This window comes from Vanellus vanellus, assembly GCF_965231255.1.
Source record: "Vanellus vanellus genome assembly, chromosome: 27".
Classification (NCBI taxonomy): Eukaryota; Metazoa; Chordata; class Aves; order Charadriiformes; family Charadriidae; genus Vanellus; species Vanellus vanellus.
The window spans coordinates 333,799-398,256 of NC_138932.1; the positions used below are offsets into that span (position 1 = coordinate 333,799).

General features: G+C 61.8%; 3 protein-coding genes across 4 annotated transcripts in view; all 3 read right to left on the reverse strand.

Moving 5' to 3' along the window:
- ETV3 (ETS variant transcription factor 3) overlaps positions 1 to 6,443 on the reverse strand; it is an 8,755-nt gene extending 2,312 nt beyond the window's left edge. Inside the window, exons 1-4 of the mRNA XM_082496213.1 lie at positions 6,308 to 6,443; positions 4,945 to 5,007; positions 3,770 to 4,007; positions 1,408 to 1,523 (exon numbers count right to left, since the gene is read on the reverse strand). Of these exons, the coding sequence (XP_082352339.1) occupies positions 1,408 to 1,523; positions 3,770 to 4,007; positions 4,945 to 4,990 (400 nt within the window). The 5' untranslated portion in view covers positions 4,991 to 5,007; positions 6,308 to 6,443. The remainder of the gene's footprint in view (positions 1 to 1,407; positions 1,524 to 3,769; positions 4,008 to 4,944; positions 5,008 to 6,307) is intronic.
- Positions 6,444 to 15,249: 8,806 nt separating this feature from the next.
- Positions 15,250 to 21,207, reverse strand: LOC309682056 (SLAM family member 8-like; the record flags this gene model as incomplete). Its single annotated transcript, XM_082496074.1, has 8 exons — positions 15,250 to 15,426; positions 15,547 to 15,671; positions 16,621 to 16,712; positions 16,842 to 16,961; positions 17,097 to 17,390; positions 17,874 to 18,215; positions 18,598 to 18,690; positions 21,135 to 21,207. The coding sequence occupies 7 exons, from the start codon at positions 21,205 to 21,207 to the stop codon at positions 15,555 to 15,557; spliced, it is 1,131 nt and encodes a 376-aa protein (XP_082352200.1). The 3' UTR covers positions 15,250 to 15,426; positions 15,547 to 15,554.
- Positions 21,208 to 32,670: 11,463 nt separating this feature from the next.
- On the reverse strand, positions 32,671 to 59,958 carry KIRREL1 (kirre like nephrin family adhesion molecule 1). 2 transcript variants are annotated; one of them, XM_082496225.1, is made up of 15 exons: positions 59,720 to 59,958; positions 39,597 to 39,746; positions 38,522 to 38,671; positions 36,797 to 36,954; positions 36,536 to 36,686; positions 35,372 to 35,477; positions 35,079 to 35,227; positions 34,842 to 34,969; positions 34,628 to 34,754; positions 34,368 to 34,468; positions 34,065 to 34,263; positions 33,795 to 33,902; positions 33,526 to 33,665; positions 33,342 to 33,419; positions 32,671 to 33,197 (listed from the first exon to the last, which is right to left on the reverse strand). In XM_082496225.1, exons 1-15 carry the CDS (start codon positions 59,769 to 59,771, stop codon positions 32,727 to 32,729), a joined length of 2,268 nt encoding a protein of 755 aa, XP_082352351.1. In that variant the 5' UTR covers positions 59,772 to 59,958; the 3' UTR covers positions 32,671 to 32,726. The 2 variants fall into 2 exon arrangements, with proteins under 2 accessions (XP_082352351.1, XP_082352350.1); XM_082496224.1 differs by lacking the exon at positions 59,720 to 59,958 and having other exon boundaries at positions 39,597 to 40,196.
- Between the last annotated feature and the right edge of the window lie 4,500 nt (positions 59,959 to 64,458).

The window sequence follows — 64,458 nt, forward strand, 5'->3', positions numbered from 1 at the left end:
CTTCTATTCTCCCAACCCCGTTTTGGGGTTAGTGTTTGCTTAGAAAACAATGCCTTGAGATCACAGCGGTGCTCGTGCCCGGACTGGGACTCCCCAGGGGCGGGGAGGGATGGAGGTCGCTTCCAAGTGCCAAGATCAATGAGCAGTCACCACCATACATAGGCAGAGGCTACTCAAGCACCGATGAGAAATCTACTCTTGCCCACACGTAACCTGTTTTTCTCAGCCGCCGGGGTTTCAGAGTCAACATTCAATCCCCACTTTCCCCTGCTCTCTCCCTGCTAGACGAATCTTCAAGGCTTCCCCTGGGGCACTCTTCAAGAGGTGAGAACTAAGCGCACGGTGCTGTGAGAAAGGCTGGTTCAGACGCCTCTGCGTTCACGCTTTCTGCGGAGAGTTTGCAGTCTCGGGCCTTTCTGTAATGACTTCCAGAAGGGTTTGGGGGGTTGTTTTTTCTTCTTTTTTTTTTATGGACTCAATGGCCACTAATTTCCCTGGTTGCATGGTGGCTGTGCAGTTATGGAGGCAATCAGCCCAGCTGCAGCAATCTAGCTATGGGGGGGACTCAACTCCACCAAAAAGGATCGTGCAAACAAAGGACCCTCTTCCAGAGAAACGACAGCACTACTGCTGATTCCGGGACAAACCTAAACTGAACTCCTGCTACTGCTCCTGGCAAAAGACTCAAAGGCCTTTTAGGATGAGAAGGGAACAACTACGCTCCATTCCTCAACTCTTTTTCGCTATCCTGAACATCAGCGTGCGCCGTTCTGCTGCAGGGAGAATCAAGAACTACCTGTGATTTTGGTCAAACTCAGGGGAGTTACTACTCTCTTCTGGAAACTGCTTTGCGCTTGCTATTAGGTTCCTCTGAACTCTAGATAGAAGTTGGTTAAGAAAAGTTCCTTTTGATGTAAAAGGAGCAGAACTGAAGCAAAGAAGGGGCCTTTGCAGAAGCGGGGAGGAGAGCAAGTTGCAGTTAAGCTGCAAAGTTTCTGACAGCGCTCACACGCACCCCTCACCATGCACCTCTAAGCTCCTTGTCAAGAAGGGTCACATTTATATAGCACCATAAAGTTACGTTACAAAGCATGTGAGTGAGGCAAGGGCCCTGCAACACAACCAAAACCCTCTTATCCCAAGGACGCCCGCCCCCCGCCCCAACAGCAAAGCAAAGCAAAGCCGTGGCACAGTCCAATAGGCCAGCTCAAATAGGAAACCAAAATGCCTCCAGTCTGCCCCCAAAGACAACCGCAGCTGCGTCTGTGACAAACCTGGCGGGCTTTCAAGTGTAGGAGATGACTGATAGAGGATCTGCAGAGGCTGCGGGGTCGGTCCCGGCCCCGTTCCGCATGCCAGGAGCAGGGGACAGTTAAAAACATGCAGCCCCAACCACCCCCCACTCACCATTAGGCCGAATGTTAATGAACGGGTAGTTGGGCATCACCAGCTTGTTGAAGTTGAACTTGTAGGTAAATCTTTTGCCTTTTGTCTTGTGGAGGATCCTCTTGTTGTAATAGTATCTGTTAACGAAAGTTAAAGAGAGCGATCAAAGCACGGGGTGATCTGGTTAAAGGTCTCGTTTCTTTTAGCACCGTACATCCACCTCTGACGTATCTATAAAAATGAATTTACCCCGAGAATTTGTGTTATTAGTACAAGAAAATATTAGTTGATGGGGAAGTTTCCAAACAACACCCACTCCTTTTATAACACATTCTTCAGCAGTAGGTTTCAAACCATTTTACAGGTCAATACGTTCCTTAGAACGTGCAGGAAAAGGTAAGATCCTGAAGGGAAGAGAAAGCCGAACAACAGGCCAAGCCTGTACATGCTGCTCTCACCCCTGTCCAAACTGGGACCAGTGCCATGGGATGGGGGGGTCTCACACAAGCATCCCACACGGCACTGACACCACCTCTCTATTCCAAGCCATGCAAACACCCTGCAGCCACTGAAACATGCACGGTGGGGCTGTGACTACCAGGGAAACGTCCCAGGACGGGAAAGGAAAATTCAGGTGAGGTTGTGCTGAGGCACAGAACTTTGAAGAGGGGAAACATGTGCCTGGGCTGGGGCAGAACAAACCTCAGTGCAAGGCCAGAGCTGAGCAAAAAGGGACCGAATTACCCAGATAGCCTCAGATTTTTTTGTTTGTTTGTTTTGGTTTTTTTTATTTATTTCTGCAATTTTCAAGGCCTGGGATATCGTAACAGCGTCCAGAGCGTGAGGCTGGAAATCGGGAGAGCTGGTTTCTGCCACCGTCATGCCCGTGAGCGAATTGATTCCCATCTGTTTACCCATTTGCACCTTTGGATTAAAACCCCCCGTCGCCTTCGTGGGTGGCGTTGATGAGGGTCGCGGAGGGCAGGCACTCGGGGCTGGCCCTGACTGCCGATCAGCCTCCCCTCCTCACCTTCACGGCACCAAACGAAGGCAGAAGAACTCAGTCACGGACATGGAGGGTATAATCCCCACCGCAGCCTCCTCCCCACTTACACCACCACTGTTTGTCCTCAGCCTGGTGTACAAACAAAGGTGTTACACGCAGATCATTGCCACCGTTCTCTGTGCTTAGGAGGTAGATTAACACACGCTGCCTGTTGCCACAGCACGCACCAAACAAAGTGGGGCCAGCAGGAGGGGGGGGGGGGGAGGAGCCACAGGTCCCCAGCTGAATTAACTGTTGATACCCGCAGCACCCTTGCCCCGCCGCTGTCACACTCGGCACCAAGATGCCAAGACATGATCAATGCTGGCAGGTGGAGGATATTTTCCACTCCTATGCACCAATTACAGCCTCGGTGCCATTGAATTTATTGTTTCCTTCCTGTTCCAGTATGAGACTCTTGTGTTTGCTGCCTTGTTTGTCTTTGTCAGCTCCACCCAGGAGGTATCAGAGGGCGTAAGGCAGCGAAGTCCACGTTACAGAATGATAATGCCAGAACCCATCAGGAACTCAGCCACTCCTGCAGGTGACAGGCTCAAAATGCTGCAATACTTCAGAGGGTCGTGCTTGTTTTCCACTGGGCTGATTTCAAAATACGCAGTGATAAGCGGAAAAAAAACCCCAACTGGACCCTATGGAAGGGTCTAAATAAAGGAGGGTAAAGTCATACTGAGGGCTTTGGAGTTGCGAAGGGGAAAGCAAGGAAGGCTCAGCCCCTGTCTCACACAAGGGGACAACTGGTGACCCAGAGGGCATCCTTAAGGATACCCAAATACGTGTCATCAGGGCTCGGGAAACACCCAGTCCAGGTCCTTGCTGTGAGACTGGCACCCAACCTCTGCCTCGCATGGATTCAGCAGTAAAGAGACAAGTACAAATCATGTTAGAAAGGGGAGTTGCTTTCTCTGAAATGGTACCCTTGATGGTGCGATAATAGAGTAACACCTCTGGTTTCCTCCCACACCTTTCATTGCTCAAGCCAGGGGCGGCAATGGAAGCTGAGAAAAGAGAGAGAAAAGCTCCCCGGAAGGAAGTCATCCTGATAATGACAACCTGAACTAGAGGTGCAAATTTGCACCACAATGCAGAAGACGGCATGGTGAACCAGGGACTCCCTCCCCTGGCTCTCTAATCCCACCCAAGTACAGTCAGACCTACCCGAGCAATCCCAGAACTCAAAATATGACACAAACCTCCCAGAAATGCAAGTGCCACCGAAGCAGTGACTGAATAGCTACAATTAATTACCCAAATGAGGCAGAGAAAGATGGAAGGAGGGCTCCTTACCAGCCCCTCACCTTCACAGAGACTTCTGCTCACCTGAGAGCGCGGCTCAGCTTGTCATAGTTCATCTGGGGTTTGCACTTTCTTCTGCCCCACAGCCGGGCCACTTCGTCAGGGTCCTTGATGACAAATTCCCCATACTCGCCCTGCTGCCAGGCGATGACATGGCGAAACTCCTCCTTCTGCAGCAGCTCCAAGATGAAATGCCATAACTGGATCTGTCGGGAGCCGGGGCTGGACTCGGTTTTGTAAGCCCACTCTGGGAAATGATAACCTTGAAAAGGGCCAAGAAAAAGTCACTCAGACAGCGACAGGAGCTCACAACTGCCAAGCTGTACTGCGTATTTATCGCATTTTCTCTAGAGGGAGACCAGAGAGCATTGCTGGGGGCTTTAATTCTATTAAACATTCAATGTGGAAGCAGAGAAACACAGCTCTCCTACTCTGCTGCCCATTTTCTTACTCCTTTTAGCCCCCTCTCCTTGGAGAATCCCCAACCACCACAAAAAAGCAGTAAAACCGAAAGGACAAAAGCACAAGAAACAGTGGAAAGCAGCCCCAAAAGCTTTAGAAATCGCTATAATTTGGACTCCAGGTGGCTGAAATAAGGCAAATAATCCACATTTGAGCATTTGGTGTGCTGATGTTGGGGGTGGGTGAGGGTGCTCCCGCTCCCCCTTATTTCAGAGCCTGGCAGCCTGCTCCAGCTACAACCGCACCGGCAGATGTTTCTGAGCACCTGCCAAGTTCGGCTTTCTCAGAATAGTTTCCCAGCACAACTACTAACGCGAGGGTTTGTTTTGTTTTTGTTTCCCCCCCCCCCTTAAATCATTGTGGCTACAATTTCAGGCTCCAGCAGCGTGGAAGAGAAGTCGCATCACGCTTCCAACGCCACCCACACCACTACCGCAGGCTGCAACGGAGACAAAAACAGGCACGAGCTGTACCAGATTGCAGGGGATCCACCTTCGAGATCCTAAATCCTTACGGATAAAACATCTCCAGGCAGATCAATTTGTATATTAAACCTGGCGCCCTTAAAAACTCATTGACAGCCCATCAAGCAGACATCTCATCGATCCTCACTCACACACCGCTTTTGCCCACGTACTAGAGCTTTTGGGAGAAGTGGAATTAATCCCTCCTGAGCTCCTTTATCCTAGGAAAAAAATTCGTAACAGCTGAACAACTCAGCCTTTCGACTTCCTTACCTCCTCCTCCTTCTGGCTTATCCACAATGCTGCAGCCTGCTTTCATTTTCTCCCTCCTGCTGACTGTGAAACAGAAGGAAATTGGCATCAGTGACATCGACACTCCATTACTGTGAGAGGCACTTCGGAATTGCTCTGCGGAGGCCACCTCCAGCCGTAACCCTGCCCGTCCCCAGAGCCGCTGCCCAGCTTCTCTTTAACCATAATCCTCCACCTCGCCGCAACCCCCCCCCCGCCAAAAAAAAGAAAAAAAAAAAAAGAAAAAAGCCGGTGTTTGAGCCTTGCCCCGCCGGTAAAGCCCGCGAACGGAACGCGGCAGCACAGCGAGGCCGTCAGACAGACAAAACAAGCCAAACAGTTTGTCTTCTGTTACAAGACGGGCTCGGCTGCCAAAATACACAAGCTGCTGAGCTCGCCCAGATGTACCAGCGAGGGAAAGGGGGGGGGGGGGGGGGGGGGGGAATAAAATAAAATCCCGGCTCCCGATCTCCCCTTTCGGAGTCTCTACATCTGATTCCAATCGCTTTAGGTGGGCTCGGCTCGAAGCGCTACCGGCCAGCGACTGGGAAATCCAATCCCAAAAAGGTAAAACGGGCTCCGGGAAAAACGGTGGGACCGCCCTCCCCCGGCCCCCCCTCCACTTCTCCGGTAACCAAACGAGCCCCCGGGAGGAACGGTCCCCGCCGGGTTTTCCTGCTTTGAACTGTTCAAAGGATGGAAATGGCTGCCAGAAGGAGAGGAGGCGCCGCCGCGGCGGCCGGGTCCGGGCTGCCGGGTTCCCGTTACAGCCCCGCCGCCGCTCCCTGCCGCCGGCCTGCCCCGGCCTGCCCGCCGCTCCCTCCCCTGCCCCGGGCGGGGCACCCACGGCACCGCCGCCCCCCCCGGGGAAGGGCCTAAACCACCGCCGTCTCCCCCCGCCGCTCCTAACGCCCCCCTCCGCTCCTCGGTTACCGGCTCCATCCTCCCCACGGCCGTCGGGAACCGTACGCCCCCACGGGCCTCCTACCTACCGAGCCGCCCGGTTACCAGGAAGGCGCGCCCCCCCCCCCCCCCCGTAACCATACACCGTTCCCGCAGCCCCTCCCGCCAAGCGACCGCCGGTAATAGCGGGCTCCGCGTCGTGCCGTGTCCCGCCCCCCCATCACTGGGCCCGCCGCCCCCTTCGCCTCACCGAGAGCCTCCCGGTTCCCGGAGGCACCCACGTCCCGCCGCCTCCCTCCCCCTCCCCCTCCCCCCTCCCCCAACACCTCCGGTAACCGGCCGCGTCCTCGCCAAGGCCTCGCCGGCAGCCGGACCTCCGTGCCCCAGCGCGATGGGGGCGGCGGGAGGCGGCGACTCGGCCGCTCCCGGTACCGGGACCCACCTGCGGGGGCGGCGGGGGCCGGGCCGGGTCCGGCGGGTGAAGTGGGTGCGGTGGGGCGGCGGAGCGCGCCCAGGCCGCGGTGCCGATGCAGGGTACACGCTGCTCGCTTCGCTGCTGCTGCTGCTGCTGCTGCTGCTGCCGCCGCCGCCGCCGCCGCCGCCGCCGCTACCTCCCCCGCACCACCACCGGAACCGGAACCGCCGCCACCGCCCACACACTTCCGGACACGCTCCCATGCGCTTCCGCTTCCGGCCGGGCGTGGCGGCGGGAACGCGCACGTAAGGCCCCGCCCACTGCCCGGCCCCGCCCCACCTCTGCGACGGGTGGCGGCGGGGGACAAAAGAGGGGGGAAAGCGAAAGGCCCGACGGGCGGGGAGGGGATCCAGCTGTTTAAGGGGATCCTGCTCGGCCGGAATCCAGCTGTGCAGGGGCACAACTGGGTTGGGATCCAGCTGTGCGGGGGTCCTTGTATGTGGGGTCCCACTGTACTGGGATGCAGCTGTGCAGGAGTCCCCACTGTACTAGAATCCAGCTGTGCAGGGGTCTCCACTTTACTGGATCCAGCTGTGCAAGGGGGGGGTGACTGCACGAGGATCCAGCTGTGCAGGGATCCAGCTATATGGGGATCGAGCTGTGTAAGAGGTCCTGATTTGCCGGGATCCAGCTATGCTGGGATCCTTGTATATGGGGTCCCACTGTACTGGGATCCAGCTGTGCAAGGGGGGGTGGCTGCACGAGGATCCAGCTGTGCAGGGATCCGGCTATATGGGGATCCAGCTGTGCAGGGGTGGGACTGTGCAAGGATGGGACCGTGTGGGGATCCAGCTGTGCAGGGATCCAGCTGTGTAAGGGGTCCCACTGTACTGGGATCCAGCTGTGCAGGGGTGTGGCTGTGCAGGGGTCCCACTGTACTGGGATCCAGCTGTGCAGGGATGTGTCTGTATGAGGATCCGGCTGTGGGGGGATCCGGCTGTGGGGGGATCCAGCTGTGCAGAGATCCTTGTATCTGAGGATCCAGCTGTGCAGGGGTCCCACTTTACTGGGATCCATCTGTGCAGGGCTGCGACCGTACAGGAATCCAGTTGTGCAGGGATCCTGCTGAGCAGGATCTGCCCCTGGGGCAGCCAAGGGCTGCGGGGGGTTGGGGGGACACACACTCCAGGAGCGGGCACCCCATGACCGGCCCCTGACATGCTGCACAGAGCCGTGGGTGCTATTCCCCCCCCCCCGGCCCCATGGGTGCTGTCCCCGTGGGTGTTGACCCCCGCCCTTGCTGCAGCTCCTGGGGGGGCCGCTTTGGGACAGGGCCCCATCCCGGTGCCAGCCCCAGCCCTGAGCATCACCCCGTGTCTGTCCCCCACCCAGCTTTGCCACACACATGTGGCTGCTCCCCCATCACCCAGAGCCCCCCACCCCACTGCAGGGGGGGCAGCCCGGGACCCCCACCGGGCTGCAGACCCCCTATGTCCCTGGGTGCCTCGGGGGGGGGGGGCTTTGACCCCCATAAATCCACCCACACTTCACTTTCACCCATCTTTATTGGAGTCACCAGTGAGCCAAGGAGGGGTGGGGGGGTGGACCCCCCCTCCAGTCCATCCCGCACCCCCCGGGCTGCTCTTCTGTTTGGGGAAAGGGAATGTGGCAGCCCACAAGGATGTTGCTCGCCCCCTGCCCCTCCCCCCCCGAGTCCTGCTCTTCTCCAGCAGCAGAAATGGGACGGGGAGTGGGGGGACACGGAGCAGGAGAGGGGGCAGGAGGGGACATCATGGGGGGAGGGGGGGGACACGGTTGTCCATCAGTCCATGGCGCTGTGGATTCGGTGGTCCCCATCCTGCTGCATCCTGCTTGGGGGCAAAGTGGGGACAGTCAGTGTGGGGACAGAGCCAGATCCCTCGGGGGGGGGGGGGATGAGGATGGAGCCCTCCCTTCCCGGTACCGGCAGTACTCACTGGCCGTGGCGAGCTAGGCGAGCACCTCAGCCTGGCTGCCTGCTCCTGCCTGCACCTGGCTGTAGATGGTAGTGGGGTGGTCTTGCTGCTTGGGGGCCGAAAAATAGGGAGAAACCCCCCCTGAGCCACTGGCCCTTTGGCAGGGGGACAGTCCCCAGCCCACCTATCCCCCCCAGGGACACGGTGGCCCTGGAAAGTCTCCTTCAACGGTCCCCCTCGTGCCGCATCCCCGTCCACCCCCGGTGAAGCACGAGGAGCTTTGGAGCGATGCCGGGAGCAGCTTCCAGGGTTGAGGAAGGGGGTCATGTCCCCCAGCTCAGGGGACTTCGGGGATGCAGAGGGACCTTCAGCTGCAGCGCCTGGAGGGGAGGGCTGGAAATGGGAGCCTGGTGCCGGCGTGAGCCCCGGCATCGCCCTGCAGTGGGGCAGGAGCCGAATCCGGCCCCGGCATCACCCTGCAATGGGGCGGGAGCTGAATCCGGCCCCGGCATTGCCCTGCAATGGGGCAGGAGCCAAATCTGGCCTCAGCCACCCAAGTCTCACCCATTCATCTGCTGCCAGGGGGGTTCTCTTCTGGATCTCGGCATATGGCATCTCCAGCGGAGCATCCTCACTGGAGGGGGAGGCGAGGGCGGCTATGGGGAGAGGAGCAGGTGGGGGTGAGCCGAGGGGTGCTGGGGGGGCAGCCGGGATGCTGGAGCCACCCTGGTCCAGGCAGGGATGGGCAGGCAGAGCTACAGCCAAGGAAAAAGCCGGTTCCCTCTTTCCCAGCTCTGTTTGCTGAGTGATCCCGGCTGTGAGGACACAGCCTTGACCTGGCAGCGCCCACCTCCCTTGGCCGCTTTCTTCCTCCTCTTCTTCCTCCACAGCCAGACGGCGCTGAGCAGGGCGCCCGCGGCCATGACCAGCAGCACCGGGCACAAGTGCCACCTCCACCAGCCATGCGTCTCTGCAGGGACAAGCTGTGGTGGGTGCCAGGACCCCACCAGGTGGCACCAGGTGCTGGGGGAATTTTTTACCCTGCCAGCGGCACACGGTGTCCAGACGGATGGAGACGTTCCGCTCCTGGATGGGATTTTGGGCCACGCAGGTGTAGCTGGCGTTGAAGGCGCTGGCGGGCACTGCCAGGCATAGCATCTGGCCATCCTCGCAGAACTGTCCCCTCGGCACTCCAGGGTGCCAGGTGGCCTCAGCATCGCTGCCGGCCGGCACCGAGCACCGCAGGGTGACGTTGCACCCTTGGGTGGTGAGGGAGAGGTGCTGGTGGTGGATCTCCGGCTCTGGCACCGGCCCTGTTTAAGGGGCAAACAAACACTCTTGCATTCGGGGACACCCTGAGGACACCCCGGGGACACCCCGGCTCCCCAGGGAGGGTGAACTGGGCTGGAGGGGCAGCGAGGGGGGCGGGAATGGGAAGTGCAGGTCGGGGTTAGTCATAAACCCAGGAAAATCCCCATGAACAGATGCTCAGCAGCGAGAGCGATTTCTCTTCCCCTTTCCCAGCTGCTGCTCACTCCGGGTGTGGAAGGGTTTTATTGCCTCTGGTACGAGCTGCTCCCACTGGGGCTGTATAACCGTCACCACCACCCGCCACGTTGCAGCCGCTCACCGTAGATGGAGAGGTTGAAGTACTGCTCCTCCAGAACCGCTGACCGCAGTACGATCTGAGCCCTGTAGACCCCGCTGTCGCCCCACTCCAGGGCCCTGATCTTCAGCACCGTCATGTTGAACATCTCCAGCCGCTCCTTGAACCGGTCGTTGGGGTTGAGGCGCTTGTAGCCGCTGGGGCTGAACTCTGCCACTTGGATGGTGGCACCGGTGCCAGGTGAAAAGCTCCAGTCGATCCTGTTCAGCGTCTCATTGAAGGGCACAACCGGGGAGAGCAGCACGGCCCCCCCCAGGACGCCGTTCACCCGCTGGCGCTGGGTGGTCGCAGCACCTGGCCAGGACAGGGATAGTCTGGAGGATGGAGATCCTCAGTAGCCCTCCCCGTTCCTCCCCACAGCCCCCACCCGAGGTACCCGTGGGCGTCTGCCCACCGGTACCTTAGTCACAGGAGCGTGGCACCCGCCTGAGATGATTCATTTAATCCTACACCCATCACCTCCCCTGCCAGTATCCCCAGCGGCCGGGTACCACACACAGGGCTGGGCATCCCCCGTGGGTTGGGGGGACACCGGGTGCTCACGGTGCCTTCCCAGCGTCATCCTGCGTTGTCCCAGTGTCACCCCATGTCACCCCATGCTGTGCACGGGTCATCCCCATGACAGGGATCAGCCAGGGCTTCATGGAAGGGATGGGGATGCTCTCCCCACCACGCCTGCGCCTGAGCGGGGCTCAAACTGGGGCAGGTTTGAGGTTAAACCTTCAGGAAATGTTCTCACGGTGGGGACGGGGCTGTGGGGCAGCTCGATGCTGAGCTTTTGGGGTTCAGCCCCCCTCTTTGTAGAATCACAGACTGGTTTGGGTTGGAAGGGATCTTGAAGATCATTGAGTCCCCCCCGGCCCTGGGCAGGCCCACCTCCCCCCAGCCCAGGTTGCTCCAAGCCCCGTTCAACCTGGCCTTGAACCCCTCCAGGGATGGGGCAGCCACAGCTTCTCGGGGCAACCTGCGCCAGGGGCTCACCGCCCGCACAGCCAACAATTTCTTCCCAATAACTCATCTCAATATCCCCTCTGTCAGTGTCAAACCATTCCCCCTTGTCCCATGGCTCCCCTCCCGGATCCAGAGTCCCTCCCCAGCTCTCCTGGAGCCCCTTTAGGCACTGGAAGGGGCTCGGAGGTCTCTGTGGAGCCTTCTCTTCTCCAGGCTGAACCCTCCCACCTCTCCCAGCCTGTCCTCCCAGCAGAGGGGCTCCAGCCCTCGCAGCATCTCCGGGGCCTCCTCTGGCCCCACTCCACCAGCTCCATGTCTCTCCTGTGCTGAGGCCCCTGAGCTGGAGGCAGCACTGCAGGGGGATCTCCCCAGAGCAGAGCAGAGCACAGCAGAGGGGCACAACCCCCCCCTCGCCCTGCTGGCCACGCTGCGGGGGATGCAGCCTGGGATGCCGGGGGCTCGCCAGGGGCTCGCTGTTCCTGGGGTGACAGCGAGACACTCCCCACGGCAGAGCTGCCCACACTGGCGGATGCGCATCCGAGGTGCCGAAATGCTGTGCGACACCGAGGCAGCTTCTCCCAAGCTGGGGGGGGACAGACAGACAGACGGCCACATCCCCACACCGCAGGACCCATCCTGCACCACAGCTCACAGCCTGCTTGCTTCCGGCACGCTTTGGGGCCGGCTCCGGCCTCTCCCCCCTCCGCGCTCTCCCCAGTCGCTTTGGTTTGCAAAGAGGAAGGTGAGGCGAGGGGAACGGCGCGGCCGGCACTTAACTGGCAAACCGCAACGCCCCGGTGCAGTGTCGAGGGGTTCATCACCCCACCATGCTACTACGGCCGTGGATCACCCCCCCCCCCCCACCGCCGCGCCGGTTCAGGGGGGATGCAGAGAGAAAAAGGGGAAAGGGAGGGGGGATTCCTTTGGGTACCACATCACCGGGTGCTGCGCTGGGTTCAGCAGCGGTGATGGGGAGCGAGACCCTGGCACCACCATGTCCCCGCCATCCCCAGGGTCCCCAGCCGGGTGGGGGTTAGACCCCAGGCATCACCCAGCCCGCTCGTCGCACCCATCGAGTGCTTTCCAGTTACCCCAGACGGCAGCAGGATAGGATCCCCCCCACCCCCCTCCTTCCCCAGCCCCAAGGAAACGGTTACGGCCGGAGCAGCCTGGGGCCAAGCCACCCTTCGGCCTCGCTCTTCCTCCTCACAGAAACACGCAGGCAAACAAAAGAGGGGAGATCGCCCCTCCTTGCCTTCCTCTGTAACTCGCCAAAAATTCATTTCCCCTTTTCCTCCGGTGGGTCAGCCAAGCCCGGCGCTCCCGGACGCAACCATGCAGCAGAAGAAGGAGCGAACAGCCCCCAGGCACCCACCCCAGGGTCACATCCCCAGCTGGGGGACCCCATAAACCTCTCGGGAGTTGATTTATACCAGCAGCGAAGTGAGGAGGAGAGGCTGAGCAACACCCCGCATCGTTTCCCCCATTGCCTGCAAGCCAGCAGCCCCAGCTCGCCCACCCCTGAGGAACCACCGGTGCCCTGGTGCATCGTTCCCGGCTCCTTTGCAGGGGGAAATCCTGTTCTCACCTCTAATATTTCACATATTTTCTAATCCCCTCGGGGCTAGCGTTCATTTTGCCCCTGGGACCCAACGCCGCGCTCCCCATATCTCTCTCCCACCACCACCCGCCCTCTAATAAATGGGAGTCGCTAATCATAAATGGGGTGGCTGATAAATGGGGGTTGCGAACGTTGGAACAGCCATGGTCCCCTCACAGGGCGGCCGCTGCCCTCCCCTCATGCCTACCTGCCACCACCAGGAGCGGAACCAGCAGCCAGGGGACGCGGGGACGTGGGCGGCGGGTTGCCATCCCCATCGCTCCACCGTGGCGAGCTCGAAGCCTTCAGCTCAGCGCGATGTACCCGGCTTGGAGGGAGTGAACATGCAAATCTCCCCACGTCAAGTAAGCACCTTCCCAGGGGAGTGGCGAGGACATCATGGGGACCTCACCGAGCCCCACGGCCGGGCCATAGGTCGGTGGGATTGCTCCCTCCCGCAGCACCCACCGGTCCCCAAAGCCCCCTGGGGTTGGTCCCCAAGCTGCTCCCCGGCTGCCCAGCCCTTGTTTTTCCCCTCAGGTGCGATAAATAAAGGAAGGAACTGGATGCCACCTGCCCTTGGGTAAATAACGCCATCTGGGCTGACCAGGATAAGGGGCAGTCCTTGTCCCCACTGTGGCACTGAGCCGTGGCGGCAGCTCCCCCTGAGGAGGGGTTTGCTCGGTGTTAAATGCAGGGAAGATGGTCCCTGACGGCTTGGAAATGTCCCGCTTGGGCTCCCAGAGCCGGGACATGCTGTCCCCCGCAGTCGGGATGCTCCTGTTCCCCAGGCCCAGGATGTCCTGTTCCCTACACCCAGGATATCCTGTCCCCAGCACCTGGGATGCTCCTGTCCTCAGCACCTGGGGTGTCCTGTCCTTAGTGCCCAGGATGTCCTGTCCCCTGTGCCCTGGTCGTCCTGTCCCCAGCACCCAGGATGTCCTATCCCCTGCACCCAGGGTGTCCTGTCCCCCGCAGCCAGGATGTCCTGTCCCCTGTGCCCAGAACATCCTGTCCCCCGCGCCTGGGATGTCCTGTCCCAAGCACCAAGGATGTCCTGTCCCCCGCAGCCAGGATGTCCTGTCCCCTGTGCCCAGAACATCCTGTCCCCCGCACCTGGGATGTCCTGTCCCAAGCACCAAGGATGTCCTGTCCTTAGCACTGGGGATGCTCCTGTCCCCCGTGTCCTGGTTGTCCCATCCCCAGCACCAGGGGTGTCCTGTCCCCTGCACCCGGGATGTCCTGTCCTCCGCACCCGGAATGTCCTGTCCCCTGTGTCCAGAATGTCGTGTCCTCAGCACCAGGGATGTCCCGTCCCCTGTACCTGGGATGTCCTGTCCCCCACAGCTGGGATGTCCTGTCCCCCATGTCCTGGTTGTCCTGTCCCCAGCATCGGGGATGTCCCGTCCCCTGTACTTGGGATGTCCTGTCCCCCGCAGCCGGGATGCTCCTGTCCCCCGTGCCTGGGATGTCCCGGGAGTCCCCTGCCCCGAGGCTGCATTTCCCACTGGGGCTCGCCCAGTTTCTCCCCATCAGCAGCAAAATCTTCGCTCGAGAAACTTTCGCCAAACCAGACCTCCCTCCCCCCCGGAACAGCAGCAGTGGGAGACACGTAAAAGAGGAGAGCAGCTCTCTGGGGACAGCGCTGGCTTGTCCCCATGGGGGTTGTCACCCCGCGGGGCTCCCGCTGCATCCCGTCTGCGATGGAGAACCAGACTGCGAGAGCCCCCGCAGGTTTCAGGGTGGGGGGGGATGTGGGGTGGGACCCGGCTGGTCCCAGGCACCACACGGCCCACAAGCGGAGGTCACGTCGCTGCTGCCTCTCCAAAAAGGGAAGCAAGAGGCGGCTGCGTCCCCCTCCCCCCGACCTGTGTGTGTGCATGTGTGTGTGTGTGGGGGGAGGCGGGTTGGGGTTTCTCGGGGGGGAACAGCGAATCCGGGCGGTTTGCACAGCCCCGGGGATGCTTCTACTGCAACGGGTCCACGTGCGGCTGCACAGAAACAGGCGTGAACGTGCACGTGTGCCCACGGACACGCGTGCCCGCTCCCCCGGCAGCTCTCCCCTCTCTTGGTCTCACCAACATTTATTTGCTGTTTTTACAGCGGCGGGAGGTCCGGCCGAGCGAGGGGCCCCGTGACAGTGGGTGCTGGACACACAGGCGGTGACACCCCCTCTGTCGAGACGCTGCACAGGCTGCACGGGCAACGGCTATGGCGGGGGTGGGGGTGGGTAAAGGAGGGGGGGGTGCTTCTCGGCGGATCTGCATGGGCGACAGTAGCTTCTGTCCCCCCCGTGGCCCCAGAGATTCCACCTGGGTCTGCTCCAGTGGAGCTGTGTGGGATGGGGCTGGGGGGACACACTGGTGTGTCGTCCCCCCCACCGTCCCCGTGTCTCGGTGTCAGCGGTGAAGCGGGTGGGACACTGCGGAGGGGTCCCTGCGAGGGTCCAGGGGGAGCTGGAGGCTGGGAGGGGGCTGGGGAGGGCTGGGGGGGGGTGTCAATCTGCCCCGAGGTTGTCTCATCCTGGACCCACAGTGCCATTCCGGAGCAGTGTGGCCCGGCACAAGGATATGTCCCTCCCCAATGTCCCCAGTCCTGGCCAAGCCCGGCAGCGGTGGCACACAGGAGGTGAACCCTGGGGTGTTGTTCCCCCCCCCCCCCCCCATCCTGGAGCATCCCGGGGCATCTGGGGACCGCGGACGGTCCCCCAGCTTCACCGCTGCTTGTCTCAGCCTGGGACCGGGATCCCCCTCCCCAAAAAGTCTTGGAGGGCGTCAGCCAAGGAGGTTGGAGAGAAACCAGGGGTATGGCGGGGGGAGTGGGGGGTGGCAGGGGGAAGTGTCTGTCCGGCTATCACCCCGAGATGGTGCCTCCCATCCCCGGAGCCAAAACGGGGGCTGGAGGGTTCGGATTTGGCACACAACGCACTTTACAGCCCTTCCGGAAAATCCCGATGCTCCGGCTCTGCAGGTGCCTGCGGGAGAGAGGAACCTTTCAGCTGGGGGGGGGGGGGAGGGGGGGGGGTGTCCCCATGTGCAGACCCCCTCACCGGCACCGGTCCCCTTTTTGGGGGCAGCCCCCCCCCGCACCGCACCTGAGGGCCTATGTCACCTCCTCGGCCGTGTCCTCTGGTGGCCGGCGGATCTGCTCATAGACAGTGGTGACCGGTGCTTTCTGTGGCGAGCTCTGCTCCTGGTTATTTTCGGGGTGACTGAGGCCCTGCAGCAGAAATGAGGGGGAGGGGACGGGGGTGGGGGGACAGTGAGGGACCTGCCCCAGGTCCCCTACGGGATGCTCTGCCCCGGCACCGGCACCCATGGGTGTCCTGTGGGGCCAGAACCCCACTGTGGCTGGGATCCTGGTGTTGCTGGGACCCCCAGTTTGGCCAGGACCCCCAGTGTGGCTGGGACCCCCAGTGTAGCCATGACCCTGATGTGGCTGGGATCACTGTGATACCATGGCCCCAGTGTGGCTGGGAAGCCCAGTGTTGCTGGGACCCCTGGTGTGGCTGGGACCCCCAGTATAGCCATGACCCTGATGTGGCAGAGACCCCCAGTGTTGCTGGGACCCCCAGTGCGGCCATGACTCCAGTGTGGCTGGGACCCCCAGTTTGGCCAGGACCATGATGTGGCTGGGACCCCTGTGATGCCATGGCCCCAGTGTGGCTGGGACCCCCGGTTTGGCTGGGACCCCCGGTGTGGCAGGGAACCCCAGTGCAGCCAGCACCCCCAGTTTGGCCAGGACCCCCAGTGTGGCCGGAACCCCAGTGTGGCCAGCACCCCCAGTTTGGCCAGGACCCCCAGTGTGTCTGGGACCCCTGTGATGCCATGACCCCAGTACGGCCGGGACCCTCGGTGTGGCAGGGAACCCCAGTGTGGCCAGCACCCCCAGTTTGGCCAGAACCCCCAGTGTTGCTGGGACCCCCAGTGTCGCTGGGACCCCTGGCATGGCTGAGACCCCCAGACTTGTCGGTTCCCAGCATGGCCGGGACCCACGGTGTGGCCACGACCTTGGTGTGGCCAGGAGCCCCATGTGTCCCACCCCCTGAAACAGCTGTGACCCCAGTGTGGCTGGGACCCTTGGTACGACCAAGGACCCCCAGTTTGGCTGTGCTCCCCCCCCCCAACACAGCCGGCAGCCCCCAGCCCCCCCCCCCCGGGGGCCTCACCTGGTCATTACCTTCCGGGGGGCTCCGGCGCACGATCTCGGCATACTGGGGGTCGGAGGGGCTCTCCTCGGCAGGCACCGTGGGGGTGGCAGCTGCAGGGGAGCGAGCAGGGCGTCAAGGTGGTGGTGGTGGTGGGGGGTTACCCAGCAGCCCCAAAGCCATGCCGGCTCTTGGGGTGGGGGGAAGGAGGATGGGGAGGGGGGTGGGAGGGCTTCACTTGCCTGGGTCTGCCGCCTTCTCGCTGTTCATCCGCCAGCACCAGAAGGCCCCCCCCAAACTCACCACCAGCAGGATGAGGGTCAGGACGATGTACCCCGACTTCGAGAAGGACATCTGCCCTCCTGGGAGGGCAGAGAGGGGCACTGAGTGGTGCCAACCACCCACCCACCCACCCCCCCTGTGCCAAAGCAGCCGGCTGGTGTCGGGGGGATCCCCCCTACAGTCTCCCCCAGCCATCCGTGGGGCGAGGGTCTCACCTCCACTTTGGCATATAGCTTGCAGGTCGAAGAGGACGACTTTTTGGTCGGCAGGGTTGCTGACGGTGCAGGCGTAGGTGACATTGGCGGCGGTGGGTGGCAGGGCCACCCGCAGGGTGGTCCCATCCGGGGAAAGCTGGTGGCGGTCGGCGGTCAGGTCCCGGATGATGTTGTCCCTCTTCCAGGTGACGTTGACGGCGCCTTTGCCAGCACCTTGGCACTGCAGTGTCAGGTTGCACCACTCCAGCGTGCTGGCCAGGAGCTGGCTGCGGGTCCGGGGGCTCGGCACCGACTCTGCGTCCCATGGAGAGGGGACGGATCAACGTGGGGCAGGCAGGGCTTTCTCCACCCTGCTCGTCCCCACCGTCACACCTGTCCCCAGCGAGGCACAGCACAGCCACCTCAGGGACCCCCAAGGTGGCAGGATTTGGCCTTTCACAGAGCTTGAGGGGCTGCAGGTCCTGGGGTGCAAAAGTTGGGGTCTAACCTAACCCTGGTAAACCCCATCGTTGCTCCATGCCTCAGTTTCCCCACCTGTGAAAGGGGTTAGTGCTTGCACTCGGGGCTTTCTATTTACCCCAATAAACCCCATCGTTGCTCTGTGCCTCAGTTTCCCCACCTGTGAAAGGGGTTAATGCTCGCACTCAGGGCTTTCTATGTATCTTGACAAACCCCATCGTTACTCCGTGCCTCAGTTTCCCCACCTGTAAAAGGGGTTCGCACTCGGGGCTTTCTGTTTTTGCCCCCGGTGCCAAACCCCAGTGTGCGGCCGCTCACCGTAGACGGAGAGGTTGAAGGACTGATCCTCCACCAGCGCTGGGTGCAGTTTAATCCGAGCCCCGTAGACCCCGCTGTCACCCCGCTCCAGGGCCCTGATCTTCAGCACCGTCGCGTTGAACATCTCCAGCCGCTCCTTGAACCGGTCCTTGGGGTCGGGGCGCTCGAAGCCGCCGGGGCCGAACTCTGCCACTTGGATGGTGGCATCGGCGCCGGCTGAAAAGCTCCACTCGATCTCCTTCACCGTCTTGTTGGGGGGCAGAACCGGGGAGAGCAGCACGGACCCCCCCAGGATGCCGTTCACCTGCTGGGGCTGCGCCTGGGTTTGGCCGAAAAGTAGCTCTGCGGACAAGGCAGAAAGTCACCAGGCGCGTGGGGACAAGACAGGGACAGCAGGAACAATTCAGGGACAGAAGGACCGTTGGGGACAAGAAGGACCCTGGGGGTCAGGTCCCATTTCGGGGGGGAAAGAAGCAGCATCTCCCTGCCCTGATGCAGCCGTCCGGTCTCCTCTCCGCCGGCCAGTCCCTCTCCGGGTTGGGGACGACAATGTCCCCCCCCGGCTGACCCCGTATCCCACCGGAGCTGTCTCCTGCTCCGGCAGGGAAGGAAGGATGTCGGGTTCAGAGACTGGTTGCCGAACTAAAACCAAAGCATCTACTGGTTCAGATGGAGGTGCCCCATCTGAACGCTGCTGTCCCCGGGGCTGCAGCTGCGCTCTCACCAGAACAACGCTCCAAGAGGGTCTGGGAGGAGTTCCCAGCCAGCATCTGCAAAACCTCATTGTCCGCCTTAAACCGCGCCTCGGCCAAGATGCCTACGAAAGATCGACAAGCGTTAAGGCCATGGGGGACTGAGGACCGAGGGGGTGACCCTCCACGGCGGAGCTGCTGAACCCGGGAGGGATGGAGCCACTGGCGAGATGCGGGATGAGGGCGATTCCTGCAGGGATGGAGTTCACCGCCTCCACCCCGGGGTGGGTTTCAGCCCCTCCATCTGAGCCGCCACCATGGGGGTTGAGGGGTGGGTTGGGATTTGTTTTTGGTTTGTTTTTTTTTTTCGGCAGCAGCAACAGCTCTCTGCAAAATCACGCCGGGAGCTGCTCGGTACCACCTCCCTCGCTCCTGGCAGCTCCCGCCTACCTACAAGCTGTCTCCTCTGCCAGCCCCAGCCCCCACAGCCCCCCACGTCCCTCTGCCACCGGAATAACATCCTCCCCTTCTCCCTATCCTTTTCCCACGCTGGGACAGGGATGCCCAACCGTTGGGACGACGATGTTGCGGCGAACGGCTTTGCCCCTGTCCTGGTTGGGATGAGCCCCCCCCGCCACGCCAGGGGTGACGGGTCCTCCATTGCTTCCGCGCACTCCCCCTGCGCCTCCCCTCCTCTCCCCCACCCGCAGGAGGCAGAAGCAGATGTGTCTGTATATTAAAGCAGATTAAACACAGACATCCTAGTGTTTATTCCTTACAAACCCCTCCAGCAGCCCCGCGTTCCAAGCTGCCTCTTGGCTTTGCTGTATAAAGGAGCGCTCCGCATCGCTGGAGCTTTTTGTTGCTCTGATCCTGCTTATCCTCTGTCTCAGTTCCCGTTTTTTCCAGCCGAATCTTAAATCCCCCCCTCCCACGAATTTCTGACTCTTCCCCGAGGGGACTGCGAACTTTTCAGGCTCCCGTGAAGCCGTCCCGGCTGTGGGTACCAGTGGCCACATGGGTCTGGCTGAGGCTGGTGGGAGGATGCTGAGCCCGTGTGTGGGAGTTGGGGAACCGGGCAGGGGGGATAGGGATGAGCAGGTTGGTGCGGGGGAAGCTGGGGGGTCCCCAGGCGCCAAGGGGGGACAGGAGGGGACAGCCACCCCCCTGAGTTGGAGAAAGGAGCTGCGGGGGGGGGCCCTGCATAAACTCATCGGAGGAGCGTCCCATCTGCCCACCGTCCGTCTGTCCGTCATGCCGCCACGGTGGCGATGCCCACCACAGTTAAACCCGGCACATGGCACAAGCAGCAGAACTGGCGGCAGCACAGGCGTCCTTCCCGGCGTTTTCCACCCTCTCGTGGCACATCCACCGGCCGCGGCTCTCCGGGGAGGGGGGGGGGGATCCCCCACCGGCCGCCCCTGCACTATTGTACTGGAGGAAATGACGGCTGGAAAAAGGCCACCGAGGCCAGCCACCGCCTTGCCTCCCCAGCATCCTCCCGGCTCATCCTGTTTACCCTGGGATTCGGGGAACCCGCGGCTCCGCAGCCCCCGACCCCCTTCAGCAGGACAGGGTGGGCAAGGGAGGGGGCGACCGCAACGATGCTCGATGCATTGCGACGCATTCCCACCCGCATCAGTCCAACTCCAGTCTCCATCAAACCCTAAAAAAATAGAGCTGCGGGGCTGAATTTAGCCCCGGGGTTTATTCACCATGAGCTCAGGTTTTGCTCTTTCTCATCACCTCCCTCCACCCTCCCCGCCCCCACCACCCCAGCTCCGCTACACTCTGATATCAAATAATTTCGATCAAAGAAAGCAACTGGAAAACTCTGAAGCATCGTTAACAGCCTATTTTCCATCTAAGCTGGGTCAGATATTTGTCAGTAGCGGCGGCAGCACTGGCACCTTGTGCCACAGCCCTTCTGCCCGATAGCTGCTGACAGCCCATCTCGCTCGTGAAGCCAATTAATAAGATAACGGTCCCTCCCCGTCACCCCCCAACCCACCCCGCTAATCTGCCTGTACTATTAGATGCTTTTCTGTAGGAATCGGAGGTTTTATGGGAATTATTAAACGTGTGGATTAGCGCGCTGGGAATTAAGGGGATTCCTCGCTCCTGCTTTACGTAAGGAGCCGCTTCGCAGCCGGATCTGGCACGGCCCCGGGGGGGTTAAAGGGCTCCGTGGGGCGACAGTGGCGCCTGCCAGAAGCCACTTTGGGGGCGCGGAGACCCTTGCAGGGGGATGGAGCCGGAATGGCAGAGGGGGTGGTGGTGGTCCGCAGCTCACTCAGCCAGCACCTCGTTACGAAACCTCTCGTTAAGGTTGGACCGCTGAAACCAGCGGTCCAGAAACCATCTCCCGCCCATCCTGGGAGCGCGGGGGGATGGAGAGGGAGGGGGGCAGAGTCGGGGAGTGGGTTGCAATTAAGCGGCAGCAGGCAGGGAGATGGCAGGATGGGGGTCGGCATCCCTGCTCCCGGAGCCCACCCCATAGCCGCCAGCCCCCTGCCACGATGCTCCCGCGGGACGAAGGCTTGATGGCAGCGGCCACCCCTGCACTCACCTGGCCCAAGGCCCAGCAGCGCCAGGAGCAGCGAGGGCAGCCGGGCTTTGCTCCTGGCCAATTCCCCCTCCATTTCTCCTCCTCGGCTCTTCGTGCGGCTCAGTAGGCAGAGTCAGCAGCAGGAGAGACGGGGAGGAGCAAAGCCGCCTTGCGCCACAACCCGTAGGAAGCCGTGCATCGCGTGGGGCACGGCTAGCTTATTAATTAGCTCGCCAGAAATGATTAGGCAGCCAGGGGAAGCGTGCAGGACCTGTGCTGGCGAGGATGTGAAGCGAGCGTGTCAGGGGCTGCTGGTGAACCCTGACCTTGCGCATCCCTCGTCAGCCCAGTTCAGTGCCCGGATTAACACCGGCGATGCCCGACACGGCCCTGCCAGGTCTCCTGCTGGCCCTGGGGACCACCGAGGGCTTGCTCAAATGGGGGCTTCCCCATATCAAAAGCACTTCCCTGAGGAAACCCAGGCAGCAGGAGCGTCCTGGAGCTGGGTGGCGGGAGCACCCCCAGCTCTGCTCCCAGGGGGGATAAGGGAGTGCCCGAGCACCCGTGGGTGCAGAAAACAGCATGGGAGGGGATGTCCCTGAGGGGCTGCGAGGTCTTGGCTGAATCACAGGGGATGCACCTGGGGAACAGATACCCTGGCAGGGTCCGGCGGTGATGCCAAGGGGGCTGTGGACCCACCAAACCATCCCTATAGGCTCCCACCCCGTCCCTCACGCACCTCTCCCCCCTTGGGGGGGCTGCAGAACACCCTTCCTGAGCCCTCTCAGCCACGATTGAGGAGCCCTGAGCTGCTGCGGGGGCCGTGGCTGGAAGGAAGCGCTTTCCATTAGCAGCACAGAAAGCTTATTTTTTATTTAAAACCTCCAGCAACTGGCAGTGGAAAACAAGGAGGGGGAAAGCAGCCTCCGCAGCGGGGCTGCTCTCCCTGCAGCAGGACAGAGTGGTTGGGGACAGCATTCGCCGCTCCCCGCCTACGAGCAAAATCATTAACCCGCGCCCAGGGGATGATTAACTCCAGCCCTTCTCTCGGGGCACCTTCAAATGAGGATCCTCAAAGTGCCGGGGAGACTGTGGGCAGCGTGGGGAGGGGACACGGGATGTCTGTGACCAGTTAACGCCCCAAAATTGCCCGTCAGGGTCCCCCCTGAGCGGAGCGGACAGCCGAGCAGGGGCTGGACACGCTGCCCGCTCTGCCAGTTCCTCCCACGTCTCTCGAGGGCAGAGGGGAAATGAAAGTTGCCAAGTTGAAATTTCCAGCTAACGGGGAAAACCAGCTGGTCCTCCAAGAGCTGAGGAAGAGGAGAACAACGCAGCCGCATGGCATGAAGGTCCTTCATCCAGAGATGGGGCTCCATGGCAGGTGCTCACCAGGGATGACACCGGCTCTTGCGCAAGGCACGGTCTTCCTCCTGCCAAATCCACCTTTCTGTGAGCTGGCGCTGAGGGGTTTTGCACGCCGGGACATCCCTGGCAAGGTGAAGCATGGCCACACCGGACATCCCCCACGGTCCCCGTGTGACGGGGAGACGGGCAGCATCTTGCCGGGGCTCGTCCGGCCGGGTGGGCTGAAGGCGTTGGGAGCTCGGTCAAGACTTTGGGAAACACTGAGCGGAGCCGCTGGCTCCGTCACTCTCCCACCATCGCTCCGGGAAATGCCAGCGGCTCGGTCCTCTGCGGGGATGTTGGGGTGTCCGTGGAACCAAGGGGAAGGACACAGGATCAGTCCCAAGGTCGTCATTTCCATTGGCACGTGCCGCTGCCGGAGCCACTCCCTGCGGCTGGGACTGGCCGGTGGTGGGAACAGGCTGTGGTTTTTGGCACGTGATGGCGAGGGATGTCCCCATGGCACGGGGAGATGGCCCCAAAGGGGCAGCAGGACAGCACCCAGTGCAAAGTGGAGAGCATCGGCAAAGGCCGGCAAGGAGGGCTGAGTTATCGCCAAGTCCCTCGTCATCAGGGATGGTGCAGCGGAGGGACTTTGGGAAACTCCAGCGTGGCGGCATAGGCTGCCAGGAGCACCACCGCAGCCACCGTGGTCCAGCAGCTGGGTCTGACGCTGTGCCCTGCGCTGGCAAAAAGACAGCGGTGAGGGGATGCTCGGCTGCCAAAACAGCCCTTTGTGGGGCAGGAGGGAGCTCGGGGGTGCCTGGAAAGACCAGGAGACCCCCAAAAAAGCCCCTCACCCTCCGCTCTGACCCCTCCACACCGCACTCACCTCTGCTGCAGCACACGCTGGCCAGGTCTACAGAGCGGCTCCTCTCCTCCAGGGCATGCCAAGCCCTGCAGGTGAGGGTGGTGTTGGGGGAGCCGGGCTGCACCTCAATGTGGAGCAGCCCGCTGCAGAGGGGATGCACCCTGACCCCCTCTGCTTTCCCACGGGGTTTCATCCAGCTGACGGTGCCTCCAGTCCCACTGGGTAGGTGGCACTGCAGCAGGAGGTGGCACCATGCGGGGCTCTTTGAAAGCAGCCAGCTCTGGATTTTGGGGTCCAGCAGCAGGACTGCAACAGGAAAGGATGACACTGGGAAAAACGGATCCTCCCCACTGCCCTCCTGCCCCCAGGGACAACCGAAAGGTTGGGAGCAACCAGGATGTGGCCCAACAAGCACCATGGCCACAAGTGCCACAGCTGGCTGCCAGAGCCGATTAGCTCAAGCCCGGCATGGCTGCAGCATGCCGGAACCGGGAGGTTGGGAAACGGTACAGGGAGCTCAGAGCTGGAGCTGCCTACGTGCTCACTGGCCTTGGCTCGGCAGCTGCCGTTTGGCAAACGAGGAGCAGTGAGTGCCTGCGTGCCGTGCAGGGGGAGAGCGGGGCCCCGATGTGCAGCCGACAGCCCAGTGCATGGCTGATGCTGAGCGGCACTGAGCCCCGGGGTGGGCGGGGGGCAGGGACTGCACTTGTTCGCAGCCAGGAAAACCACATAATTTACTGAGAACTCAGCTTGATGTGACCATAAATCATTGCTTTGCACACACAGAGGGAGGGGGACACAGGGGTGAATCTGTCTCCAGGGCTGGAAACATCCCAACTGCACTAAGCGGAGGGGCCACATGATGAAAATAAAGAATTTCTGTAATCTCCATCCCCTCCTTTGCAACCACCCACCGTAGACGGAGAGGTTGAAGGACTGATCCTCCACCAGCGCTAGGTGCAGTTTAATCCGAGCCCCGTAGACCCCGCTGTCACCCCACTCCAGGGCCCCGATTTTCAGCGCCGTCGCGTTGAACATCTCCAGCTACTCCTTGAACCAGTCCTTGGGTTTGGGGCGCTCAAAGCCACCGGGGCCAAACTCTGCCACTTGGATTGTGGCACTGGCACCAGCTGGAAAGCTCCACTTGATCTCCTTCACTGTCTTGTTGGGGGCAGAACCGGGGAGAGCAGCACGGACCCCCCCCAGGACGCTGTTCACCTGCCAGGGCTGGGGCTGGGCTTGGGGTAATTGAGCATCAGAAAAAACAGGGTGCAGAAGAGAAGTTAAGGCGGAGTCCCAGGAGCCCATTGCCCCATCCCTCACACCACGGCTGCAGGCACAGAGCGATGAGGGACCCCAAAACCACCCTCAGTGGGGGATCTGACTGCTGGGGCAGGAGGAGCTGGCCACAGCCTGACGGGTGCTGGGATGCTGCAGCCGATCCGAGCCCTCCGTCCCCAGCCATTTTGTCGACACCTCCTCTCTCACCCTTCACCCACCTGTGAAGCCCACAGCCGTGGCCAGCAAGGCGACCCCGAGAAGGCAGACACAGTGCCTTGCCCATCCCAGACCCTTGCTGCTGTCTCGCACACAGGGTGGCAAAGGAAAGCGCAAAGATGGGGTGTTTCTGTGTTCACAGTATAAATAGAGCACACACACACACACACACCCCGATTTCACACCACGGCAAAGCCCATCCTTCACCTCCTCCCTCGGACCTGTGCTGCTGTCCCCGCGTTAGCAGGGTCAGGGTGACAAGGAGGGGACACCGTGTGGCCACTCGGTTGCCCCCCGGGCTCAGCTGGTGGGCGAGGAGCAGGAGCGACGCCCACCCAGGCTGCACCCCTCGCCTCAGCTCCTGAAACGGGGGTGAAAACGTCACGCCGCATGTTTCCCTCACCCAGCGCAGGGTCGAGGCGTTTCTGGGGGGTTCTCTGCTCCCAGAAAACGCGATCTCCTGGATGGAGAAGGATGTACCCGTGTGACCTTCCAGCAGAGGGAAGTGTAGCCTCAGGAAAGGACCCAGTGACAGTCACAGGTACTCCTCACCCACTGCGGACAAAAAAAATAACATGTTATTTTGCAGGGATCTGGCAGGTGCCATGGGGCTGCACCAGCCCCGGTCTGTGCTTTCAGCCCCCCATTCCATGGGGTACCCCTGTCCCAGCACGGGGTCGGGATCTCACCCCCCCAGCCCGGACTCGCCGCCAGCGCTGCCCAAGCACGAAAAGAAGGAACCCAGGACCAGCATGGACCCTCCCTGGCAAGCTGATACCGGCTCCTATTTCACTCCAGCACACACCGGTGACCAAAAAACCATTTAAAACCAGGAGGGGCTCAGCAGGTAACACAAACCGGTGGTGCCCGTGTGTCCCACAGCCACGGCCAGAGCTCAACCTGGGGGAGGTTTTGAGCCTCAGGGGAGCGAAGACAGAAAAATAGAGTCGGGAGGTGGTTGAAGCACGCCAGGCTGCTGTGAGTATCTCCCTCACCGCAGCAAGTGTCGTGTGTTCCCCCCCCCGCCCCAACCCTGCTGCAAAAGCGCCTGTTGTGAAATAGGCCACTGCTCCAGAAACGGCTGCTGGAGGGGGCTGAGGAGAGAGGGAGAAGAGAAACGCAATGTTTTATTATTTATCACCAAGGGTTAGGGATAGAGATTCACTCTTATGGAGCGCTCCCTCCCAGGGTCAAGCCAGCAGTAACACTATTTAGCACTTTGCAAGTAGCATCTTCCCCCGGAGAGCCCCACAGCGCTCGGCAAAGCCCATCCCAGCCCCTCCTGCCTCCACTGCCATCGCTCTCGGGCACGGGCTTGGCTGCTGCCGGCAGCTCTCGGGCTCAGTCGTGTCCTCTGGACTGCTCTCACCAGTCCTGGCCCCTCAGCACTGCCCAGCCCTAGAATCAGAGGTTGGAAAAGACCTTTAAGATCATCGAGTCCAACCATTAACCAGACACTGCCAAGTCCACCACTAACCCATGTCCCTCAGCACCACGTCTGCCCGTCTTTTAAACACCTCCAGGGGTGGTGACTCCACCATGTCCCTGGGCAGCCCGTTCCAATGCTTGACAACCTTTTTGGTGAAGAAATTTCTCCTTGTATCCATCCTAAACCTCCCCTGGTTGATGCCATTTCCTCTTGTCCTATCGCCTGTTCCTTGGGAGAAGGGACTGATCCTCCCTCACTACCCCATCCTTTCAGGGAGCTATAGAGCACCAGAAGGTGTCCCCTCAGCCTCCTTTTCTCCAGGCTGAACACCCCCAGGTCCCTCAGCTGCTCCTCATCAAATGTGTGCTCCAAACACCTCACCAGCTCCAGTCCCCTTCTCTGGACATGCTCCAGCCCCTCAATGTCTTCCTTGTAGTGAGGGGCCCAAAACTGGACACAGTATTCAAGGTGGGGCCTCATCAGTGCTGAGTACAGGGTGACAATCACTTCCCCAGTCCTGCTGGCCACACTGTTCCTGATACAGGCCAGGATGCTGTTGGCCTTCTTGGCCACCTGGGCACACTGCTGGCTCATGTTCAGCCGGCCGTCCACCAACACCCCCAGGTCCTTCTCCACCGGGCAGCTCTCCAGCCACTCCTCCCCAAGCCTGTAGCGTCCATGGGGTTGGTGTGACCCAAGTGCAGGACCTGGCACTTGGCCTTGTTGAATCTCACACCATTAGCCTCAGCCCATCAATCCCTCTGTAGAGTCATCCTACCCTCAAGGAGATCGACACTCCCACCCAACTTGGTGTCATCTGCAAACTTACTGAGGGTGCACTCAATCCCCTCGTCCAGGTCGTTGACAAAGATATTAAAGAGAACCATCCCCAATACCGAGCCCTGGGGAACACCACTTGTGACCGGCCACCAACTGGATTTTACTCCATTTTCCACCACTCTCTGGGCCCAGCCATCCAGCCAGTTTCTTACCCAGCGAAGCGTACACCCTTCCAAGCCATGAGCAGCCGATTTCTCCAGGAGAATGCTGTGGGAAACAGTGTCAAAGGCTTTGCTAAAGTCTGGGTAGACAATATCCACAGCCTTTCCCTCGCACGCGAAGCCATCACCTTGTTACAGAAGGAGATGTGTTCTCAGCATGGCACAGAACAAGCAGTGTTCCTCAGGGATTGGTACTGGGACCAGTGATGTTCAACATCTTTGTTGGTGTTTGTTTGTCTGCCGACGACAGCAAGCTGTGTGGCGGGGTCCACATGCTGGAAGGAAGGGTGGGGATCTGGACAGGCTGGAGAAGTGGGTCCATGTGAACATTATGAGGTTCAACAAGGCCAAGTGTGGGGTCCTGCACCTGGGTGGGGGCAGCCCCTGGTCCCAGCACAGGCTGGGGATGGAGGGATGGAGAGCAGCGCTGCCGAGAGGGACTTAGGGGTGATGGGGGGGAAAAGCCAGCCATGAGCCAGCACCGTGCGCTGGAGCCCAGCAAGCCCCCAGCATCCCAGGCTGCATCCCCAGCAGCGTGGCCAGCAGGGTGAGGGGAGGACTGTGCCCCTCTGCTGCGCTCTGCTCTGCTCTGGGGAGACCCCCCTGCAGTGCTGCCTCCAGCTTGGGGGCCTCAGCACAGGAGAGACATGGACCTGGTAGAGCGGGACCAGGGGAGGCCCCGGAGATGCTGGGAGGGCTGGAGCCCCTCTGCTGGGAGGACATGCTGGGAGAGGTGGGAGGGTTCAGCCTGGAGAAGGCTCCAGGAAGACCTCGAGCCCCTTCCAGTGCCTAAAGGGGCTCCAGGAGAGCTGGGGAGGGACTCTGGATCAGGGAGGGGAGCCATGGGACGAGGGGGAACGGTTTGACACTGACAGAGGGGACACTGAGACGAGATATGAGGAAGACAGTCTTGGCTGTGAGGGTACAGAGACACTGCCCCCCATCTCTGGCCTGGTCGCCGCCGGGCGCCGAGTGATGACGCACGAAGAGGGCAGCGGTAGCGCAAGCCCCACCCCGCGCCTCGTTCTCACCTAGCGGCACCTCCACTCCAAGTCTCGCGGGATTTCCGAGATTATAAATAACCCCGGCGGCGGCGACCGCCCGTGAGGGCCGGGGAGGCGGTGGTTGGGGCCCGGCCCAGCTACTCGGGCGAGCCAGGGCGGTTGCCGTGAAGGAGCAAGGCCGAGGGCTGGAGCTTGTGAGGGCCGAGGCCTGGCACTGAGTCGTGTTTCTGAAGCCTGTGAGGGCTGAGGCCCGGTGCTGACCCTGGCGCTTGAGGCCTGTGAGGGCCGAGGCCTGGGCCTGAGGCCTGCTATTGAAGCCTGTGAGGGCGGAGGCTTGTCGCTGGGGCCTGCTCGTTAGGGCTGAGGTCTCCTTCTGAGGCCTGGTGCTGAATGGAGGGGGGTCTCACCCCCTCAGTCCCCTTTTCCCCTCAAAGCAGCCATCTTACCCTGGTCAGGGCTGCTGCTGTGTCATGCACACAGTCACTGTCCTGGTTTGCTCTCAGTGCTGACCTGGCCCTGTGAGAGTCCCAGGCAGGTGGGGAAACTGAAGCGCATAGGCAGCACCTGCCTGTCTCCTGCCTGCAACCTCTGCTTTGCTTCCTGCGGCTGCCTGCGCCGGGGGCAGCTGCCGATGCTGAGCACGGAGCTGGGGTGCTGGGTTTACCCACTTTTCCATCCTTCTGCCATGCAGACATATTCAGGGAACCTCAGCCCTCCCTCTGTGTCTTTTTTTTTTCTCTCCAAGAGCTTGTGATTTATTGGGAACGAAATCAAATTATATTTTATCACCAGCCTGGGTAACAGAGGGCTGAAAGATTAAATTCCAGCATGACAGCCAGCCGTGAGGGAAGGGACGGGAATCATATCTCTGTTTGGTTACAGCGTGTTATTATTGGGCACTGGGCTTTGAGAGACAAATTACGGTTTTCTTGAGGGAATCTTTATTTTTTTTTTCTTCTTTTTTTAACCTGCTGCAGCTGTCAGGGTGACTTGAAGTTAAATGATGGCTGGCTGTCCCCCCTAGTAAACGAGCTCCAGGCTGCAGGGTTGGCAGTTTTGCTGGTGCGAATTGGATTTTAGAGAAAATCCGGGGACCTGAGGGTGAGTACATGTTGGTCCCTGGGGAATTTCCCTCCCTGCAATGCGGTGACGAGGACAGGGGTTTCACCTGCACCCCCAAACTTCAGCAGAGACTCTCCCCTCCCGCCTGCTGCCCTCCTCTCTGCCACATGGAGGGGAAAACGGGCCTGCAGGGATGGAATTGAAATAAAATTAGGCGGCCCACCCCAAATTCCTCCCCCCTGCTCCCCCGAAGGCTGCAGCCTTTGCAAGCCCACTGGGGAAGCGGGAGGAAGAACAAGGCGAGAGATTTCTGTGTGGAGGCGGTGAGCCTGCCGCCGTCCTGGGGAATAAATTAGAATACGGCTCGGGAATAAATTAGCCGGATGGCAAGGAGGGGAGATTTGTTTCCTGGGGAAAGGAGCCTGCCTCTTCAGCAAGGTAGAGAGACACCTCCGGGGCTTGGATTTCGGAGCCGAGCCCATCTCTTTGAAGCTGCCTGGCTTGGTTTGCACGGCGGCCTTGGGAGTTAGGAGGGGGTTATGGACAGAGAAGAAACTTAATTTCTCTCCCTCTGTGTCCATCCATCCGTCTACCCGTGCTTCCATCCGCCCGCTCCTCGCTCCAGCGAAAGCCATTAAGAATGACAAAGCACCTTTTTTTGTTTTAAAGATGGGTCCTGGGAGCAGCAGGCAAATTGCTTGGTTCATGCATAATAAACCAGGCGTGGAAACACACCAAGTAATAGGCTACATTTGTAGGGAAACAAAATCGTTAAGCAAGCCTGTTTGCAGGGTTTTCTGGGGAAAAAAAAAAAAAAAATATATATATATATATTTAAAATAAAGCCAGGCTGGGTGCGGAGGATCTGGCAAACCTCCCCTGTCCCTCCTGGCATCGGCTCCGGCTAAAAGTTCTGGCGAAATAGGTCAGCGGAGCCTGGTGTTGCTGGGGCACGGGGAAGGAGCTTGTCCCTGTAGCACCCATGTCCCCAACGCTGCTGGCTGTGCCACCGCCACGTCCCCAGGACCTGGTGGACCTCACTCTGTCCCATGGTAGGGCGGGGGTGTCACTCGCACCCTCCCCGTCATGACACTCCCGCAGAACAAAGGTGACCCGCAGCCCCTTTTTTAACATTTATATTTATATATATATATAAAAAAATTAAATATATATATCATATTGTGTTTAAGACTAAAAATATAGTACATAATATTTAAAAAAAAGGAAAATGGAAAATAAAAAATGGGAGGTTGGGGCAGGAGGGGGAATCACAGATACGTGTCTCTAGGGATCTAAAACAGCCTGTGCTAAGGAAGGGACCTGCTCGCCTGCTGCTGGGGGGGGGGTGTCAGGGGCTTGGCCGTGGCCTGGGGGGAACGCCATTTCCCCCCCCCCCCCCCCTCCAGGGGGTAGAGGTTTTAATTTAAAGCTTCGGCTTCGCTTCACGGCACCAGGGGGTGGCTGGGGTGAGACGCAGCCTGCGCTGCCGCGGTGGCTATTGCTATCGATGTGGGGGTGCAGCACCTGGGGCGGGAGCTCCCCCCTACCCCCGAGATTGGGTTGTCCCTGGGGGGGGGTCACGACACGGGGTGAGGAGGGAGGTGTTGGGGACTTGTGGGGGGGTGTTAAATCAGGCACCATTGCAAGAAATGGCACGCAGTCCTGCAGTCGGAGGCTCAGGCTGAGCGCAGGCTCAGCACCTTCCAGGGTTTGGCCCATCCTGACAGTACCTTTTTTTGTGTGTGTGTGGGGCGAGAGCGGGTCGAGGGGGAAAAGAAGAGGGCAGGAGACCCACCCCCGGCCGTGCAGCTGGGGCTGCGATGGTAGCACGGCTCTGCCAGCCCCTTCCCAAACCCGCCAGCCCTCTGAAATCGTACCTGCTCACCACAGGGCTGGATCCAGCCCACTGGGATCCGGCTCCATCGGGAGCTGGGTGCGGGGTGCTGGGTGGGACGGGAACAAAGCCTGTCCCCCCCCCTTTCCTAGTGCAGACCCCGCGGCATGGCCACACGTGGGGAGGTGTTTCGTACCTAATCCTGGGGGACTGTGGGGACAGCGATGTGAGCGGGAAGCCAAAACCTTCCCTCCAAATCTCATTCCAGCAAATTCCTCGTCCCCCAGCTTCGGAGCCAGCAACTGGGCGAGTGTTATCGCTGCAGGCAGCGAAACGGCGGGGGGGGTCCTCATTGCTCTGACTGCCCAGTGCCTCCCAGTCCCTGGAACTGGGGGAACCGGCTGAGCTCCCTGCTCCTGGCGAGTTTGGTTTGCCGCGGCTCAAAACATTCACCAAACCCACAGAGCCGGGGCAGGAGCGTGGCGGGGACGGGGTTGCGGAGTGGTAACGCTTGCTGGTGGCCGGGACGTTGCTCACACCCCCTTATATACACTTTTCTATACATTCATAAATGGGACCCCCCCCAGTGTCCCCACACTGGTTGTGGTGGTGGGACGGAGCCGGTTCAACTGGGTGTTGCTTGGGGTTGGACTGACAACAGCAGGGTGGAAACCCACAGCTGCCTGACCCATAGGTACAAGTGTGCGTATAGAGGGCGGGACATGTGGACGCCATGGGGGAGTCTGCTGCTCCGAACTCGCCGGTCCCCATTCCCCTGGGGCACCCCCTGCTCGCGGCTCTGAGGGTGGGCACGGGGACTCTCAGCAAGTGGGCCAGATGGGTAAGGGGGGAGCCGGCCCCGAGCGGGGTGCTATCCCTGAAATCAAGGCACAGGGCGTGGGAACGGGCTGGGAAGGGGCTTTTTCGGGCAAAACCGGAAAGCGGGCATTGCATATATGTATGTACATACAGCTACGTATATACACACGTATAGCACCTCCCTGCTCCCTCGCGCGGGGGTCTGGATGGTATGGGATGTGGGGCAGGTTCTGGGGGCAGCTCGGGTACAGCCCTTTGCTGCTGCATGCTGGATCGGGGGGCGCTGGGGACCCATCGGGGAAGGATCCGGCCCCCTGGAGACTGCAGAGCCCCAACAGCCACACGGACCTGCACGTACCCACTGAGGCTGGGTGGGATGGGGAGGGACGGATGATGGGGTGGGCACGGAGTATGTGGGGGAGGATGCCCCCCCCCCAACCCTCTCTCTCCTCCGGGAAGGTACCAAAAAGAAAGAACTGAATGAGTGGAAGCTCGAAGAGACTCGAGGCACGTCCCCACTGCCAGCAAACCCCCGGCAGGGGGGGGGTGTGGGGGCATTGTGTGTGGGGGTGGCACGGCACGTGGAGTCCAGTCGCCGGGAGATAAGCGGGGCAGGAGGGTCAGGATGAGCCCCTGAATATCAGGGGAGTCGTGAGGTACCTTCGGACCCCCCGCTGCCTCTGTGTGTGTGTGTGTGTGTGTGTGTGTGTGTGTGTCCCGACTTCGGCGCTGCCTGCCAGCCCCTGCCTGCCCTAGACGTGCGTCTGCATCCGCTGCTGGAAGCGCTGCCCGTAGTCGGAGTGCTGGGAGGTGTAGGAGAAGCGGGTGGCACTGGCATACTTGCCCATGGGGTCGTAGGCATCGTAGGGTGCCCGGTCCAGGCCAGGGGGTTGGCCGTACCCCAGGCGATAGGTGGCGTAACCGGCGCTGGCCGGGAAGGCGGCGTGACCCCCATAGTTCTCGTAGGAGAGTTGACTTGCCGTCTCGCCGCCCGCCGTGCCGGGAGGGGGTCCGGGACCTGGTGCCGCTTCGGCGTTGTAGTCAGAGGCGGGACCACGGCTGTAGGTGTTGAGCTGAGCGTAACCGCTGGAGTGGGAGAGGCGGGAGGGCGGGCGGGTGTCGTAGCGCGCCGGGCCGGGGTTGCGGTAGTCAGTGTAGAGGACGGTGCGGGAGGATGGGCGGTCCTCATGGGCGCGGACGTTGTAGTAGCCGTTGGTGGGGTCCTGTGAGGAGAGGGGGATGATGCGCTGAGAGGACCCACGAGTCCTTTCCCCTCTGCTGAGCATCCCGCAGCCACCCGACCTGGGACAAAACCGGGAGATCTGCCCCTTTTCTACACCCCACGCGCCCCGGCACCATCACCGGACCTTGAGCTCATACTCCTCGCGGGTGTCGATGGTGTCACAGCGAAGGTCCTGCTTCAAGTCCACGTCGTCCTTGAACGACTGCAGGAAAGGAGGGGAGAGATGGGCTCGTTCCTCCCCAGTCCCATCCATCCTGTCGTGGGGAAGGATGCTGAAGGGTGACCCCGTGGCGTGGGGTGTCCCTTACCGAGTAGATGGCCTTCATGACCCGGGTGGCCGTGGAGACACTGGCTGTGTCCTCCTCGCGGTCGGCATGCAGCGTCAGGGGCTCCCTGTTCACCGTCTCCACCTTGATGTCCAGCTTGCGCAGGGTGACGTCCTTACGGCCTGGGGACATGCGGGACGGGGGATGGAGGCGGCCGCCAGCAGCATCCTCCTGCTCCCGCCCCGTGGGTGGCATCCCCACCATGGGTACCACCCCACGGTGACTGCAGACTCCCTGTGTCCCCCACTCACTTCCTTTCCGGCGCCGGTAGAGGAAGCAGGCGAGCGCGACAAGGAAGCTGATGACGAGGATGCTGGCCCCGATGGTGGCACCGGCGATGATGCCCACGGGCAAGACCTCTACAGGAGACAGGGAGATGTTAGCTGGGGACAGGGGACAGGGGCACTGCCAGGATGTGGGCGCGGCAGGAGGGTGCCTGCCCTCGCTGAAACCCCGTTGCCTGCAACGCCTGAGGCCTCGCCGGCCTCACCCGGCAGCCGCGGTGCCGTTGCCGGTGTTACCTTTCTCCTCCAACTGGATGATGGCAGTCCCCGGCCCGAAGCTGTTCCAGGCTGTGCAGTTGTAGCGGGTCTGGAAGTCGGCATCCATGACGTTGTTGATGGTGAGGGTGGAGAGGACCCCGCTGCCTGTGTTAGTCCGCTCCACTGTGTACCGCTCCAGTGTCCCTGCCTCCAAAATGTTCTCCTTCCAGGCCCACGCCTGGTCCCAACGGTGTGGGGGAGAGGGGGCTGCGTCAGCACCTGCAGCTCAGCATGGTCCCCAGTGCCCCCTGCCGCCCCGCGTCCCCCCACTGCGGCACTCACGATGCGGTCCGGGGGTGGCGTGCTGCCGATGAAACACTCCACCTTGCCGCGGTCCCCACGCACCGCGTACTGCACGGCCTCACTCGAGATGATGGGGGGACCTGCGGGAGGCAATGGTGGTGGGGGGCAGGAGGAGCTTGACCGAAACTCCAGGTTGAGGTGGGGGGGACACGCATGCCGCACCGCTTATCATGGGCATCGCAACCGTGTCCTGGATCGGTGTCTGGCGCCTGGGGGGGGGATAGAGGGGTGGCACTCACCGTTGACGAAGAGGGTGACCTCGCGTTCGCCCACACCGATGCGGGGGACGATGGCTTTGCAGATGTACTGCCCCGCGTCAGCTTGCGTGACGGACTTCAGATACAGCTGGTTGCTGTTGCTCAGGACCTGGGTGCAAGTGCCGTGGGGGCATCAGGGAGGGGGCACGGGACCCCCCCAGCAGCCCCCCATTGAGCTCAGCTGCTGGACCCTTACCATGTTGGACTCCTTTTTGGTCCAGGTGAGGGTCAGTGGAGGGTTGCCGGACCACACGCACGTCAGCGTCACATCAGAGCCGATATCTGTGACGGTGGGTTTGGGGTCCACCACGATCCGAGGGGCAACTGGAGAGATGGGGGAGAGGGTGAGGAGCAGAGCCAGGGTGGGGTGGCAGCAGCCTGGGGGTGCCGGGCAGGATTGGGGCGGCTGGGGGGGGGAAGCTGCCCCACTCACAGTGCACGTCCACCAACGTGCTGACATTGGTGCTGCCGATGTCGTTGTGCACCTCGCAGGAGACGGGCTCCGTGAAGAAGGTGTAATCCACCTGCGTGTCGTACTTGTTCTCCTTGGCGTCCTCAATGATCACCCCCCCCTTGGCCCACCTGAAGGGGGGGGCAGAGACCCGAGGCGGGAGCATTCAAGGGGTGTGCAGGACCCCCACGGCCCCTTTTGTCCCCATCCCCGTCCCCGTCTGATGCCAAAGCCAAGCCAGGAGGTTGGGGAAGGACCTCCTGGGGAACCCTCACCTGTAGCCTTTGATCTCGGGGTTGGCGGTCGCCATGCAGGTGAACACAACCCTCTCGCCCTCCTGCACCGTCTGGGGTTGGATGGATAGGGTGACAGTCGGGGGATCTGCGGGAGGGCGGACGGAGCCATCACGGGCACTGGCACAGCGTCAGCGTGGCAGAGGGAGAAGGGACAAAGGGAGAATCCCCCTCCCCGCACTGCCCGCGGCATAGGAGATCCCAAAAGCTCTGATGCTTGGTGTGGGCACCCGGTGTCCCTGCCCAGTGTGGGTGCTCGCTGTGGGTGCCCTGCATCCCTTCCCAGTGTGGGCACCCAGCATCCCTTCCCAGTGTGGGCACCCAGCATCCCTGCCCAGTGTGGGTGCTCACTGTGAGCACTCAGCATCCCTGCTCGGTGTGGGTGCTTGCTGTGGGTGCCCAGCATCCCTTCCCAGTGTGGGTGCTTGCCATGGGCACCCAGTATCCCTTCTCACTGTGGGTGCTCACCATGAGCACCCAGCATCGCTGCCCAGTGTGGGTGCTTGCTGTGGGTGCCCCATATCCCTGCCCAGTATGGGTGCTCATTGTGGGCACCCAGCATCCCTGCCCGGTGTGGGTGGTGCTCGCTGTGGGTGCCCAGCATCCCTGCCCGGTGTGGGCACCCAGCATTCTTGCTCATCATGGGGGCTCGCTGTGGGTGCCCAGCATCCCTGCCCGGTGTGGGTGCTCACTGTGGGCACCCAGCATCCCTGCCCGGTGTGGGTGCTTGCCACGGGCACCCAGCATCCCGTCTCACTGTTGGTGCTTGCCATGGGCACCCAGCATCCCTGCCTGCTGTGGGTGCTCGCTGTGGGCACCCGCTATCCCCGCCGGGTGTGGGTGCTGGTGGTGGGTGCCGGGCCCCGGCAGGGCAGAGCCTTTCCGCAGCAGCCACTGGAGGTCGGTGTTCACCACCAAGTCCCTGTCTGGCCTCCCGCCTCCAGCCTGGCACCGACCTGGTGGGACTGCGTGAATCCCCCTCCTCTGCAGGGACCCAGCTCCATCCACGGGGCTGGGGTCCCCCAGGCACCCCACGATGCCCACGTACCCCGAGAACTCATCCCTGGCTCCCTGCCCTGCCCCAGCTACACCCCCAGTGCCACCGCCACGCACGCATCATCCCCTCTGCCACCGACACCGACTCACGGTGAACGTTGAGCTTGACAAAGGTCTCCTTGCCCGCCGGGATGGCGTCGTTGGTGCTGCGGCAGGAGAACACCCGCCCGATGTCGAGGTCGGTTGGGTTGATGGCGAGTTGGCTGGTGGTCGTTTCCCGCTTGCCGTCGGCCAACACCTCCTGCCGGGGAAAGGGGATGGACCCCGTTGGCTCCCAGCACCGTGCTGGGGACGCCAAGGCACGGCATGGGGTGGAGGGGATGGACACGGCATCCCAGCGTGTCCCCATACCGTGCTGGTGATGGCTCCATCCTGCTGGAGCCCATCTCGGTACCAGACAATGGTGGCCGCAGGCTTGGCACTGCGTGCCCGGCAGGTCAGGTTGTACGGCGTCCCCGCACGCAAGAGGATCTCGGGGGCTCCGTCGATGGTGGGGTCCTCGGGGGGGACTGCAGAGGGGAGAGGGGACAGCGGGGTGGGTGCTGGCTGCTGGGAGTCTCGGGCATGGGCAGACCCCGCTCCGCGCCGCGTTGTGCTACAAAATTGATCCTTCTCTGATAAAGGGAGGGCAATTAAGGGCAGCGGAGGTAGACCTCCCAGCGGAGCGTCAACCAGACTGGCGCCGCGTGGGTATTAATCCCCTTTTTGATCAGGAGCTAAAGCCCCGTTACTGATTTATTAGGGCTTGGCTCTCCAGGACAGGTAAAGGCGTCATTTGGTGTCGGGAAGGAAACCCTGCGCCAGCAGAAGTCGGGGCAGGGGGCTGGGCTAGGGTGTCCCTGACATGGGGTGCTTGGCGATGGGGGGGTCGTGGTGGGGGCGTTCGTGCCGTGTGTGCCGTGTGGCTGGAACGGCCTCGGCTGTTTGCAAAGCGCCCCTGGGAACTGGTGGTAACGGTGGGAATGGGGACTGGGTGTCTGGCTGGAGGAGTGCGGCTGGAGGATGGGCAGAAAGGGATGGACCCGCCTGTCTGGGGACCCCGATATAAACCTCCTCTGCCCAGGGACCCCCACGTCTGGAGATGTCTCTGTCTGGGGACCCCTCTGCCCAGGGTCCCCTGTGCCCACGGACCCCCCTACTTGGAGAACCCCTGTCCAGGGACCCCCTGCCTGCGGCCCCTTCTGCCTGAGGACCCCCCCCGCCTGGGGACCTCTCTATCTGGGGACCCCCCCTGTCCAGGGACCCTCCTGCCTGGAGACCCCCCTTGCCTGAGGACCCCTCTGCTGGGGGACCCCTCTGCCTGGGGACCCCCCTGCCCTGCCCCAGCTGAGCCCCACGTGAACAGGGGACGCAGAGGGGACCCCACTGAGCTTGGCAGGGGATGGCGGAGACCCCGGGTACCCCCGGCTTTGGCATTGCCACCCCAAAATGCTGGGGGCAGGTCACAGCCCTTCCTCCCCCTCCGCCCCCCCCCCCCCCCCCCCCCCAGGACAAGCATGACCCCTTCGGGCTGGGGGTTCCTGGGGACCGTCCCCTGCCCGGGGGCACAGGGAGATGCTCCAGCGGCTGCGGTGCAGGGAGAGGCACACTGCTCACTACCCCAGCCACATCTCCTACTCACGCGCCTTTTATCTCCCGTCTTTCTAATGGGAATTTCAGTGCCAGGGGAAGAAGGAGAAAGAGGAAAACAAAAACAAAAACAAACAAAAAAGAAAAGCAAGAAATCTTCCCCAAAACCCCATTCATGCAATGTTTCCGCTGCGGCTCCAGCATCTTCTTTCCTTTTTTTTTTTTTTTTTTTACAAGACACAAAAGTCAGGGAAATCAAAGTTACTGCACTCGTAGGTCCCGTAACTCAGCCACGGCGTGAATATAGATTAAGGCATTAAAGATAATGGCACATCCAGGCTGCCGGAGGGAAGGGGGAGGGTGGCAGCGCAGGCAGCGCCAGCCTTTCCCATGCTTGCGAGCGGCCGTGCTGCCTGCGATGGCATGGGGGCCATGGGGCACGCTGGGGATCATGGGGCATGGTGGGGGACATGGAGTATGGGGGGGGAGGAGTGGTTGTCTCCTTACTCAGAACGGTGAGCTTGGCCCGGCGGGACCGTAGCGCGGCCTCGGTGGCCTGGCACTCATACACGGCGTCATCGGAGAGTTCGGCGTCGGTGATCTCCAGGTTGTACTGGCCCGAGTCAGCCGTGCCCACGATGCGGTAGCGCGGCCAGGCTGTGGGGACAGCACCGGGGAGTTGGGGTCAGCATGGAGGGGATGGGGTTCCCCCAAATTCTCCAGGGCTGGGGGGATGCTCCCGGGCACCTTTTTCAAGGAGGAGGGGCCGCTGCGGGAGGGAACCCCCTGTTCATGGAGAAGCAGCTCCTGCCCGTTTGGGTACAGCCTGGGCAGACTGGGGGGCTGCTGGCCTGCAGGCAGGTCTCTGGTGCCAGCCCCGGTGGGGACAGGGTGGGGACCTGGCACACAGGGGATGCCTGGGACACGTGGGATGCTCAATGCACACAGGGACCCCGGTGCACAAAGGGGCCTGGGTGTGTGCAGGGACCCTGGTGTGTGTAGGGAACCCAGTACATGCAGGGAGTCCAGTGTGTGCAGAGACCCCAGTGCGCGCATGGATACTGCTATGTGCAGGGACCCCAGTACACGCAGGAACCTGAGTGCATGAAGAGACCTGAGTGCATGCAGGGACCCCAGTGGGACAGAGGGATCCTGGTGCACACAGGGACCCCAGTGCATACAGGGATCCTGGTGCGTGCAGGGACCCCAGTGCATGCAGGGACCCCAGTGTATGCAGGGACCCCAGTGCACACAGGGAACCCACTGCATGCAGGGACCCCAGTACGTGCAGGGACCCCAGTGCACACAGGGACCTCAGTGCGTGCAGGGACCGCAGTGCACACAGGGACCCCAGTGTGCGCAGAAAGGAGCCAAGCGCGGGCACTCAGCCACAGCCGGTGCTTCGTTGCTGGGGCACGTGGCCCCGGCCCTGCAGCAGTCGGTGATGCTGCACGGGGACCTGGGAAACCGGGCGGAGGGATGCAGCGACGCAGGGGACGTAACACCCAAGAGCCTCCTGCGCAGTGACAGCCCCTGCCCCACGCAGTGACGTCCCCAGAGCCACCCACCACCCCGCGTGTACCTTTGAGCCCCTGCCCCATCCCCAGGGCGAGGCCGTCTTTGGTCCATTGCACGATCCCGGAGTAATTGAGCACCACGCAGGAGAGGATGATCTTCTGGCCAGCCACCACCGTCTGGTCCTCCGGCTCCTCCACGAATCGCGTCTGCGCCACTGGGGACAGAGGAAGGGGCTCAGCCAGCGCCAGGGGTGCCATGCACGCCGGCGGCCGTGCTGGTAGCGCTCGGTGCTCTGTCATGCCGGTGGCTCCAGCGCCGCGGAGCTGCTTCCAGCACAGCCCTGCCAGGGCCCCCCCCACAACTGCTCACAGTCCCTGGAGTTTTCAGGGGGGCCGCGGGGGGTGTGGGACCCACCCAAGCCAGGCTCTGCTGCGCCCCCGAGCCCGTGCCCCACGCAGCAGCTGGGATTGATCTCGGTGCCTCGGCATGGCGCCCGTCACGCGGCCAGCGGGTATCGAGCAGGACGCGACCAGGAAGGGAGGGGGGGGAAACATGTGGGGTGTACCTGACACACGCGTGTGTGTGCTGCCAGCCCCGGGGAGAGGATGGGGAGAGGGGCATCGTGGTGGCGGAGCTGCCTCTCCCCAGCGGTTTTCCCTGCTTAAAAGCCTATTTTCTAAAATATTCCGATGCTTTCTGCCACGGTGCGGGAGAGGGGGAGGCAGCAATCCCTTTTGGGGATGAGCAAGCTGCAGATAATGAAGCCACTAAGTCCCCAGCATGGCTTCCACCTGCGTGGCCCCGCTGGACCTGGCACGGCACGGCACAGCATGGCTGTGCCACTCACGGGGTGCCCCGTGCCCTCGCCATGGCCGTGCTGGGCACAGCCACACCTCGCATGCCCTGACCTGCTCAGGTTTGTCCCCAGTTTGTGTTGCGTCCCTGCAGAGCTGGGGGGCTCCGGGCTCCCTCCTGCCTTTGATTCCGCAAAGCCCCCAACAGCTCCCGAAATCCCCGCGCTGCAGCCTGGGTGGGCTCCTGCCTCCCTTCCCAGCAGCACCCACTCCGTGCCGGCCCTGAGGATGCCGCGGTGCCAAGGCGCAGCTGGGCTGCCTGTCCCCACCGAGGGGGACGGGATACGCTAGCGCTTGGAGTCCTCCTCACCATGGGCGACCGATCCGCCACTGGCACCCCAGCGCCTGCCCGCGGGTCCTGGCATGGGGTGGGGTACGGCGATCCGCAGGGCGAGCTGGAGAGCATGCCCTGGTGCCAGGCTGTGCCAACAGGTACAGCGCAAGAACCAGCATCGGGCATCCCTGAAACCCCAGGACGGGGTACCCCAAGATCCCTGGGACCTGGTATCCTGGGATCGCTGGGACGTGGTATCCCAGAATCCCTGGGATGGGGTACTCCAGGATCCCCAGGATGGGGAACCCCAGGATCGCTGGGATGGGGTACCCCTGAATCCTTGGGATGAGGTACCCCTGGATCAGGCACCCCAGGATTCCCGGGGTGGGGCATCCCACAATCACTGGGACCTGGTACCCTCAGATCCCTGGGACATGGCACCCAGGATCCCCAGGATGGGCTACCCTAGAATCCCTGGGATGGGGCACTCCAGGATCGCTGGGATATGGCACCCAGGATCCCCAGGATGGGCTACCTCAGGGTCGCTGGGATGGGGCACCCCTGGATCCTTGGGACATGGCAACCAGAATCCCTGGGATGGGATACCCCAGGTTCTCCAGGATGGGGCACCCCATGATCCCTGGGACCTGGTATGCTGATATTGCTGGGACATGGTACCCAGGATAGCCGGGATGGGGCACCCTAAAATCCCTGGGATGGGGCACCCCAGGGTTGCCAGGATGGGGTACCCCTGGATCAGGCACCCCAGGATTCCTGGGACCTGGTACCCCAGGATTGCCAGGGCATAGCACCCAGGAACCCTGGATCAGGAACTACAGGATCCCTGGGATGGGGTACCTGCAGATCAGGCATCCCAGGATCCCCGGGACGGGGCACCCCAGAATCGCTGGGATGGGGCATCCCATGATCCCTGAGACCTGGTACCCCAGGATCGCTAGGACACGGCACCCAGGATCCCCGGGATGGGGTACCCCCAGATCAGGCACCCCAGGCTCTCCAGGACATGGCACCTCAGCATGCCTGGGAAGTGGTACACAGGGATCCCTGGGATAGGACACTCCCGGATCAGCCCCCCTCCCGCAACAGGGCACCCCGGCACAAGAGGGTGCAGCACCCAGGCCTGGCCACCGTGCTGGCTGTGTACCGGCGACCTGCAGCCCACTGCGGTGCTTTGGGGACAATCACTGCTCCCCCCCAACTTGGGCTGACCCCCTTCCACCGCCCCCCAGACCCCCTCTGCCCAATGTCCTGTCCCCCCCCCAAGGAGGGGAGACAGAGTGGGGATGGAGGCAGGGAGGGAGATGAAGGGAAGGAGAGAGTGGGAGAGGCGAGGGAAGGAGGGGAGGGAAGGAGGGAGAGGGATGGCGAAGGGATGGGGGGGCCGAGGGGAGGGGGAAATAAAAAGCAGAGTGGAGATCAAAGTGAGAGGTGCCTGGAGAGAGGTGGGCGAGAGGGAAGATCAGAGCCCGGGAAAGGGGGAGCACAACAGGCAGGAGGAGGCGCAGGCGGCGGCGGCAGTGGAAGCAGCCTGCCAGACAGTGTGGGGGGGACCTGCAGCCCTCTGCCTGCCCCATGGGCACGCTGGGCTGGCGTGGGCATGGCACCGGGCTGGCGTGGCACAGGGCTGGCATGGCACCAGATGGACACCAGTTTGCAATGGCATGGTGCTGGGGTGCTGGCATGGCATTGTGCTGGCACCAGGCTGGCATGGCAAGGGTTTGCCATGGCACTGGGCTGGCACCGGGCTGGCATGATACAGGGTTGGCATGGCACCAGGCAGGCACTAGTTTGCCATGGCATGGTGCTGGCGTGGCACTGTGCTGGCACTGTGCTGGCATGGCAAAGGAGCGGTGTGGCACTTGGCTGGCACCGGTTTGGCATGGCATGGGACTGGCACGGCATGGTCCTGGCATGGCACTGGTCTGGCATGGCACCGGGTGGGCAACAGTTTGCTATGGCATGGTGCTGGCATGGCACCGTGCTGGCACTGGGCTGGCATGGCAAGGGAGCGGTGTGGCACTGGGCTGGCACTGGTTTGCCATGGCACGGGGCTGGCATGGCATGGTCCTGGCATGGCACTGGTCTGGCATGGCACCGGGCAGGCACCAGTTTCCCATGGCACCAGGCTGGCATGCCACAGCGCTGACATAGCACTGGTGTGGCATGGCACCAGGCTGGTACCAGTTTGCCATGGCACCAGGCTGGCGCTGGTTTGCCATGGCTCGGTGCTGGCATGGCACTGGATTGGCACCGGGCTGCCATGGCACCAGTCTGGCATTGCATGGAGTTGGCACGATGCAGGGCTGGCATGGCCCCATGTTGGCACTATGCTGGCATGGCATGGTGCTGTCATGGCACGGTGCGGGTGATGTTTTCAGCAGATGGCGGTGCCGAGGGCAGGCAGCGAGGAGCTGCCCGCTCTGGGTGCTCTGCCCTCCTCCAGCGCTGCCAGTGTCCCCGCTGCGGGTGCTGCTGCCCCTGCCCAGCCCCAGCAAACTCCAGCTCGGCTGTTAATCCCGGCAGCGGATGATCGGCTGCGGGTGGGTTTTTAAGCTGTGAGCTGCCCTGGGGCAGCAGCTCCCTCTCCCCGGCAGGACAAGGGCACCGCCGCAGCGGGGACGCCCTGTGGTACCCACCCGGTGTGGAGGGGACACGACCGCCACCAATGCCCTCCGCCCATCACCACCCGCTTGTCCCCAAGCACCCAAACGCCCACCGACGGGACCCTCCTGCCCCCCGGCGCCCCACGCGGCAGTTCCCCAGGGCAGGGACCGATGGGTGCTGGTGCCATCCACCCCATGCCAGCTGAGGTGGGGTGCTGGAGACTGTTGTCAGAGCGCGGGAGCCATCAGCGCACGATGCCCGCCGCCTTCCCTTGCCCTCCTCTCCTCGAAGCGACTTTGCTGGGTGTCCCAAGATATTGCTCGAATATTTCCCCCCCCCTCATCAAGGAACCCCCTGCACTGCCAGTTCTGCTGGGCAAAGGGCTGTTTAGTCTGGCGGAGGGCGATGCGGGGCCAGCGGGCGCGGGGGAGGCTGCGGGCAGAGCGATTGCGGCGGCACAGTGAGTGCCGAAAGTCTTCCCATGGTGTGGGGCCTTGGTGTTACACTCCCCACGCCGCCGTGCCTCCCATGCCGCCATGTTCCCCCCCCTCCCCCCACGCCACGCCACCGTAACTCCCCCCTCTGGCCTCATCATGCCATCTACCATGAAGCGCTGGCACCTCGGCGCATCTGATGCCACCCGCTCCTCACCCTGCAGCGGGCACGGGGGGGGGGGGGGGGGGGGGATTTGAATGTCTCCAGAGATGGAGACTCCACCACCTCCCTGGGCAGCCTGTTCCAGTGCTCTACCACCCTCAAGGTAAAGAAGTTCCTCCTCATGTTTAGGTGGAACTTCCTCTACTCAAGTTTGTGCCCGTTACCTCTTGTCCTGTCACTGGGCACCACCGAAAAGAGCCTGGCCCCATCCTCCTGGCACCCACCCTTTAAGTATTTATAAGCATGGATCAGGTCCCCCCTCAAGCGTCTTTTTTCCAGACTAAAGAGACCCAATTCCCTCAGTCTTTCTTCATAAGAGAGGTGTTCCAGTCCCCTGATCATCTTGGTAGCCCTATGCTGCACCCTCTCCAGCAGTTCCCTGTCCTTCTTGAACTGCGGAGCCCAGAACTGGACACAGTACTCCAGATGCGGCCTCACCAAGGCAGAGTAGAGGGGGAGGATGACCTCCCTCGACCTGCTGGCCACACTCTTCTTGATGCACCCCAGGATGCCATTGGCCTTCTTGGCCACAAGGGCACATTGCTGGCTCATGGTCATCCTGTTGTCCACCAGGACTCCCAAGTCTCTTTCTACAGAGCTGCTCTCCAGCAGGTCAGCCCCCAACCTGTACTGGTGCAGGGGGTTATTCCTCCCCAGGTGCAGCACCCTACACTTGCCCTTATTGAATTTCATAAGATTCCTCTCCGCTCAACTCTCCAGCCTGTCCAGGTCTCTCTGTATGGCAGCACAGCCTTCTGGTGTGTCAGCCACCCCTCCCAGCTTTGTATCATCAGCAAACTTGCTGAGGGCACACTCTATCCCCTCATCCAAGTCGTTGATGAATATATTGAACAGGACTGGACCCAGTTGAACAGGACTGGACCCAGAGGATGTGCATGGGAATACACACATGCATGGAAACACACAAGCATGCCCGGGCAGGGGCGAGTGGCGGTGTCCCCGCAGGGCTCTGCCGTACCCCGGCGCCCCACGCATGGCTCACGCATGGCTCACGCATGGCTCATGCGTGGCTCGCCGTGTTCCCCAGCCTGGCGCAGGGACCTGGGGGTGGCACGGAGCCCCACTCCCGGCCCTGTCTCCCTCTATTTATCAAATGAAGGGCTGATTAAGCCCCGGGGCTGCGGCTCCAATCTCCCTCTCTCTCCTCTCGCTATTAAACTCAGGGTTCAAAGAGAAGCTTTTTATTCGCGCTGACAGCTTTCAGATGGAGCTAAATCTCTCTCTCGCGCTAGAGGGTTTTTTTTCCTTTTTTTTATTTTTTAAATTTTTTTTATTATTTTATCTCCCCTCCTCCCCTTCCTCTTCTCGCTGCTTTTAAATTTAAGCCTTTCCCCCCCCACTTCCTCTTCCCAAGTTGTTCGCTTCTATTTATATTGATTAAAAAAAAAAAAAAAAGACGGGGGGGATGTGAAAAAAAGAAATAACCAACAGACCCTCCACTGGTTTTATTCTGCGGGAGAGAAAAGAGGATTTGGTTTCCTTGTGGCCCTGCCCGGCAGAGCAGAAAGGGAGAGATGGGAGAGGAGAGCAGGATGAGACTGCGGCTGGATGCTGTGGATGGGGGCATCATCCATCGCTCCTGTCCCCATCCCCATCACTGTCACCGCCGTCACGGCCCCGGCGCCGGCGCCCCGAGCCACTCGTCACCCGGCGCGAGGTGATGGGATGGAAAATAATAAAAAAAAAAAAAAACAAAAAAAACAGAGAAGCGTAAGCGCCGCAGCCGCCCCCGAAATAACCTGACGGGGAACTGGCGATGGAGGGGAACCCTCTGAGCTGCGTGGGGAAAGTGAGGCACAGCATGGGGGCTGAGCTCAGCCCCAGCCGGCGGCACTGTGGCCCGCTGAGGGGTTGGGGGACGGGGACCCTGTGGGGGGGTCCCATCCTGCTGGGTGCCGCGTCTTGCTGCAGGGACGCGCTGCCGCCGAGACGTGATGGGCCCTGGCACGTCTCCGCGTTCCCCCTCCCTGCTCCACTCGGCGTCGGGGGCTATTTTAGGCTCCGGCAATTTGGGTCTTTCAGTTAAACCCGGTCACATCTCGCGGCAGGGACACGGGTGGCTGGTGGGGACGGTCACCCCCCAACCCTGCATGTCCCTTGGGGGCGGGGGGGGGGTCATGGGGTGGCAGCGCGGTGGCAGGGGCCTATCCTGATCCTAGGGATGGGGAGCGGGGCTGGGACAAGGCGCCGGCGAGATTTCCCGAGGGGGGATTCCTCACTTCGGGGATATCCCCACAGCATCCCCCGGTGACCGCCGACCCCTGGCAGGATGGGGACCCAACGGGCGGCCGCCTGACCCAGCGGCACGCTCACCCGTGGTTCCCAACCAGTAAATTGATATTTGCTCAAGAGGGTCCCTCTTGCCATGAAGAATTTATGAGGCTCCTTCGCCGCGATTACCCCAGCACGACAGCACCAGGCGGGAAGAGGCCGAGCCGCCTGCGTGGAGAGCAGCTTGGCAGGAAAAGCCACTTCCGCTCCTTCTTCGAAGGCACTCAATGCCCTCTTCTATTTTCTTCTCTTTCCTCCCAGCGCTGGAACGCTACCGTGGCTGGAGGGGAGGAGGGGAGGGCAAAGCCGGAGCAGTTCCAGAGTTGGGGGGGGGGACCATGGGATGGTGATGGTGGGGGTACTGGTGTGGTGATGCTGGGGGTACTGGTGTGGTGATGGCGGGGTTACCAGCATGGTGATGCTGGGGATACTGGCACGGTGATGCTGGGGGTACCAGCATGATGGTGCTAGGGGTACCAGCACGGTGATGCCGGGGGTACCAGGGTGGTGATGCTGGGGTTACTGGCATGGTGATGCTGGGAATACTGGTGCGGTGATGCTGGGGATACTGGCATGGTGATGCCAAGTGTACCAGTGTGGTGATGCCAGGGATACCAGCATGAAGATGCTAGGGTACTAATGTGGTGATGCTGGGGGTACCAGTGTGGTGATGCCAGGAGTATCAGCGTGACGATGCTGGGGGTACTGGCATGGTGATGTTGGGGGTACTGGTGTGGTGATGCTGGGGTCACCAGCATAGAGATGCTGGGGGTACCAGCCTGATGATGCCGGGGGTACTGACGTGAAGATGCTGGGGATACCAGAGCGGTGATGCTGGGGGTACCAGCATGGTGATGCTGGGGATACTGGCATGGTGATTCTGGGGGTACCCACATAATGATGGTGGGGGTACTGACACGGTGATGCTGGGGGTACCAACATGGTGATGCTGGGGATACTGGTGTGGTCATGCTGGGGGTACTGGCATGGTTATGCCGGGGGTACTGGCAGCCGGTGACCCATCCTGGTGCTGGTCACTCGATTTGGGGGTCAAAGTTCTGTTGTCCCTCCCCCCCAGCGTTGTTACCAGCCCCCGGTGCATCCTCCTCAAAAAGGCATCGACCCCATTTGACCAAAATCTCTCTCCGGTAATCCCGCTCTGATTGACATTAATTGAATATTACTCTCCTTTAATTCCTCATTAATTGAATCCCGCAGCCGCTACTCCGGGATGCGCGGGGACCTGGCGGCATCCCCGTTGTGCCAGCAGCCTCAGTGGCTGGTTGTCCTCATCCCCGTCCCCACCACGCCAGCATCCTCGGTGACCACTTGTCCCCATCCCCACCACACCAGCATCCTCGGCGGCCAGTTGTCCCCGCTCCTGTCCCCATCCCCACCACGCCAGCATCCTTGGCAGCCAGTTGTCCCCATCCCCACCATGCCAGCATCCTTGGCGGCCAGTTGTCCCCACTCCTGCCCTGTCCCCATCTCTGCCATGCCAGCATCCTCAGCAGCCAGTTGTCCCCATCCCCACCATGCCAGCATCCTTGGTGGCCTGTTGTCCCCACTCCCATCCCCATCCCCACCATGCCAGCATCCTCGGCGGCCAGTTGTCCTCATTCCCACCACACCAGCATCTTCGGCGGTCAGTTGTCCCTGTCCCCATCCCCATCCCTGCCACTCCAGCATCCTCAGCAGCCTGTTGTCCCCGTCCCCATCCCGGCTGCCTCCGGACCCTGCGCCCTGGCTCCGCTCCCGGCACTGGCGGGTCCTCCCCATCCCGGCAGGAACGGAAAGTATTTCAACACCATCATATGACGCCAGCGCATCGTTGGCGAGCGCCCAGCACCCAGGCTTGGGAGGCACCGGGACAGGGCCGCATCCAGCCCAGCCCTCAGCCACCCCACTGCCACCGTCTCGGGGGACGTCGCTTCGCCCAGCTGAGCGTCCCCGGTGGCCGCCGCGTGTGACCCCATTAAGTCTGTACGTGTGATGGCGGTGGCAGAAACGGGGTTGTTTTAACCCACCCCACCCCACCCCCCCGAGGGGTAAACCAGGCATGGTTTACGCAAACCGCCCACCCCCCCCTCCATGGCCATTCTGTGCCTCAGTTTCCCCCGGCTGGGGGACACTTGGGTGTCCCCAGCGTCCCCGGCATGCTGGCAGGGTGCTGGCGAGGGCCGCTCTGTGCCTCTCCCCGCCTCCACTCCCCGCTCCCGAAGCTGGTGGTAGCGAAGCTCTCCGGGGAAAGGATGCTCCAGTTATTTTCATTTTTTAAAAGGCAAAAATTATAAAAACAAATGAGGAGGAGATTGGTTCCCCTCCCCCGGCCCCGCCGCCTCTCCTCCCCACACGCTTTCGGCTGTGCCAGGTCCCCACTGCCTCCCCGGGTCCCCACCGGGGTCACCTTGACTGTACCACCCCAGCACGGCATCCCCCCAGGCGCAGCAGGATGCAGGACAGGCGCCCATTGGGATCGGGGCTCCCCATCCCCTCCATGCCACCTAAGCGCCTGCGGTGACCCCCGGCTCTGCCATCCCCCCCGTGTTCCCAGCAAACCCATGTGCCATGTCACCCCCTCCGCCACCGTGGCACCGGCTTCTCCCACAACCTCCCAATTTCTCATTCCCCGGCCCAGCTGCCATCATGGGTGACACCGATCCCGCAACAAATTCAAGCAGCTCGTTTCCCATCCCATCAAATATTCCACCTCGATTATTCCCTGGGCAGCGAGATGGGCGCTGCCGTACTGCGCCGGCACCTCCATGTCGGATCCCATCAAGCTCATCCCGACGGAGGGATGCTCGTGGTACCTGGTACCCCGGGTACCGCTCCCCTGGGCAACATCCTCCGGTTGCCGCGGTCCCCAGGAGATACTGATCGCCCTCACGGGGAAACTGAGGCACAGAGAAGGGGGAGAGCAAAGGGAGATAGGGGTCCATCAGCCCAAGGATACCGCCGTCCCCCGGAGGCCCCGGGTCATCATTAGATGCGGGTTAAAAATACACAACGCGGGGACTGTGCAAAACAATTTCCAATTAAAATCTCGTTGGGAAAGAGGCATAAATACTGGGGGGAGATGACGTGGTGGAATTGGTTTCTATTTTTCCTTCCCGCGGAGCCTTAAATATTCCCCACCTAATAATAATATATATTAAAAAAAAAATAATAATGAACTCCCTACTTACGAAACAACATATAAATTCCCCTCGTAATTACATTACTTTCAGCGCTGCGAAGATGCCAATAAAATACAAACCGGCGCCCGGGCAGAGAGAGAAAATAGAGATGGAAATAAATGAATTGCTTTAGTGCGGTACAGCAAACGAGCCAGGCTGGGGGGGGGGGGGGCGGGGGGTGCGGAGTGGTCCAGGGCCCCACATGGCTGGGTGTGCACGTCCCTGAGGCCATGTGTGAGGGTCCAGGGGGGTGTCCTGCCCCCACCATCCCACCCCGAGGAGGTACCGAGGGTTCATCCCACCGGTTTTGGGGGTCCCCCCGTGCCCCCCACATCCCCCCTGTGCCCCCCCGTGCCCCCCCACATCCCCCCGTGCCTCCCACATTCCCCTTGTGCCCCCAACATCCCCCCATGCCCCCGCATCCCCCTGTGCCCCCCACATCCCCCACATATCTCCCCGTGCCCCCACATCCCCCCGTGCCCCACATCCCCCTGTGCCCCCCACATCCCCCTGTGCCCCCCACGCTGCCCCGCTCGGGGCCAGCCGAGCCCTTTGTCTTTCTGCCTGGCTGCCCCCTTTCACGGCAGCAGAATGGGGCTGAGTTTTTCCACCAACTTCAGGTGGCTGACGGGGCCTTTCCCAGTGCGGGGCAGGTGGGAGGGAGACAAAGACCCCCCCCCAGACCCCCCCCAAAGTCTCTGCCTGCCCTGACAGTGGCAGGAGCTGCAGGCAGGAGCGGGATGGGGGGGGGGTACAGGGAGGATGTGGGGGGCACGGGGGGATGTGGGGGGGCACGGGGGCATGGGGGCGCACAGGGGGGATGTGGGGGTCACGGGGGGATGCGGGGGGCACAAGGGGATGTGGGGGGCACAGGGGGATGTGGGGGGCACGGGGGGACATGTACCAGCCGTGTGCTTACATGGGTGTGTGTATGTGAATGTGTGTGTGTGTGTGTACAGCCATGTGCTTGCACAGGAATGTGCGTGTGCATGTGTGTGCATGTACCAGCCATGTGCTTGCACAGGAGTGTGTGTGTGTGTACCAGCCGTGTGCTCGCACAGGAGTGTGTGTGTGTGCATGCAGGGGCTGTGTGCTTGTGTGGGAACACGTGTGTGTGTGTGTGTGTGTGTGCACGCACACCCTGTGTGCTTCCAATGCATGCGTGCGCGTGCATGTGCGTGCCCGGCAATATCTGGCCCTGTCAGCACCGGGAGCGTGAGCGCAGGCCATGTGTGTGCACACGTGTGTGCCGGCGTGTGCAGCCCTGCGCACGCCCCGGGGGAGGGCGGACACCCCCGTGCCACCCCAAAATGATCTCCTTCGGCCCCATAGCACCGCTGGGGCGGTGGGTCCCGGGGGTCTTTGGTGCTCAGAGACTCCGCAGAAGGGGGAAGGGCGCAGATGGGAGCTGCCTTCGCACCCCAGCCTTCCTCCTCCTCCTCCCCCCCCCCCCAGCGCTGCCCTTTGCACCGCTGCCAAACAAAGGCCTGGGCTGCAGATGTGCGGGAGGCTGTAGATGTTGCTCCCACCCGGGTTTCCCGGGGTCACCCCCCTCCCCTCCCCAGCATACCCCACCCCCAGCATACCCCTCCACCCCCCCGCAATGTCCCCAGGGACACCCAGCATCCCCCAGTGGGGACCAGAGCCAGCATCCCCCCTGCCCAGTGGTCCCCCACACCCAGCATCCCCCAGTGGTGTGTGTCGTCGTCCCCCCCAGGAGCCCCCCCATGCAATGTGCCCAGGGACACCCAGCATCCCCCAGTGGGGACCAGAGCCAGCATCCCCCCCTGCCCAGTGGTCCCCCACACCCAGCATCCCCCAGTGGTGTGTGTCGTCCCCCCCCCCAGGAGCCCCCCCATGCAATGTGCCCAGGGACCCCCAGCATCCCCCAGTGGGGACCAAAGCCAGTGGGTCCCCAGGTCAGAACCCCACTGCCGCAGTGCAGACCCCCGGCCCCCGAGACCCCCCCCATGGTGCCATGGGGGCACCCAGGCGTCAGCACACACCCCCCTCACCCCCCCCAGCAGACAGAAAGAGCCGGCGGTGCCTCCCCCCTTGTTATTCCCTCTTCATTTCTGGGGCTGTCAGAATTATGGGGCAGTGCTGTTTATTGGCTTGAGTTTAATTAATTTGTGTAATATCCCTGTTAGGAACAATGTCTAATTAAGACTTTTGTTTGTGCGTGTGTGTGTGTGCGCGCGTGCGTGGGGTGGGGGAGGGGAGCTCTTCTTTGGGAAAAAACAAGGGGGGGGGAATAAAAATCCCTAATCATTAATGAAGGGGGAAGAAAAAAAAAATAAATTTAAACAGCATTGGCATCCTTCCACCAAGCTGCTGGTAAGCGCTTCTCGTTACAGATGTCTTAATGAGACATCTCTTAATAATGGGATTATCATTCACATTGAATCGGAACAAGCAGCTGTGGGAGCGCGAAGCTCTGCTATGGGCCTCCACTTCCCGACATATGGAAAAGGATGAGTCAGAGGACCGGGGGGTGGGGGGAGGAACGACGGGACAAACACACAACACCACGTGTGCGTTGGGGCACGCATACCCCACGCCGTGCCTCAGTTTCCCCATGGCTGCCACCGGTCCCGACCAGTAAAGGCGGCACCGTTGAGCATCGCTACCGAGATGAGGTTCAATTCCGCATCTCCGATGGCAGTTGGCAGCGCTTTCCGGCCCCGGCGAACGGGATTTTATAAGAAAAACCTTAATCCTGGAGGAAATGGGTTGGAAGGGGTGGGGATGGGGTCACGGGTTGGTGTCCCCCTCCACTTGACCCCCAACGGGGTGGGGGCCCCAAATTGTCCCCCCGGCCTGGGTGTTCCCCTTCCCTCTCTGCTCCCAAAGGGAGAATCCAGGCAGGAATTTTGGCTCCTTTACCAACCCTACGGCGGCAGTGCCCCGGCAGCAATGGGGGAAGGGGGACACACACAGTGGGGTAGGAGCCCTCCCCCAACCCCATAGGGGAACCCCGGCTGCCACATCGCACCCCTAAACCACCCCCATGCCCCCTATCCCCCCCCTTCCCCTTGAGAATTTGGGGCTCTTGTGTCCCACCACCCCACTTGAGCCACTTGAGATATTTGTGGGGGGGAGGTGTCCCATGGAAGGTTGAGCCCCCCCCAACACACACACCAGTTTGGTCACCCCAAACTGGACACTGGGTTCCCCGCAGCTCGGCGGGGATGAGGAGCATCGTGGCTCCAATGGGGGGAGCGGGTCACCCAGTGGGGTCACCCCGGATTTTTTTGGGGGGGAAGGGGTAGAGGGGGGGGGATGGGGACACAGGCAGCCCACCCTCCCCTCTGGGGCTCTGCCATTCCCGCTCCAGGAGAAGCTGGAGTTGGAGGGAGCAGCCCTGGCTCCCGCTCCCCGCTCCTGCGGTCAGAGCCCAGCGATGATCCCACAAGCCTGGAATTTGAGGAATTTCCTGCCAAGGCTCTCTGGAAGACTAAGGGGGGGAGAGAGAGAGAAAGGAAAAAAAAGAAAAAAAAAACCACAACCCCAGAGCTTAACCCTCAACTCCCCGCACCCCTCCCGCAGGGGGAAAGCTGGGGGGGGGAGGGGGGGGGCTGAGACCCCAAAGCTGGGGAGGCTGAGATCCCAGCCAAGGAGCTGGAGGGGGGGGGCATTTTGGGGTGGGAAATTTAATTTTGGGGCTTGCTTCTCGCTGCTCCCCCAGCTTTTCGGGGCCAACGCCGCGGAGGGCAGAACCAGCTGGGCAGAACCGGGGCCCTCCATGGAGGGGAGGGGGGGGTCCCCCCACATCCATGGGGGAAAAGCCAAGAGCTTCGTGCCTCAGTTTCCCCACTGCCACCCTCCTGCCTTCACCCCATCCCATCACCCTGCATGTCCCCGTCCCCCCCCCCCCCCAATCCCATCGTAAGCCCCCGAGACGCCGCCAGCAGCCCACTGGCCCAGCCCGGGGAGGGGGGGGGCTCAGCACCCCAACAGCCCTCCCCAGGAGACACCCGATGGAGCTCTGCACATCCGAGACTGGGAAATCCCCTCTCGGATGGTTAAAGCTGTTCTTTAACATCAAATCCACTTGAAAGGTCGGGGGGGTGTGTGTGTGTGTGTGTGTGTATTTTTTTTGTTTTAATTAAAAAAAAAAAAAAAAAAAACAAAAAGGGAAGGGAGGAAGCAAGAGAGGAGGAGGCCAGAGCCCCCCCCACCACCAGCTTTTAAGGGGTTAAGGGGGTCTTGCTCTGCTTGGGGGTGTGATGGGAGAGGGGCTCCCACACCAGCTCAGGCAACCAGACCAGACCAGGGCACCCACACCAGCCCAACATTGTCCTCAGCACCCTGCAAGCCCGGCAGCAGCACCAGGATATTCCCATCTCCGGCACCATGGTGCTCCCATACCTAGCGTAGCGTGCACCCACAAGGATGCTCGGAGGTGACCTGGAGAAGGGGCGACCTGGGTGCCCCAAAATCCCGCAGCTCCCATGGGATGGGGCTCGCTGCGGGGGGGGGGGGGACGGGACGGGACGACACACATGACACCGCAGCCTTCGTCCCACTCCTCTGCGCCGCTCTGCCCGTGTCACCCAGCGTGGCGGTGAAGCTCCCGTGGGCACCGTGGAGTGCACGCCTGCCACCCCCTTTTGCACACCCACGTGCATGCATGCTCCCTTTGCACATCCACCACGGCTCCCTCTCTCCCCCCCCCGCCCAGCACATGCGCACTCCCTTGCACACCCACGCTCGCACGCTCCCTTGCACGCCCGCACGCACACTTTCCCCAGCTCCTTTTCTTTGCCGTTCCTATGGCAACCCCTCCAAGGCGCACAACCCCTCTCCGATTGGAAATAAAAGTTGTTTTTCCTCCCCTCCTCCTTTACTCCACTCTTTCGCTTCCCCCCCCCTCTTTTTTTGATTTCCATTTGGATCATAATCCGCCCGTTGCCATGGCAGCGCTGGCAGCCCTTTATGTCCCAGCCCTTGCAGAAAAGGCCTCTCTCCCCCTTTTTCCCTTCCCTGTGCCTTCCCTGAGTGGGTTTGCTCTTTAAATCCCTCCTTCCCGCCATCCCCTCACAGCAGCGACCTCCAGCATCGCTGGATCCAGCCTGCCACCGGGGCCTGGCGTCACCAGCTGCGCCACGGCCAATGCCACGCCGACGGGACTTTTGTGGCGGGTGGGTGGAAGAGAGCTCATTTTCCAACTCCCAGTCCCAACAGATGCATCCCAACAAAGTCCAGGCTGGAGCCCGGACTAGAGCTCCATCTTTTTTCCAGACACCCTTAACTCTGCCCCATCACTCAGCCTCGCTCCTTGCCCGAGCATCCTCCCTCGTGGGTTCATACCTGGGGGGCTCCTCACTTGAGCATCCTCCCCTTTGGGTTGGTACCCGGGGGGACACCTCACTGAGCATCCTCCTCTGTGGGTTGGTACCCGGGGGGGCTCCTCACTGGGCATCCTCATCTGTGGGTTGGTACCCGGGGTGCTCCTCGCTGAGCATCCTCATCTGTGGGTTGGTACCCGGGGTGCTCCTCGCTGAGCATCGTCATCTGTGGGTTGGTACCCGGGGGGCTCTTTGCTGACCATCCTTCCCTTTGGGTTGGTAACTGGGGAGTTTCTCACCTGAGCATCATCCTCCCCCGTGGGTTGGTACCCGGGGGGCTCCTCACTTGAGCATCCTTCCCTTTGTGCTCGTACCTGGGGGGTTCCTCACTGAGCATCCTCCCCTTTGGGTTGGTACCTGGGGGGGGCTCCTCGCTCAAGCATCCTTCCCTTTGTGCTCGTACCCGGGGGGTTCCTCACTGAGCATCCTCCCCTTAGGGTTGGTACCTGGGCAGCTTCTCACTGAGCACCCTCCCCTGCGGGTTGGTACCCGGGGGGTTCCTCGCTTGAGCATCCTTCCCTTTGTGTTCATACCTGGGGGTTTCCTCACTCAAGCATCATCCCCTGTGGGGTGGTACCCGGGGGGCTTCTCATTTAGCATCCTCCCCCGTGGGTTGGTACCCAGCATTGCCCACTCACCCATGCACAGGCTGACGCGGTAGCCACGCTGCCACCCGGAGAAGTGACATGGCTCACACTGCCAGCGTGGGATGGTCCCTCGTCCCCTCCGTCTTCCCTGCTCATCACCTCCTTCCCTTCCGCACCGTGCCCACTCCTGGCTGGGAGCAGGAGGTTATGAAAATGAGCTGTGTGCCCAGGAGACTGTAATTATCTGCTAAGTGTGAAAGCTAGAGTGATTAATTAAGAGATAATAAAAAGAAAAGGAGGCTAGAGAGGGAATAACGGATGCTTTGATGATAAAACCTGAGGTAAGGCAAGCAATTAGGGGAATCTTTACGGAGAGTTAGCTATAATCCCCACGTTGCCCGCACGGCAGGGGGCTGCGTGGTGGATGGATGGATGGACGGACAGACCCACAGACGATGGCAGAGGAGCAGTGAGGCTGGGCAGCCACCGCGTGCCATGGCCCCGCATCTGGAGCCGGCTCCGGCATCCCAAGGGATGCTCTCACCAGGACGGTCATGCATCCAGGCAAGCCAGGTGGGAGGATCCCAAGTAGGATGTAGGCCAGGAGGAAAGCTGGCTTGGGATTAAACCAATCCCAAATTAAAAGACAGAATGTAATTAACGCCGCTCAGCTCTGGTCGGTGGGATGAGAGGCGCCCAACGACTCTGATTTCACCTCTGGACAGTTGCGCTGCCAGAGGGTCACCACAGACGGACAAACGGACGGCTCCGGGTCCCGTAGAAAACAGGCAGGATGCTGCTGGGGGGGCAGGGGGGGGTGGGCTCCGCGGCTGGGCTGGCTGCCTCCCTGCCGGCGAACCGGGCCCCAGCACGGCAGCGGGTGATTCAGCCCTGGCACGGGCTGCCCAGGCAAGTCCCGGCACGGGGCGGTGGCTGCCGTGGCGGGGGCCCCGTCCTGCCAGCCCCGAAGGCAGCGGGGCAGAGCTTGGGGCCGGATCCGGACCCCTCCTCCCGCGGGGCTGTGATACATCCCTCCCTTGCACTGCTCCCCTGAGGAAAGACGGAGGCACCCCCAGGGTGGAAAAGGGGCTTCAGCCCTTCCCGGAGAAGGGAAAAGCATCGGTGGAACCCCACCAGTGCCCACGAGCCCCAGTCCTGGTTGCCAAAATGGTTTCCTGGGATGGGGGTGTCATCCTGCTGCAGGGAACCTGTGGGGGGTGACCCACTGCGGCTTCGTCCATCATGTCCCGTCCCCCCCCCCGAGGGGTTTTGGGGATGGGGGTCCAGAGGGGTGTCAGGTTCAATTGCGGTGAGCCGAGGTCCTGCCTGGTGGGGACGTGGGGGACGGCTGGCACAGGTCCACGCGGCATCAGGGGGTATGGGGACACACGGCGAGGCAGAGCCCAGCCACTGCCACCGCAGCGAGGCCAAACCAGAGCCAGAGATGGATTGGCTCCTCCGGGAGAGCAGGAATGGGGTGCGTGTGTGTGTGTGTGTGTGTGTGTGTGTGTGTGTCACTCCAGGCAAGCACCCAAGGGAGGCACAGGGACCCTGTGGCGGGTCAGGCAGAGCCACCAGCATCATCTCTGGTCCCCGAATGCCCCCAGCCAGGACACGATGCTGAACGCCACCAGCTCCGGCGCAGCCCCCAGCACCAGGGATGGGGGGGGGGGGGGGGGGAGGGTGAAGGCCACCGTCCTCTCCCCCAGCGCCACGTCTCAGCTCCGGAACGTCTCTTGGGGGCTTTTATTACCCTGCAGCAGATGATGATGGTCATCTTACAAACCACATCACGCCACGGCGGCTCCGGCGGTGTGTGGGGAGTGGAGCTGCTGCCTCTTCACCAGAGGGAGGCTGGGCAGGTGCCCATCACCGTCCCCATCATCTCCCCGGCTGTGCCGGGACCACCGGGAACTTCCTTTGCCTCCTCGCACCTCAGGGAGCCACCAAGGGCAATTAACAGCCCGCATTGGGGCCAGCCATGGTGGCCCTGTGCGCTGGCACCATCCCTCCTGCCCTAGAAATTTGGGGCCAAAGGGTCAAATCCCTCCATCCCAGCTCCACCCCAGCTCGCCCGGAAAAGTCACCAGCCAAGGGACAACCAGAATGACCTCAAACCACCCGGTGCCACCCCCTGCTCCATCAGCGGTGACGGACTCCCAAGGGAGAGGGGCTCAGCCGGGAAAGGCAACGAGCGTGCCAGGGCTCAGAGCCGCACACTGGGGTGGCCCCCGGGCCACCAGCCCCCACTGCCACCCCTCCCTCAACCCCCATCTCGCCGCTGTTTCAATTTTGCTGCTTTTGAGAAGGAAAAGGGGGGGAAGGGGGGGAGGTGGTGAAATGAAAAAAAAAAAAAAACCCAATGCACAGACAGGAAAGAGAAGAAGAATCGCCCAGAAAATGAATAAATATTTCAATTTGAGGTGCAATCACGGCGAGTGATTGAAACGGGGGGAAGAATAATGGGTTTCATTTAGATAAGATACAGAAAATTATTTAGTGAGAAATGAAGAGTGATGAAACCCATTCAATATCTCTGTGCGCAACGACATGAATGGCCCCGACAAACCCCCCCCCCCCCCCCCCAACTCGCACACACTGGCCAGCCCGGCTCTGGGAGGGGGGAACCCCCAAATTTAGCCCCCCAACAGCAGCAGGACACCCCCACACACACCCCCCCCAGCACCCCAGTTTAGAGCAAGGCTTGTCTGGAAGGCAAGAGCAAAACTTAGATGGTGGAGACCGCAATGGGACGGGGCTGCTCAGGAGGAACCGGGGGGTCACAGCATCCCTCGCCCCAAGATGTGACCCCCCCCACACACACACACCACCATCCGCCTCTTCCCTCCGCCGAAGCAGCGATACCGGTGCTGGGCCCCTCTCGCCAACGACATCCACATGGCACCTGAGAGCGGGTGCTTTTGTTCCTGGGAGGGCAGCGGAGCCCCGCGGTGGCTTCCCCCAGCCCTGCACTGTGGACCCTGGGATCTGTGTGTGTCTCACCCCTGGTCCCCCAAGAGGCTTTGCATGCTCCTTTTAAACCCCGGGGTCGACTTTTTTTTTTTTCCTCCTCTTCTCCTGGCATCTTAGCAATGCTCCCCCCCTCCTTAATTAAAAATTAGATTGGATTTTGCAGCCGGGAAGGAGCCGGAGGCCAGGCAGGGAGGGATGGAGGCGGTTGAGACCTCGCGAGCTCACCACACGCATGGCGCGCTACCCGCTCCCTTCGCGTGGTGGGGCAGGAAGGCCCTGGGAGGGGAGCGGGGGGACGGGACAGACGACGACAGCGGGGCTGTGCCCCCCAATTCTGCTCCTTTTGCTCCGCGTGACCTTGGCTGAACAACTCCCCCGTGCCTCAGTTTCCCTGAGAGGGCACCGCGTAGCCCTTTGGGGGGGGGGGGGTGTCAAACAGGGGAAAGGGGGGGCTCAGGCTGCCCCCCTGGTTTGCAGCACACCCTGGAAAGCAAGTGGGGGGGGGTGGAATAGGGAGCCCCACGCTACCCCCAGCCCCTCTGGGAGCCGCTGCCCCCCAGAGGTACCCCCTCCGCTCACCACGGATGGACGGACGGACAGACGGTAGCCCCCGATCGGCTCCACACCAGTGTCACCAGGTGTTCCCCCCCCCCCGTCACCCTCGGCCCCGGGGTGCCCCCCCCCAAGTAGCTGTGGTGATGTGGTAGTCATCGTCGGGGCACCCCACTGCCCCTGGGGGTCCCGACACCCACAACTTCTCACCCCAAATTCTCCGGCCCCACCGGCACCGGGAGCCCCGCGGGACCAGGATAGGGTGGGGTGAGGAAGGTGGGGGACACCCAGCACCCAGATTTTGGGGGATGGGGGGGGTGACGGACAAAACCTTTCCCCCCCACCCCCCACCCCGAGCTGAGCATCCAACAGGACCAGAACCGGGCGAACAGGCGCAGCCCCGGGGGTGGGGAGAACCGGACCCGGTTCCATCAGAACCCCACAATAAGCGTGCGTGTGTGTGGGGGGGTGTCCACCAGGACCGGACCGACCATCAGCCGGGCGGGAGGTGCAGCAGGGAGGGGGAAGGGGGGGGTTCTACCGGGACCGGGTCCGAACCGCCTATTCCCGGAGAAGGGGAGACCCGAAGCCGCCACTTATCCATCCCCGCCCCCCGCCCCGCGCCGGACCGGAGCCGCTCTCATCCCACCGGGACCGGGTGCCAACGGGGTAGGGGAGCGGAGCCGTTGCCCGAACCCCAACCGGGGGCTGGAGCGGTGCCCGCGGAGTTGGGACTCGCACTTCGGGCGGCTCCACGCCGCCGCCGCCGCCCGGTTCCCGGTTCCCGCTCCCCGATGCCCGCTCCTCCCGGTCCCCCCCAGTTCCCCCGGTGCCGGTCCCCACCTTGGCCGTGGCTATGAGCGAGAGTCAGAAGGCAGAAGAAGAGGATCCGCATACTCGTCCCGTCCCGGCCGCGCTCCGGGCGGGGGGGCGCCCGTTGATCCCCGCTCCGCCCGCCCCGGCTACGGCCCCGTTACCGGTCCCGTTAAAGCATGGCCCGGCCGGGGGGGGAAGGGGCCGGGGGGAGAGGGGGGGGGGGGGGGGAAGGGGCCGCGGGGCTCTGCTGCCTCCGCTCCGTTCCTCGCCGAGCCCCGGAGTGCGCTGCCGGGGGGGCGGGGCGGGAGGGCGGGGCGGGGGGGGGGGACGGGGGGACGGGACCGGGGGCGGGAACGCGGGACGGGGCGTGGGGAGGGGGCGGAGGGGGGGGGGGATGGGGATGGGGATGGGGATGGGGATGGGGATGGGATGGGATGGGATGGGATGGGATGGGATGGGATGGGATGGGATGCAGGTGGGGATGGGATGGGGATGGGGTGGTTGGTGTGCTGCGGGGGGGGGTGGGGGCATGTTGGGGTGCGGGAGTGTATGTTCATGTGTGTCACTTGTGTTTTTGTGCCTGTTGGGGGGCGTTCATGTGTGTTGGGGTGCATGCAAGTCCGTTGAGGTGTGTACAGTCATGTTGGGGGGGGGTGTTTGTGTGTACATGCATGTTGGGGTGTGTGCATGCATGTCAGGGGGTGTACATGCATGTCGGGGTGCATACATGTGTGTTGGGGTGTGTGTTTGTGTGCGTGTTGGGGTGCATACATGCAATTTGGGGTGCATACATGTTTGTCAGGGGGTGTGTATGTGCATGTTGGGGTGCATACATGTGTGTCGGTGTGTGTGCGTGCATGTTGGGGTGCGTGTTTGTGTGTGTGGGCATGTTGGGGGGTGTACATGCATGTTGGGGTGCATACATGTGTGTTGGCATGTGCATTTGATGTATGTGCATGTTGGGGTGCATGTATGTGTGTGTGGCCATATTGGGGTGTGTACATGCATGTTTGTGTGTGTGATTGCATGTGCGTGTCGGGGTGTGTACATGCGTGTTGGGGCTGTGTATCCCCCTGTTGTTTTGCACGCTGGGGTGTTTGCATGTGTGTGCCTGTGTGCACGCATGTTGGGGGGGGGGTGTGTGTGCGTGTGTGTTGGGGATGTTTCTGTGTGCCCGTTTGCATGCCTGTGTGCGTGTGTTGGCATGCTGGTGTGTGCCGGCATGTTGGGGGTGTGTGTGTGCGTGTGTGTGAGTGTGGCGGGGCGGGTTTGTGCTTCTGTGCATGTGTGTGTGTGTGCATGCATCTGTGCACGAGTGTGTGTGTGCGCGCGTGTGCATAGTTGGGCACATGTGTGCTGCGGCTGGCTGGGGGTGTGCACCCACCTGGGACCCCTCATCACCCACTCGGGATTGTGCAGCACCCACCTGTGACCCCACACCACCCACTTGGGACCCCACAGCACCCACTCAGGACCCCACACCACCCACTCAGGACCCCGCAGCCCCAGACCCCGGCTATCAGGCCCTCCAACACCTTTGGCCGTGGGCTGAGCCCTCAACAGGGGCTGAAGCTTCACCTTCCCTGCGGGGGGGTGTGTGTGTTGGTTTGGTTGTTTTGGGGTTTCTTTCCTTTTTTTTTTAAATTTTTTAATTTTTATTTTTATTTTACTTTTTTTTCCCCTCTAAAATAGAATTTCTAGCCCTGAGGGTTTCGGAGAAAACACAACAAATGGGAACCAGTGCCGGGCTGAGTCAGCGGGTGCCGTCACCCGCTCTCGGTTTTGCCAAGGGGGTGGGAGAGCGCTGCTGCTCCCCTCCCCCCCCCCCCCGACCCCCCCGACCACCGCCTGCGACAGCAGAAAGGCCGTTTTTTGGGCCTCTCGTGGGGATTTACCCCCCCCATCCCCCCCGACCACCCCCGGCCATGGGACAAATTGAGGTCCCGTGCCCTGTCCCAGTGGCTGTGGTGTCCCTCGTGTGGCTCTCGGAGGTAGGGGGACACACACTGGGGTCCCCGCTGGTGGGGCTCCAGCCTCCCTCCTCTTCCTCAGGGCTGCTCCCGCGGGGAAGGGGCGGGGGGTTCACCCAGGGACCCCCTTGGATGAAGTCAGGGATCCCCCCCAAATCCCCCACCCCCAGTGACTCGGAGGGGGGGCACTCGGGAGCTTCGTGGTGGCCACACCACATTCTGGAGCAGCCGAGATGGATGATTGCAATATAAAGAGCTGCAAATAAAGGAGATGTTATTAAAATTAATAATAAGTGGCTCTTCTGGGGGGGGGGGGGGGGAGGGCGGTTGGTGGGTGACGCAGGTTGTGTCCGGGGGGGGCGCACGGAGGTGTCGATGGGGGGAGCGTGTGGCTGTGTTGTCCCCGCGTATCGCCGCACCCGCGGGCACATTTTGCCCCAAATCTGGCCAAAACTCTTCCCTTGGCGCTGGAGGGTCTCCCATGGCGGGGGGACACGAGGGGCCCCCCACGGAGCTGTAACCCCCCCCCCCCCCCCCCCCCCCCTTAAAAAAAGGGCGGCTGGAGGAATGTGAGTGGGAGAGGAGATGGTGATAGGAGTGAGTGGAGAGAAACGTGGGGGAGTTTGTGGAAAAAAGGGGAGAAGCGGCGGTCAGGAATTCACTGACGGCAGGAGAGGAGAAAGCCACCGTGGCGGCGGTGACAACGCCGGGGGGGGGGACGACACGACAACCGGGGGGGGGGGGGGGGGGCAAGGACTGGGCTTGGGGTGGGGGGAGAGCACCAGAGGCAGCATGGGACCCCCAAAACCTTGGGGGATTGTTGCGGGGGGGGGGCAGCGGGGATTGGCGTTGGGCCCATCAACCCTGGCGTTGGGGCGGCTTGAGCTGGCGGCCAGCGCTGGCCACATGGGGACATCCTTGGTGGCACCATCCCCAGGCTGGAGGAGGTGGGATGTGCAGCCGGAGGGAGGAAAAAAAAAAGTGGGGTACCAGTATCCCACCCCCACCCCCCAGCCCTGCTCCCAGCACTGCGTGGAACCGGCACGGGCGATTTGTTTTCTTCCACTTGCCGAGCGCCAGTGGCGGCGGTGCAGGATGTCCCCACGGTGCGCAGCGGCCCGTGAAAGCCCATCTGCACCAATAATAATAACAACCATAATGATATTTATCCAGCGGTTAATGTCTCCGAGCGGCTTCCAGAACCCATTCAGAAGTGGCCGTTTGCCTTTCCTCATTACCAACCACGCGCTGGAGTGGAATGGCTAACGAAGCCACTCCTTAGCTGCCCCCCCCCCCTCCCCTCCATCCCAATCCCATCCGCGTCGGGTCAGACCTTCAGGGGGGGATGGGGGGGGGATGTGATTGGGGAGGGGGTGTTGCAACGTCCGCTGCTGCGGCTCCGGGTGGGATGGAAGGGACGGGATTCCGCTTCCCACTGGTTGGGGGCGCAGCAAAATAACATGCGATTTTATATATATTTTTTTTGCCTTAGGAAAAACACCTCGGCGGGGAAAAGCGGGTGAATCCCCCGCTTAAATAAGAAATCTGGACCTCAGCCCTTCAAAACTCTCGTTAGGGCTCTTTATTATTATTATTATTATTTTTATTTATTTATTTATTACAAAAAGCAATTACGAGGCAGTCTCTTCACCCGCCTTCGTGGGCTCCTTGCCGGCGTGACCCCTATTCCGTGGTAATTAACGGGGCCTGTGGCGGGCGCCGCTTGCTCAGCTCCTGCCCACTCGGCGGCAGGTGATTTGTGGGGAAAAAAAAAAAAAAGGCAAAAAAAAAAAAAAAAAGTCTCAGGAAACTTGATTTCCTAAGAAAAGGCGGCTTCTCTCCGGCCTCCTTCTCCCTGCCAATAACTCCTCAGCTCCTTGGCTGCTTTAAACCCCATTTCACAAGTGGGTCGAAGTCACGGGGAGAAAGGAGACGGCGGGGGAGGGAGAGGAGGGGGCTGCTGGGAGGTCGCTCTCTGGGCTCAACCCTATATTAGACATCAGAGCATCCCCAACTGGGTGCTGCGCCAAACCTTCCACAACTTGCTGACGTCGTTTGTTTGTGGTTTTTTTTTTTTTTTTTTCCCTGGAATTCCTTTATTTTTTGGAGCAGAAATGAGTCCCAGGAGGAGGTGGTCGAGGTGGGACTCCAGCCCCGGGAGCAGGTCCTGAGGGAGCGGATGCTCCGGCTTCCCCAGCAGGTTTCGGGGCTGGTGCCGGGTGCCGACGGGGTGCCGGGTGCCAGCTCACAGCTGGTCCTCACGGTGGCATTTCCTAAACGGACACCAAACAGATGGGGACGTGCCAGAGAGCCCCTGCGGGGGCTGGGGCATCCATCACTGCCATGATTTACGCCGTTCTCAGCCCGGCCGGGGCAGACGCCGCTGGACAGTGGGGACAGCGCCATGGGTCCACCCACGGGCAATGGTGCTTCCATCCCCATCACCCCAAACTGCTTAGCCGGCCACCCCTCTGATGGCACTTTGGACTAATCCTGCTTTGGGGGAAAATCCGCTCTCCTTCCCACTGGCCCCAGACGGCGGCCAAGGACTGAGCCTGTTTTGCCGGCGCTAATCCCGGTCCCGTAACCCGCTGCCCGTCCTTCCCTGGCTGCTCTCCGTCACCGCCACGGGGGTTTTCCCCCACGAAGGGACATGTCTCCCCTGGGTGCCACGCACCGCTCCCTTGCCCTCCGTGCCTCAGTTTCCCCATCTCCCAAATCCAGCTGCTCTCCACTGCCGGGCTCAGCCAAAGAGAGGAGATTTGGGTGTTATGGGGCGAAAAGGCAACACAACCT

Coding starts and splice junctions, on each gene's coding strand:
- KIRREL1 (XM_082496224.1), bottom strand. CDS start 39,831: ATGACAGAGCACCGAGCGCTACCAGCACGGCCGCCGGCGTGCATGGCA. Junction 36,955..38,521: donor GGCCAAGCTCACCGTTCTGA/GTAAGGAGACAA, acceptor TCCCCTCTGCAG/TCCCCCCCGAGGACCCCACC. Junction 33,198..33,341: donor GCGAGGAGTATGAGCTCAAG/GTCCGGTGATGG, acceptor CTCTCCTCACAG/GACCCCACCAACGGCTACTA.